General features: G+C 43.6%; 1 protein-coding gene across 1 annotated transcript; it reads right to left on the bottom strand.

Moving 5' to 3' along the window:
• Positions 1-7,004: 7,004 nt before the first annotated feature.
• Positions 7,005-48,180, bottom strand: LOC311526699 (transmembrane 9 superfamily member 2-like; the record flags this gene model as incomplete). Its single annotated transcript, XM_084639989.1, has 17 exons — positions 7,005-7,636; positions 17,798-17,969; positions 19,771-19,882; positions 20,694-20,845; positions 22,131-22,290; positions 25,349-25,406; positions 25,593-25,712; positions 28,185-28,317; positions 31,023-31,131; positions 32,026-32,102; positions 34,461-34,572; positions 36,237-36,364; positions 42,588-42,717; positions 42,961-43,088; positions 44,138-44,231; positions 45,630-45,697; positions 47,878-48,180. The coding sequence occupies 17 exons, from the start codon at positions 48,178-48,180 to the stop codon at positions 7,569-7,571; spliced, it is 2,124 nt and encodes a 707-aa protein (XP_084496115.1). The 3' UTR covers positions 7,005-7,568.
• Positions 48,181-72,089: the final 23,909 nt, after the last annotated feature.

Consider the following 72,089-nt stretch of genomic DNA (forward strand, 5'->3'; position numbering starts at 1 on the left):
GAGCTACTATGGGTAGCTCCCCCTTTTCATTTCTGCTTCCAGCCATTCTCTCTTTTCATCCCCTTTCTCTAGATCTCAGTATTCTCCCATCTCTCATTTCTTCTCTGCATATCGCCGAGCAGGGCCGCTGCCTTCACATGAAGCACGTCCAGTAGCAGCAGTTCCTCGGCCTGCATTGGCCTCGGAAGGAAGGCGCTCCTGTGCAAATGCTGCGGTATCATTTTTAATTCAGCACTAGCAACTAGTGCCCTCTTTGTGTTGCGGAGTGCATGCTATTGTGAGCCTGGAAATCCTTACAAGCCAAGAACCAGCACTAGATCCAAGGTAAAGCCAGTGTAAGGTGGGGGATGGTCCCACTACTGTTGGGTATTCTCCTGGTTTCTGTATTATTCCAGTGGAATCAGACGGCAAAAGGCTCCAAGTCCCTGCCCAGCCCTTTTTAGCCAGATGCCTGCCTGACCTCGAGGACTCCTCTTCCACTCTCCCAGACAGCAGATTCCTTGTAGCCCCAATAAAGCTGGGCCCAGGATCCCTGGGAGGGCTTACCCCCCAGTCTCATCACGGGTCACTCAGGACAGGGGCTAGGGCATCCCCACTCCGGGGTGCTCTCTCCACACCAGCCCCCTCCCTAACTCAGTGATTGCTACGTTGAGTTTAAACCACGTACGATTTATTAAACAGCAACTGTGAACGCATAAAGGAAAAGCCGTAAAAGTTCAAGGATCCAGGAACCCGCCCGAGAGGCACAGGGACCCCGCCAACAGTCTCTGGGACCCGACACAATTCACAGCCTGTTCCGTCCGTGGCCCAGGACCCCTGCCTGGGCTGCCGTCATACCAGGGCTCAGACACTGCTCTGGCGGCGGCCACGCGCCCTCAGGCTCTTGGGGGCAGGACCCTTCTCCTCCGCATCACCCGCTCCCCGCCCCCCGCCCTTTCTCTGTCAGGGTCGCCCCTCCCCCGCATCTGACCTTCAAGCCCCACGTCTGGCGGCGTCGCCCTGCGCTGGGCCCCCGCAGTTACTTGCGCGGCACAGCCGGCACCTGCTGTCCCGGCTCCGGGCCCTGGCTCACCGTCGGTGCGGCTGGGCTGGGCTCCGCTGCCCCAGCTCCTGGCCGCTGCTCCGGCCCCCGCATGCCCTTGGCGCTGCTCTGCCCTGGCAGCCCCCGCTCACACGGAGGACAGGCTCCCGGGGCTCATTGGCCTGCCTGCCCTGTCCACCTGGCTGACTTGGAATGCTGGCCTCTCCCCCCTGGCCACAGGGACAGTCAAGCTCAGGGCCCTGACTCCTCTGCAACCTTTCCCCTTTCTCCAGCTCTTGGGAGAGGGCCAACCCAAAAAATGCACTGCCTTTCAGTAAGGGGCCAACAGCCCCCTTACACCCGTGTGTCTCTCGCAGCACAGGGGCACTGCAGAGCACAGGAGCGCTGCCCAGGCACTACAGAATGCAGCTCAGTTAAGCAAACTCATTTCCACGTTCCCCATACAGGCTCTACCCGCAGCACTGCCCGTGGGAGACACGGGCAGCAAGGGTGACCCTAGTGTTGTTGGCTGCCTGAGGGGGATAGACCCAGATAAGCCTCCATTGCAAATGCTAACTAACTGGTCCTCTATGATGTAGCCAGATCCTGGCACCCAAGCCTGCCTGCACAAGCCTCCATTAGGCAGCACGAGATCTCTTTCTCCTGCTGCCAGTGTGCCCAGTAATGGCACCAAGCCCCTGCTTGGCCCAAGCACACTGCTCTGCCTGGCCAGGCTCGCCCTGCTCTGCCTCTCCCTACTTGGCAATGCAGCATTCTGCTGGTTTTCTGGTGCAAGCCCCAGCTGCTGCAGGTGACCAACCGCTTCATCCTCAACCTGCTGGCAGCCAACCTACTGCAGAGTGGACTGGTGATACCCTGGCAGGTGGCGAGCTCGCTGCCTGAGCTCTGGCCCCTGCACCTGTGCACAACCCTGGTGGCCCTCCTGACCTCTTTTCCTTCCCTGGGGCCAAAACCATTGCCATGGTAGGGTTGCCAACCCTGGGGGATTGTCCTGGTGTCTCCAGGAATTAAAGGATTAATCTTTAATTAAAAATGGCATGTGATGAAACCTCCAGGAATACATCTAACCAAAATAGGCTATACTAGTACCTGGCCATCATCCACCCACTCTCCTACACAGCCAGGATGACCCCCAGCAGGAACAGTGCTATCATCCTGCTAACCTGGCTGCTTGGCATCAGCCACCTTCAACTGGTGCAACTCCCTGTGCACCATGGAGTGGACCTCCAGTGCCTCCTATGTGGCTCTCAGCATCTCCCCCTCCTTCCTCAGCCCAGTGGCCATCATGCTGGGCTGCTATAGGATGGTGCTCCGGGAATCCCATCAGCAGAACATGCTGATGACCCAGGGTCTGCACTGCTCCCCAGGACCAGCCACCTGCAACCCAGCCCTCACCACTGCAAGGCCCCCAGGGTGATCTTCATGATCATGGCCTTGCACCTGCTGTGCATGCTTCCCTCCAGCCAGCTGCACATGTGGCCAGGGCTGGTGGCTTAGCTCAGTGGTGCTTCTCCCGTTCCTCTACTGCCTTTACCCCTACATCTATGGCTACATGTACAAGAGCATCTTCAAGGAGGCGAGATCAGACCCACACGTTCAGCATCATCCAGTAAAAAGAGTGAAGATGAAACCACTTATGCTATTCTACCACAGCCCATTCTGTACCTCCTAACTTTAAAAAACAGGATTTAAGCCTTTTCTGGGCTGAGCCGACCACTTTGCATCAAGTCTAAATTAATGCAATAGTTAAGAGTCTTTCTTTTAAGAATTTATTTATTTGAGCATAAGCTTTCGTGAGCTACAGCTCACTTCATCGGATGCATACTGTGGAAAGTGTAGAAGATCTTTTTATACACACAAAGCATGAAAAAATACCTCCCCCCACCCCGCTCTCCTGCTGGTAATAGCTTATCTAAAGTGATCACTCTCCTTACAATGTGTATAATAATCAAGTTGGGCCAGAGGGGACATATGGTTTCTAAGAAGCTCATGTAGAGTTGTTGATTCATGGACCGATATAGTCTTGCTTTCATAACCTTGCATAATGACTTAGCCACTCCCAGTCTCTATTTAAGCCTAAATTAATAGTATCCAATTTGCAAATGAATTCCAATTCAGCAGTTTCTCGCTGGAGTCTGGATTTGAAGTTTTTTTGTTTTAAGATAGCGACCTTCATGTCTGTGATTGCGTGACCAGAGAGATTGAAGTGTTCTCCGACTGGTTTATGAATGTTATAATTCTTGACATCTGATTTGTGTCCATTTATTCTTTTACGTAGACACTGTCCAGTTTGACCAATGTACATGGCAGAGGGGCATTGCTGGCACATGATGGCATATATCACATTGGTGGATGTGCAGGTGAACGAGCCTCTGATAGTGTGGCTGATGTTATTAGGCCCTGTGATGGTGTCCCCTGAATAGATATGTGGGCACAATTGGCAACGGGCTTTGTTGCAAGGATAAGTTCCTGGGTTAGTGGTTCTGTTGTGTGGTATGTGGTTGTTGGTGAGTATTTGCTTCAGGTTGCGGGGCTGTCTGTAGGCAAGGACTGGCCTGTCTCCCAAGATTTGTGAGAGTGTTGGGTCATCCTTTAGGATAGGTTGTAGATCCTTAATAATGCGTTGGAGGGGTTTTAGTTGGGGGCTGAAGGTGACTGCTAGTGGCGTTCTGTTATTTTCTTTGTTAGGCCTGTCCTGTAGTAGGTAACGTCTGGGAACTCTTCTGGCTCTATCAATCTGTTTCTTTACTTCAGCAGGTGGGTACTGTAGTTGTAAGAAAGCTTGACAGAGATCTTGTAGGTGTTTGTCTCTGTCTGAGGGGTTGGAGCAAATGCAGTTGTATCGCAGAGCTTGGCTGTAGACGATAGATCGTGTGGTGTGGTCAGGGTGAAAGCTGGAGGCATGCAGGTAGGAATAGCGGTCAGTAGGTTTCCGGTATAGGGTGGTGTTTATGTGACCATTGTTTATTAGCACTGTAGTGTCCAGGAAGTGGATCTCTTGTGTGGACTGGACCAGGCTGAGGTTGGTGGTGGGATGGAAATTGTTGAAATCATGGTGGAATTCCTCAAGGGCTTCTTTTCCATGGGTCCAGATGATGAAGATGTCATCAATATAGCACAGTAGAGTAGGGGCGTTAGGGGACGAGAGCTGAGGAAGCGTTGTTCTAAGTCAGCCATAAAAATGTTGGCATACTGTGGGGCCATGCGGGTACCCATAGCAGTGCTGCTGATCTGAAGGTATACATTGTCCCCAAATGTAAAAATAGTTATGGGTAAGGACAAAGTCACAAAGTTCAGCCACCAGGTTGGCCGTGACATTATCGGGAATAGTGTTCTTGACGGCTTGTAGTCCATCTTTGTGTGGAATGTTGGTGTAGAGGGCTTCTACATCCATAGTGGCCAGGATGGTGTTATCAGGAAGATCACCGATGGATTGTAGTTTCCTCAGGAAGTCGGTGGTGTCTCGAAGGTAGCTGGGAGTGCTGGTAGCATAGAGGCTGAGGAGGGAGTCTACATAGCCAGAAAATCCTGCTGTCAGGGTGCCAATGCCTGAGATGATGGGGCACCCAGGATATCCAGGTTTATGGATCTTGGGTAGTAGACAGAATATCCCAGGTTGGAGTTCCAGGGGTGTGTCTGTGCGGATTTGATCTTTTGCTTTTTCAGGGAGTTTCTTGAGCAAATGCTGTAGTTTCTTTTGGTAACTCTCAGTGGGATCAGAGGGTAATGGCGTGTAGAAAGTGGTGTTGGAGAGCTGCCGAGCAGCCTCTTGTTCATATTCCGACCTATTCATGATGATAACAGCACCTCCTTTGTCAGCCTTTTTGATTATGATGTCAGAATTCTTTCTGAGGCTGTGGATGGCATTGTGTTCCGCACAGCTGAGGTTGTGGGGCAAGTGATGCTGCTTTTCCACAATTTCAGCCCGTGCACGTCGGCGGAAGCACTCAATGTAGAAGTCCAATCTGCTGTTTCGACCTTCAGGAGAAGTCCACCTAGAATCCTTTTTTTTGTAGTGTTGGTAGGAAGGTCTCTGCGGATTAGTATGTTGGAAATATTCCTTGAGTCAGAGACGTCGAAAATAGGATTCTAGGTCACCACAGAACTGTATCATGTTCTTGGGGGTGGAGGGGCAAAAGGAGAGGCCCCGAGATAGGACAGCTGCTTCTGCTGGGCTGAGAGTATAGTTGGATAGGTTAACAATATTGCTGGGTGGGTTGAGGGAACCATTGCTGTGGCCCCTTGTGGCATGTAGTAGTTTAGAAAATTTAGTGTCCTTTTTCTTTTGTACAGAAGCAAAGTGTGTGTTGTAAATGGCTTGTCCAGTTTTAGTAAAGTCCAGTCCTCAATTTCAGCCACGAGGAAGTTTGTGTGGAAGGTTGTTTTTTTATGAGAGTATCCATTTTTGAGAGCTCATTCTTAATCTTTCCCTGTTTGCTGTAGAGGATGTTGATCAGGTGATTCCCCAGTTTCTTTGAGAGCGTGTGGCACAAGGTGTCAGCATAGTCTCTGTGGTATGTAGATTGTAATGGATTTTTTACCTTCAGTCCTTTTGGTACGATGTCCATCTGTTTGCATTTGGAAAGGACGAAGATGTCTGTCTGTATCGGTACAAGTTTTTTCATGCAGGTGCCCACATATCTATTCAGGGGACATCATCACAGAGCCTAACAACATCAGCCACACTATCAGAGGCTCGTTCACCTGCACATCCACCAATGTGATATATGCCATCATGTGCCAGCAATGCCCCTCTGCCATGTACATTGGTCAAACTGGACAGTCTCTACGTAAAATAAATGGACACAAATCAGATGTCAAGAATTATAACATTCATAAACCAGTTGGAGAACACTTCAATCTCTCTGGTCACGCGATTACAGACATGGAAGTTGTGATATTACAACAAAAAAACTTCAAATCCAGACTCCAACGAGAAACCGTTGAATTGGAATTCATTTGCAAATTTGATACCGTTAGCCACTTCCAGTCTCTATTCAAGCCTAAGTTAAGTCATTATGCAAGGTAACCTATTTCCCCTTGTTTTTACCCCCCCGCTCAGAGGTTCTTGTTAAACCCTGGATTTGTGTTGGAAATGGCCCAACTTGATTATCATACACATTGTAAGGAGAGTGATCACTTTAGATAAGCTATTACCAGCAGGAGAGTGGGGTGGGAGGAGGTATTTTTTCATGCTTTGTGTGTATATAAAAAGATCATCTACACCTTCCACAGCATGCATCCGATGAAGTGAGCTGTAGCTCACGAAAGCTTATGTTCAAATAAATTGGTTAGTCTAAGGTGCCACAAGTACTCCTTTTCTTTTTGCGAATACAGAGTAACACGGCTGTTACTCTGAAACCAAGGTTTAATATCCCTTCCAAAATTTGTTGTTAATGGTAACTCTGGATATTCTTGATAACCACGTAAAAATCCAATCACATTATACAGGAGGTCACACATTGGATGATCTGGTGATCCCTTCTGGCCTTAAACTCGGATTATGACATTTTGAATCTCGTTAAATTCTTGGCCTCTACAGCTTCCTCTGGCAATGAGCTCATTTGATCATACATTGTGTGGAAAAAAAAAAAGATTTCCTTTAAATTTCACTCAACATCCCCTTGTTCTTCAAGTGTGACCAGCATGAACGTAACAGAGCTTGTCTCTGCAATGATTTCCTGTTCACTTCCAGATACAATCAGAGGTGTTGGTAATCCCCTTTAAAGCCTTGGAGTGGATCTGCTTAGAAGAGAGAATGCCTCTCATCCTATAATCCAAAGCAGCAGTTAGGCTCCACTTGGCTATTGTTCCCTACATTTGAACACTCCATAACTAGCAGTACAGCCCAGAAATAAGGGTTTGTGCCTTTGGGAATCATTTCTTTGCAGCTCATTTGACAAAGTAAATGAATGAAACTTAAGAGTGGTGACATACTTGACAAGAAAATGGACAAGTCAGCCAGAGTTGTGCAGTTTTATTTGAAGAAAAACAGTGTCGATATCCTTAACAAAATTCTACATTACACTAAATACATGTTCCTTTGTACGATGATATACAAGCTGTGAAGAAGGTGCACAATACTATGTACAATCAGTTTTAAGTTAAAAAAGTTTCACATTTTTACATAGTATTTACTGGACAGTCCTATGCTTTGATGGTATAATTGGTAAAAGTAAAAAGAAAAGTAACAAAAATCACAAGAAATCTCAGCTAGAAAACTATATAATGCACTATTTTTTTTTAAAAAGAAACTGTTTTCATTGCATCATTCATTTGTTTTAAATCAAACTTTGTATACGGTATTTTTTAAAAATTATTAGAATGGATTAACATTTTCAGGGACAGTATGACTGGTGTAAATGTTTTCCAATGCTGCTATTCCATCCATAAAACTTGTATTTTGGGCCATACAGACTGAGATTCAGCTTTTACATCTTAAAATAATTATGCAGTAGGTTTCTCAATACATGGTAAAAATATATCACAGCAAGGGAGATATGTTCCAAAGACACTTTGAAATTCTTCAGTCCACTTTCACAACACTGTAAATCTTACTAACAAACCAGAAGCAGGCAAAAAATCCAATCGTCCCTAAAACAAGAAGAGTGTTAAAATAGTTAGTTAACCTTCCGTACATGTTTCTGGAGCAAGTCTAGTAACAGACAATTCCCAGCAGGACAGAATATCTCATTATCCTCCAGTTACCTATCCCGAAATAAAAGTGCACTTTTAATTTTAACAATGCACAACCTGGGGCTACTAACTTATCAATTTCAAAGCTAATAAAGACTTAGGATTTTCTTGCATGATGTGCCTGTAACCCATTGAACGTGGTTACACAAATCTGTCATTAGCAGCCATATAGATACTCTAAATCAACTAGCAGTTAATTTCCTCTACTGTATGAAACATTTACAATGTATACATATGCAAAGGCCACGTCCAGCTCTGTCTTTAGGTCATACACTACTGCAAGGCCATGTGATCTAGTGAACTGCCCACTGACTGGGAGTCAAGAGACCTGGATTCTATTCCTGGCTCTGCCACTGATTATGTGATCCCAGATAAGTCACTTCAACTCTATTTTTCCTTTATTTAGTCTACCTATTAAGGACAGAAACTGTCTTATTATGCGAGTCCATTGTACTAGGGCTGATCTTGAGTGGGGCCTCTAGACACAACCATGGTACAAATAAACATTCCAGCTGGAGTGTGGGCCAACCTACCACTGAAAATGGTAGTCCAACTAAATTTTCAAAATCCACCCTTCTGTGGAAGGGCAGTTCACACGAGTGAGCTGTCTACCTCCCTGTCAAGATACACAAATGAAGACTGGAATTATGGTGTGAATTTCTAAGTGAAGGTAATTAGCCACTGGAACAAATTTATGAAGGGCTACAGTGCGCAATTTGGCAATTTTAAAATCAAGACTGGATGTTTTCCTAAAAGAATGTGCTCTAAGAATTGTTTTGGGGGAAATTCTCTGGTCTGTGTTATTCTGGAGGTCAGACTACATGATCATAGTGGTCCCTTCTGCTGTATAAGCAAGGGTTGAGTAGCCTGCAGAAGTTACTGAAGATTTAAGGCAGGAGTAACCATTGCATGGCAAGAAGGTGGAGAACAACATAGGGCAGAGGAAGAGACTGGCCCAGGGCCAGAGTATTTTCTGTTTTTACTGTAAAGAGCAAAGTTGTGGCTGCCTCACCCACTATCACTGTGATGGAGTGACTGGAAAGAAGGAGGGAAGACTATGCCTCCTTTTCAGTTACTGGGGACATGTGCAATGTGTCCCAAATATCCTCCCCATTAACTCAATTGAGACTCAGGGGTAAATGTGTTTCTCTCAAACTCCTGCACCAATTTCAAAGGCAAACTTTATGAAATAAGTAAGTTGTCCATCTAACAACCTTGCATTCAAGGAGATTCAATATTAAACCTCAAAACCCCTCCAGGAAATAGCTATTACTATAGGCACTTTGCACTTTGGTTAACTGAGGCACAGACGTTAAACTAGATGTCACAATTAACACCCTTCAATGGTAGGAAAAATCAGTGTTAGCTAAACAAGTTTTTAAAAAGACAGCGAAGTGCAACACTCCTATAAAGATTCACTGCACTCTTAGGAGACATACCCAGTCCACTCCATCAGAGGCTTTTTATAAACATAATTATGGAAAATAGAACATGTTCAATATCAGCTCTACAATCTTATTTATTCACCATCAAAGGCACAACCACTGGAAGGAAGTTTCATGTTCTTTGACTATTTTACCTTTTACATATTTATTGAATTAGCGTCTCTTTCTACCCATCTAACCACTTGCTGACCAGACTTTCACAAGTGATAAATGAGAAGCCTTTCTTCAGATGCTTCCTATTATATACCTGCTAGTTCTTGTGATACTTCATTTTGCCACATACATTTCTCATAAAGGGCTTTTGACAGCCTACTATTAGGTGCTATCGATTACCTTTTTCCTCCAGATCTTCAGTTATCATAGTCCGAAACAGTGGGGGTTGGCAGATTTACCATGCTTGATAGGAAATCATACACCAACCACAAAAGGAATTTAATTCCTCTGTGGGCTTGACATCACTAAGTCTTTCTAGTTTATAGTTGATTCTCCGACTCCTTCCCATTGAGTCCAATACTCCTGTATCTGCATTGTTACAAACTCTCCTCCCCTAGCTCATAGTTTCTTCCTTTTAGTGTTTGTTTCTCCTTATCCCACCTTCTTGTTATGTTTATAACATAACCTGCTTTGAGCCTTCTTCTGTCTCTTAAAGCAGCTACTTACTGAAGTGCTATGTTTTTCCTGCATGTTTAACAGATTAGGTATATTAAAAATCAATCAGCTTTCCTGTAACAGAAATTCAATATTTTACAGCACTAAAGTTTTAGCACAAGAATAAGATTTTCCCATTGCACAGTTCTATGAACATACGATTGCAAGTACATACAAGCTTACTATAGAAATATACTCTATACAAACCCCCATCCACTGACCCTTGTTACTCTGGACCTTCCCTACGCACCACTCTTCCCTCAAAGGAGGACTTCATTCAAAATACGAAGTTACCAAAGCCATTCCCAGTGAACAAGGACTATTTAATCTATAATCAGGTTTCTCAAATACACCAATAGAATCACTTGCCAACTTCCCTCCCCAAATTCTGTTCAACAAATCAAAGAGAAAATATTCTCTTTCTTGGAGATTTTGCCAATTTAGATAGTAGAAGCCTAGTAGATTTATGGATATTAGCAGCTAAATCTGAGATGTATACTCATAAATGCATAAAATGGAGGCAAGTGTCAAACACCACCTGTCACCCTGAACTGCAAGAGGCACACAGATGTAGCTCAGACAGAAAACTGCTAGACACCTAATTTGGATTTTGTCCAGTAGCCTATATAATTACTTTCATCACCAGAACACAAAATCTCCCCTACCAATACTATAATGGCACATCTGTAGTTAGAGTTCAGTCACCGTTTCCATTATGAACCCCAGCATGCACTGTAATTCCTCCAACCAAACAAAAATTTCTTAAGGATTTAGAATGTGGATGGTTGTAGTGACAAGAGACTTCAAAGGGCATTTAAGTCTATGGATACCATTATTTGAATCATAAATAGCCCCTAGTTTATCGCTATCAAGTCTACTTCAAACTCAAAGATCAAAATAGTTTGAGAGGAGCTACCATGGTCCATATCATTTAAAAAATCTACCTTTAAGCATCCATAATTGCAGATTTATGATGAGTGAACTATAGCAAATCAGTGGAAAACTTCAGTGAAGCAATCTTTTAAATATTCCCAAGGGTTTTTTAAACCTGTAGGTTAAACATTTATCTGACAGACTAACAGCTCCTGTGGCTGAGTTCAGTACATTGCTTGTTTTCAGTAGTTTGATATTACACAGAGTCAACATTAGCTGACAGTTGGATTAAATTATTGTTCACAAGTAACCTGTATGTTTGCAGAGCTCCTATAACTCACTTAAAATCCTCTCATAAAAGCTGTCCACTTCTTCCAGGTTCCAACAACAAGACCACTTCTGGGGAAGGGAGTATTTCTTCCCCAACCTGGTTCACAGCTTTATTGCTATCTGAAAGGCTGTCACTTGACTTTTCTATTCTGCTTGTAAAGTCATTTATTTTCTATTGCCTTTGCAAACTTTTTAAATAAACTAACGTATTTCACTTCAACTCTGTATTGTGAAAGCCACTGCACTAAGTTGCTGTGTATGAATGACTGAGCAGAATGGGCCCAATTCTTCCCTGTCTGGCACCTGATGTAGTAATTTACAGAAGTGATAAATGGGTATAAAATGTTTGATTAGGAAGGTGTCCCACGTAAGCAGTTCTATGATATTGGCACTGACCAACTAGTTAAGAGTAAAATACAAACCAAGTAATACCTTGGTGAGGTGAATACAACTGAAGGAAACTGTTATTTTAAAGGCTATTTTAAAGGCTGCAGCTTTAGCTATATCATTTACTTCAATATGATGGACAAGAAGGCTGGGATTTTCAGAGGCTCCCAAAGGAGTTAGGTGCCTGACTGCCATTGTTCGAAATGTTATCAGCTAGCATGGCACACTGGTGAGACACTGATGCCAGACAAGTCAAGGCTGGCATTTTCAGATTCTCTTTCCTCTGAGCACCTCTCTCATGAAAGCCAGTCTTGAAATACAAGCACACAGCTGATAGCAGTTTCTCTCAACTGAAATCTTGCCTCGATTGCCATCCTTTGTTGCTTTATTAAAATATCATTCCAGTAATATCTGAACCAGCTTGTTAAACAGGACACCCTTTCCTGCAGAGGAGACACACTATTACATTTCTAATTTAGTATACATGCCTGGTATCAACTTTAGTAAGTTTACAACATGATGCCCAATTCAAAAAGCACATCTATGTTTACCAAAAAACCAACAAGGTTATTTGTTTGTAAGTGGTCTAATTTGTTACCATTCAAAGCTACTTCAGTTTCTTTCACAAAGCATGGTCAAAAGCAAAAGCAAAATTTTCTGAAAGAATCTGTACAGAGTCTACTGATTCAAGTTACAAATTCATGTGACTGGCTATTTAGTTATCGAAATGCAAGAATGCTTTCAAACCCAAGTGAAATATCAGATGGAACACAGAACAGGAAAACCCAAACTCTTTTCACTGTAAGCAAGTTCTACTCACTGTGGATGTTAACCTGTTTATTCCAGGAAAAAATTACTGATTTAAACAGGAAAGATCATACTTTGATCCTGAAGAAGTTCTGTTAGCACTACACTTTTATTCCACAATCTACCTTTTTGATAGGGGTAAGAGCTTTGATATACACCTCTCTCTGCCCCATACTATTGTGAAAGAGCTCAACCGCAACAAACTCCTCTTATATCCCTAAAAGGCCTTGATTTGTTCTAGAATCAAGTGTTATGAGTGCACCTTTTTATTATTTTTTATTTTAGTTTAAGTAATCCCAAGCCTGCAAATTTACAAAAATTTGAATATGGATTAGGGCAGACATGCATTTAAGGAATTACTTTTTTTTTTGGTAGAGCTATCTTCAAAGGGATGTCCTTCACAATTACTTTAAGACTAACTTTCATAGATAAGCCCTTGGAGCTCATCCATAGAAATGAAAGCATCAGCTCGCTACAAACCATTATATATCTTCTCTCTAATTCTCCAGAAGTGTAAATGTAAGCTTGTTTTTTTTTTATGGCAATTATTTAAAATTCATGAAACTGATAGTCAAGGTGTTACTGAATGTCTGAAGTAACTTTCCTACCCTAAGAGGCAAAATATGACCAATACATCTGAAAACAGCTGACAATTCAGCTCTTTTTATCTTTTGTCCTCAGCTTTCTATATTGTTGAATTCTCTACCAGTAATGCATAATAGCACTTAGCAACAGTTTTCTTTCTGTGTATACAGAATGTTTGCTAATGGTATTTTTAACTGGCTAACAAATTTATTAGTAAATTATTTCTTTTTAAATTTCACTTCAATATTAAAAACACAATTACTGCATCAAGTAAACCCAAAACACTTCAAAGCAGACTGCCCTGTTCTACTTGGCTCTTCTAGCTTTATTGTTTAATGAAGACAAAAACATTCAGAGCACGAACAGAATGTAAGAAAGCAAATAGAAGAGCACTCTGCACTTGGCTGATACTTCTTATGTACCTTAAAGGCTCTTTGTATCATACTGGTTTCAATCACTGCACAGTGGTGGGTGCTTCAGAATCTCAGATTCTAAACACAGTCTACCCAGAAGATCAAAACTCAATTTTGAACATGGCATTAACTCACAATTGAAAGTGATGTTCAAAAATAGGTCACTGTGAAGCAACATGTTTTGACTAAATGCAACCATTTTTTGTCCTCAAGCATAAAATTCACGTAATCATAACTATCACCATTCACATATACTTACTACATATTTATTTATTTCTCTACAATTTGTACATTAAAATAGTACACAAAATGGATGTACACAAAAATAGTTCGATTTGGCCAGCTTCATTATATTGGTGACAGTCATTGTTTTAAATATTCACATGTATTTGTTCAGTTTCAGCATTCAGCTCCTACTTGGCTATTCACTGTAGTCTTTTGTGGAGGCCACAACCATGTTGCCATGCACGAGCTGTTAATGAGGAATTTTATATTGGATTTCAGGTACTGTGATGGAGAAATGTTTAAAAAATGTAGAAAAAAATCCTACCGCTAACGTAACTGGAATAGTTATGCACAGTAGTACATCTACTCACGTTAGCAATCCATTAACTCACATCAGTAACTTTACTCACATTTAGAAGTGTTGGCAGGATTGGGCCCTTATTTAGGTTTAATTTACAAAGTGGGTGCTACTAAGAAAAAGTCACAATAAACCAAACTCCTCTAACCTTCATTGGACTGTGTAGGTTCAGTAGTTTACTATTCACGCAAAGCACTGATTGTTAAATTATCAGAGAGGATAAAATTCAAAAACAGATTATCAAGGACTCAAACTATGAATTGCTCACAAATTTAAATATACAAGCCATTTTTAACTTATAAAGTTTAGAATTTGGAAAAACAGTCACTTCCTAAAGTAATGTGATTCCACACTGACTTTTGTCATGAAATGGTTATAGAAAGCAGAACTACTATTAATGTGGTTCTATAAAAGTTAACACATGAAAATAACAATTACATATTATTGTAGTTTTTCAAGCCTCATTGGCCTTCCCATTAAGGACTCCAGGATCAACACATCTGAAGCTCTTAATACCATTTCAGCAGCTGCCATGACAATTTCAATTATTTTATATGTGAAAAGGATATTTAATTCTATCAATTTACATCTTGTAAGTTGAAACTGAAATTGGCAATGTAGCAGCTAACCTATGCTAAAACCCAGACACATTAACATATTGCTTTAGTTTAAAAATAATTAAAACATTTTTAACTATAGATTTCTTTTTTGTAAATTACAGCAGACATCTGGAGCTTATCTGTTTTGCCAGAATTTAAGTAGGGGTTTAACCAGCATCATGCCACAGTCCGTGTTTGCTTTTTAATTTAAAATGGGAAGCATTAAATCCTTCTCAGTTTTCACTTTTAAGAGACTCAACACTGCAAAGGATACAATCCACAGCCTTCCCCTCCTCTTCCCCCCATGAAAAGGGGAGGAGAGACAGACTTCAGCAGGGTGTAAATAACGAGAAGGAAAAAACATAGCAAATACATGGCAGCTAACGTCATTAAACATAACGTACACAGGGTATTTGCTCACTTTGCTCAGAAATGCATGCACTAATACTCCCTGCTAATTCTAGCATGCACTGTGCTGTTTTGTTACCTCAGGTGGTTATTCAACCAGTTTCAGGCACAAAAAATATCAGGCTCTCCTCCCCTCTCAGCTGCAAGGCTTAAATAGTAAGAAAGAAAAAAAAACCCACCAACTTTTACAGTGTCCAGGAAAATACAGAAGAACTGCCTAGAAACAGCTGTGTGCAATTTGGCCATATATACCTAGTCCTACCTCAGTGCAAAAGACTGGTCTAAATGACTTATCAAGCTCCCTTCCACTCCTACATTTCTAGAATTCTAGATCTATGTTAAGCAAATATAAATATTTGAAGTGGTTTTCAATAAGCAGGTAGAAGTCTTTTAGAGGTAGCAGTGAGTTATCCGTCAGTGTCTTGTAGCTCATCAATAACAGGATACTACAAATTAACATCACTAGTCACAGTTTAAAACAATCCTCTATATACAGAAGGCATTTTCCCTATAATTCTACCACTCTTGTGCTTTGGGATTCAAAGTGAAATGCCACTTGTAAGGTAGGACTGTGTGAACTCTACATCTTGCAGCACCAAGGTAACGAAAGATTATTAGAAAGATGTAATCCTGAGCATGAGGAGCACTGCATCTTGTTTTTTAACCTGTTTGCACAAGAGCCTTTCCTCTTTGGTATGAAGCTTTCTGGGCCAAATTGTCACGTCAAGCCCCAAAATTACATTTGATACCACTTGCTTATGAATGTTAAGGTAATTCTGTAGTAGATGCGCAGTTTGCATGAGTAATTTCAGAGTCCACATTTCAAAATATGGCTCTCTGTTTGGAACTCTACGGCATGTGAAGTTTTATTCCCCTGAATACTCATCTTGTTAAAATAGTGGCAATTTCTACCTGGCATCTCATTCTTCATTCATAGCCATTTGCCTTTTTACCACTTTTCGTCAGGTTTCCACAGAATAAAATTACACAGGTCTTAATCATAGATCCAAGTGTGGCAGCAGATCCAAATTTAGAAAGCAAAAGTTCCTTTTCTCCAACAGCATTTGAAGTTATCCCACAAAGTAGCCAGGCACCAAATCCACTTCTCTCCACAACTAGTATATGGCAAGTAACAAGTTGGAACGGACTCAGACGAACTTAATCTCAGCAAGTCTAGTGACAACAGAGAATGGGGTGCAGGGCAGCAGCAGAGAAGAGACTGAGGTTGGTGGTGGAAATAACCCTGAGTGCATCCAAAATACTCACATTTTTTTAATTTTGTTCTGAATGTAAATGAGGATCTTCTAAGAAGAGATGGGGAATCTAAGAAAGTCCTATAGAAGTCCTATCACTTGCTCCCAAGACTTAGATCAACTTACAGAATTAGCGTAGACCAGCCCTTAGTAAATTGTCCAAGGTTACAAAGAAAGTCTGTAGCACAGCACAGAATATAACAGAGGTCTCTGAAGTCCCAGACTTGCACCCTAACCACTGAGCCATCCTGCCTTTCTAAATTCTGAAAGTTACAGTCACAAGAGGCCAGATTTAGACCCTTCTCTTGAACAAATGAGGAAGCCTGAAGTGAACAGCCACCTAGAAGCCTCCATAGCAAGCACCCATTGAACATGAGTGCAGAAGGAGGTTTCTTGGATTAGCCAAGTGCTTGCTGACTCACTGCAGTACTAAAGACCTTTCTGCTGAACCTGGACCTCACAAACCCTAGCCTTTTCTGTGGGGCTGGGGAAAAGAGCTGATGATGTGATCAATAAAATTCACACATTCTTCACATACTCTACCAGAAAGCTAACTTCTAGTTCTGGAAAAAATCCTGTTTCTCACATTATGCTCCAAGTTTAATTACATCAGAAGATATGAATAAAGTACATTCTAGCAGACCACAATAGGTGGTCCTGCCTGCATCTCAACAGCACAACACTGGAAGTGTCCCCACACTGTCTATTTAACAATGTGCTGCAGTACCCCATTTGCCTCATTTCAATAGGCTCAGAACTCCCAAGATGTTTAACTCCTGCACAAACTTTTTTTTTTTTTTTTTGGGTCAGTGTAGGGCAAGTTTTGTTCAACACATTCCTAACCCCTCTTTTCTTCTTTGCATCTGCAAGTTACGCAACATCGCATCTGCTTTACCATCTGGCATTTCAAGTGTCTGACTGCTCTGGGTATTTGGTTCTATCACATACTCAATACCAGTTCACTACCATGTGAATATTTGGACATCTTGCATTCATTATCAAGTTAAATAAATTGAAAATAAAAATTTCCAGTCCCTATACACTGCGTGTGACATTTGCAATTTAAAGCCTTTACATTTAGTAATAGTTATATTTAGCATTTAGATCACTTTACATTTTCAAAACCTTTTACAAGTATCTGTTGTAAGGATTAATTAGGTAAGTGTTAGCCCCATTTTACACACTGAACACACATCAAGATGCTGAGTGACTTGCAACAGTTAGTGTCAGGATTAAATCTTCCAGTCCCACATTCATCCTTCCAGCAAAGGCTGTTCTCATTTTTAGTCTCCATTTCTTATCTTTCATTTACGTTTTTTTTATATATGATCAGCATTCCTTTCATTTTGTGACTTCCTAAGTAATTTCCAATATAAAAGCTTTTCTGTCAAGGACACTTTGAAAATGTAAATCTATAATGTTCTTAGGTCACTGTTACACTACCATGCAATAATCAAGGAAACGCAACAAGTTAGAAAAGAATCGCTGCAAATTAGATTGTAGATCTTCAGGTCAGGAACAATAAGTTATCTGTACTGTTATGTCGCTAGTGTGCATATGGTTGGGTGAGTGAATTATGGTAGCAGCAGACTCAAAACATGTTTAATTTAAAAACTGCTGTTTCTTGCAAGCGTTTCTCAACTTGACTCTGGCTAGAATGTTCAGAAAACAGCAACCCAGAAGTCCTGAAACCATTGCATTGAATTTCACCAATAATGCTGCACTTACCTGTAAAAAGGAAAAATATCAAAACCATGATCATAGTATACCCAAAGTATAAAATGGTACTAGCAGTTCCCGTTATTTGGAGTTTAGAGAAGAAGTAATGAACAGCATAGATAAAAAGATAAACGGCTGTAAAGCTGCTTGTTAAGAACGATCTCCACCACCAATGATAATCCTGAAAGAAATAATAAACCATTACAGGAAAAAAAATCCAAGCACAAAACTAAAACTGCACTTTTATTTCAAAGCAAAGCATTATTTACAAGTAATAATAAGTGTATGACGGATTAAATTATTTCTTGGCATATTTCTACACTCATACTTTTGCTTAAACTCCTTTTCATTAAAATTATGGTTTTCCAATTGCTATTTCTTTCTCAGAGTGAATTCTGTCAGGATCTTTCAACTATGAACGTGAAATTCTGTTATCTACAATCAAGACTATATTTAGGGTTTTTCTGGTAATTGTAGAAACTGGGGAACTACAGCAAATGTCTGCTCAGTCTACAAAGGAGAATGTGCTGGGGACTTAATTTTTTTTTTTTTTTTTTGCAGATTTTAAAAAGTTTCAGAATTATACATTTACACGGGATAATGTGTTAAGTAACTATTAATTCATTGAAATAATTTCACAGATGTGTAGCAGCTCTCACCCTCAAGAGTCCCAAAGCACCTTGCAAGTTTACAGATACATGATACAAGTGTCCACCACAGAAATGCAGCCATAAGGGGCAACATGATAGTAGTTTAACTGCACAGCTTAACTATAGTATTCAAGAGTGGAAATGAACACTATGGTTGAGGACCAAATCTTCAAGACTGCAAAAACTGCCAACATACACACCCCTTCATGAGTGTACCCTCAAGACGGGATAAGTGTATACACTATCTTGGATGGAAGTTAAGCAAATTTTGTTACTGAAACTGCAGAGCAATTATAAATTACACGGGCCGCAGCACATTGGAAACCTTAACTCATGATTTATAGGGAACAATTACAAATGGGACTTCATTCTTTCACTGTTATTTTAAATACACACAGTTGAAAACGTGTCAAACTTTTTGCAAAAGTATTAGTGAAATCAGATTCAAAGCTTTCTTTAAGCCACAAGAATTATTTTGTTGGGGATTGCTAGAAAATATTTAACTAGCCCTTTTCAGTAAGGACAAAATTACTAAAACCACACAGTGTACAATACCTCATTAGTGGTCAATTTGAAAGCAACATCTCTCCCCCTTTATACTGATGACTTTGTAATCTGCCATGCCAGATATTAGCAGCACAAAGCCTCCAAAGCTGAGCACTGACATGTTATGCCCAACAGTTGACTTAAATCAAGCTGTTCATAACATTAAGAAGTGTAACATTAAAAATCCAACTGGAATGTCATTTCCTGTTTTGTGGCTCCTCTACCATTACAGTACCATCCCAGGGCATAAAACGAGAGCTTGCACTGCAGATGCAGTGACAAGGCAGAAACTGCTTTTTTTTTAAATTTAACTTGTATATATTACAAAACATAGACCAACAACATAACCAGGCCAAAGGTACATACAATCGATATACAGAATCCTGACAGGTTTCAGAGTAGCAGCCGTGTTAGTCTGTATTTGTAAAAAGAAAAGGAAGGCTTGTGGCACCTTAGAGACTAACAAATTTATTTGAGCATAAGCTTTCGCGAGCTACAGCTCACTTCATCGGATGCATTCAGTGGAAAATGAATGCATTCGATGAAGTGAGCTGTAGCTCACGAAAGCTCATGCTCAAATAAATTTGTTAGTCTCTAAGGTGCCACAAGCCTTCCTTTTCTTTTTGAGAATCCTGACAATACACCCACATAGTCTACAGTGTCCAGCACTTTGCAGAGGTGGCCTTGCATAGGCATCCAACACCCCTTGCAAACTTCACTCTAACATGTCCCAGCTAGCTATGCATTGCACTGTCATGATATATGCATCAAAATATGTTCATTTACCTCTGCACATAGATGGAAATAGCACAGCAAGACTGTAGCCTCAGAACATGTAATAAGAAGAATTATAAATACTAAGAACAGGAAACCAAACATGTAGTACATTTGATGGGACCTAAAACACACAAAAGAAATGTGTCAAATTAGTGTTCAATTTTTTTTGTTACATACCTAAGAAATAAGTAATTAGAAAACAGAACAGGCTTTGTCTGCATTGTTGACATACTCCTCCAAATCTTCAGCCTCTACCCGCTATCCCTCTACCTTCATGAGTAAATACGCTGCTTACACAATTGCATTGTTGAAGTCAGGGTAAGGGCACCTCAACGCTCTAGCATCGTTTTGTAAAACAATTAGACCCTGACTACATAGACCAGGGAAATCATTCCTTTCCCCTCACCTTTCTGTCAAGGACTGTTCTCACTAGAAAGGTACTATCAGAATTTCAAATCTCAGGGCCTTCTGAGACCTTATGCTCCATTGGCTCTCTCTAGTGCTGCTCTCCAGCATAATATCTGCCTCCTTCACATTGCTTAAATTAGTCTTCCAGCTGTCTTATTTTACCATACCACGCCTTCTAACAGTTGCTCCTCCACTCCCAGACTTCTATCCTTAGACAAATCAATCCTATTCAGCTCAAGGGTCATCTAAACGCTTGACCATACAAAAATGCACCCTTTCCTACCAAGTGCATAAGTATCTGTTTTATGAGATGTGGGAGGAAGCATTAAATCTATGTAATAATTAGAGGGATGCAATTACTACAATTTAAAGATATTTCACAAAAAAGGAATACTGGCAAATTCCTTCATGTCTCCCTCCTGGTTTTTCTGAATCCACTGTTTTGGGTTCTCCGTGCTCATTGTACATGTCCATTTTTGAACTGACAGGCCAGCCTGCCCATCAAGTAAAGATACAATACTCACCAAATACTGTTTAGAATGAAAAAAAGCTGAATAAAAATACAACCAAATGGCAAGATGCCACCCATGATGATACCAGGCAACGGCTTTGTGAAAAACGACTGCTCCGGGATCTGACGAGGAATCTGGTTTGTACGAACTGGGTGTTCAATAGGCTTTGAGAGAAATTAATACAATTAAAAAAGACAAATAACTGTAAACAACATAGTAACAAGGTAAGATAGGAAAAAAAGTGTTAAAAATTAAAGACACTTAAGATTATTATTTCCTAATACTAGCTCCTAGGAACTTGACATGCTTAAGTCTCCCATTATATTCATCCATTAGGATATGTTTTCATCCATAAGGCTACATTTTAGTCACAGATATTTTTAATAAAAGTCATGGACAGGTCACGGGCAGTAAACAAAAATTCATGGCCCGTGAGCTGTCCATGACTTTTCCTATAAACCCCTAACTAAAACTTGGGTGGGGGGCTAAGGGTGCACTGGGACGGCCCAGGGGCGCTGCGGGAGGTGGCCCAGGACCCTGCTGGTGCTGGGAGAGGAGGGCCAGGCCGCGCCCGCTGGTGGTGGGGAAGGGGAGACAGTGGCACGCAGTCCGGGACCCCCAGCTGGTGCTACCTGGCTCTGCGTCCCTGCAACTCTTAGGTGGTGGAGGGATCCGGGGGCTCCGCACGGAGCTCCTGCCACAAGCGCTGCCTGCACAGCTCCCATTAGCCAGGAACTGCAGCCAAGGCAGCTGCGGGGGCAGGACCTGCAGGCACAGGCAGTACACAGAGCCTCCTGGCCCCTCCACCGCCTAGGAGCTGCAGCCCCATGCCAATGGGAGCCGGGGAGCCCCCCACCGCTCAACCCCTAGCCCTGAGCCCCCTCTCACACACCCAAACTGCTGCTGGCCGCTGCAGAAGTCACAGAATCCGTGACTTCTGTGACAGACTCGCAGCCTTAGCCATACGCCACTGAGCTAAACCAAATCTCTAAAGATGACAAACTAATGCACAAACCAATAAACAGTGATTTTTTGGAAATTCCACTGCAGCGATGACCTAGTAAATTTCAGCATGCAGGAGGGAGAGGTCTTTATTTAGTTTTTGATGGAATTACTGATTTTCTTCTAGATGTGTTAACCTTTCAGAAGACTGTAGCACACATACTGTGCAGACAAGAGGAATGTCAATAAAGATGTGTTCTTAGAAGAGATCCTGAATGGCCAGAAAAATATTTTGAAAATCAGTTTGTATTCTTGTCCATCATACAAAAAGATCAGAAGTTGGAAAACAGTTCATTTCAGAATGGACAGCCACATGCATCTTAGCCAAATTTTGGTGTTGACAGCTAACACACTAACTCCGCATGAATAAATACTTGATGTTAGAACAGAAAAGTATTATACTGAGTGGCAGATAAGACACACTTAAACAATGCACTCAAAAACTACCTTTTCTTTGAATCCAAAATATGCACCAATGAAGGTTAATGGGACAGAAATTCCAAACCACATTGCCAGGATAGCAACCAGTGTGCCAAAGGGGATGGCAGCTGATGATCCCTTCACCCACAGAATAAGATTCATAATGAAGAAATCAGCGAAGACAATACTGAAAAAAAAACCCAAACAAAAAACAGAATTTTCTCACTAGCAGCGTAAAATCGGAAGAGAATTAAATATTTTTAGGTGGTTCATAAAACTAAAGGATTATGAATATTCACTTGTAGTCTATGCAATATTGTTTCACCACTAATACATAAAAAGTGGTAATTATCACTTGCAACAGCTAATTGTCTTTAATCTTTAGAGTCTTTTAGCAATAAGGCCACTTATTTGGAAGACCTTTAATTGGCTATAAACAAACCGAGGGAACGTGAAGAGCCACTATCATAAAAAAAGTTACATGGTGTGTTTAAGCAAACACTCTCGACTGTACTGTACTTTGCCTGCCCTTCCTTTCCCATCACTGCTAATTGTCTGGTAATGCTTTTAAATAGCTCTTTTCTAACGAACCTGTTATTCCTTCTGCCAAATTCAGTCATTGCTGGCAAAACCCACTGTTCAAGATACCACAAACTACATCAGAGCTACCACAGGCTAATCCTAGAAAAAGCTTCTTGTTACAACCAAATCTCTCTTCAGCCATAGGACACAATATATAAAAAGTGAACAAAAAAAGTGTGCTAGTTCAACAACATTACATCTTTGTACTATAAGAGATTCACAGTTTCAAAGGGAGCTAAGCTACTGAAGCAAGAGTGTGTTATTGCTTCGGTTTAATCAGCATTATACCTTCCATTTTCTCAAAAACATCGATAAAAAGGAAAAAACATTCAGAGTTTACTAAGCCCTAAAGGCTGGTTTTCTAAGCCTGAAGAAGTCCTCTTCGACAGTCTTCTTGCACTTTTAGTACAGAATTGTGTCACAAAGCAAACAACTTTCTCACCCCATTTTATTCCCCTAAACCCTCCATTTAAAAAAAAAAAGTTTTTGAAGACTTCTATTTTGGAAATTAAGATGTAGGTCATGCTCTCCTGCACCCTTTCCATATGCTTTCTGAAAATCCTTTCAACAAATGAGACTGAAACCCAGTTTTAATTATTTGAGAGAAGTGATTAAGATTTCAAACATGTTCCATCCAGTAATAAAGCAATAAAATACATTGCCAGGGAACCTCATCTGGGAATCTGCATGGATTCCCACCACCCAGGGTACAGGAGAAGATTCAGTCCCAGGAAGGGGCATTGTAAAATGAACCACTCACTGGGACTCATATGCAAGAATTCTTGAAGTAGAATTTACACTAGTCTCAGACGAAGCTAAACATTCCATTGTAGTGGACAACATCATGCAAAGAGAAAGCAGTGGGCAAGCCATTGCACAAATGGTTCCCAAATATTCCTGTGAGTAGCACCCTATAAATGTGTGATCAAATGCAGTTAAAGCAAACCCTGCATGTTGTATTTTAGACCTTGTTCATGTCAGTAATCCAATCTCTGCTTCTCCCCTTCCAAAGATAAAGGAAAAATACTCTGTATATAAACTCAGCCTACTGAGAATATAACTGCCTTGGGCTGTTTATGACATTATGCGGTTTCACTGAACAAGCACAGCATAATCAAGACATCTGTTCTTATTTTACCAACCCCAATCATTCTGCTTCCTCTATGAAACTGAATATATTCTGGAATTTAAATTATCAGCATGATTTTTTTTCTACAGATAAATATCCTTTGCACTGTGAAGATATCTAAATGACAGCAGGGAGACTGAAGCACATTTTGTTTAGGAATAAGATTTCCACATAGAAATACTACAGATTCAGTTGTCACCCAATACATCAGGTTTCATTCGATCCAATTCTAGTTTATTCAAACCAAGCCATGTTTTATTAATTCTATTTTTCATCTGTCTTCATACAAAGATACAGACGTTTTGCTGAAAACAGATCTTGTTAAACTCCATTCTGCAATAGGTTATCCAGAATAAAAATCTGAAGGCAAATTCAAGATATTTACTGAACACAAAAGCAGAAAAATTGCTTTAGCTATTCACAATGCCAATAATCTACTATATACATTCTATACATTTATTTTCCACTCTACCACCCACCCACCCAAAAAGCCGTGCCAAGGACTACCTCTAATAGGCAACCTTCTGTCTTAAAGGACCACTTTAAATTACCTCTACGGTTTCCAGTACAATTATATATATTACATTAATTTTAAATTTTATTTTTAGGTACATAGACACAAAAACATACCTGAAACCCTAGTTTCCAAATGAAATGTTCCTAAACCCAATTTTAAAAGCTATACATGTAGAGCACCACATTGTTCTTCATGAACTAGTCTCTAGTCCCGTCTTTAGCAAGATTATTCACTGCAGTAGCACACAGCTGCTATTTTAGTCATAAAAATAATTTTGTATAGAACACTAATGTCCCTATTATATAGTTTCACCAGAAGAACATTCCAATATATTCAAGATACAAACAAGATAAAGTGTTTGTACCAAATTAGTAAGGAACTAAAACTTACAATCTCAGACCTAACCCTACTTCCTGTATACTAAGTACGAATAGTGTGACTGACTACAATGGGGGTAGGATCTAGCCCTGATTTATAAAGGTGCTCTTAGCAGAATAGCTTTTCCAAAAAGCCACCATAATAAGCCATGCATTTACAATGAAATATAGTCCCTACTAACGTTAACGTGAGTATCTAGAAAATACTGAATGCTGTAATCGAAGAGCTGGTGTATTATATCAGGATTAATTGCAGCAGCAACAATACAACTGAGTCAATGGTTCACAAATTTTTCCATCTTAGAACAACAAAAAAACATTTCAGGCCCCACCTCCATAGTGTTGGGACTACTTATGAAGGAAGGAAGGGATGGTCATGACCCCCAGGTTGAAAAGCCATGTTCTACAACATTATGCAATTTGCAAACTCTCCAAATACAGGAGATTTACAAGCTTTTCTTCCCACTCTAAAATGTTGTGTAGAAAGGAAAATAAAGTAGGGAAGCAATAAAGGCAACGGCACAGCCCCTGAAAGAGTTCTGTGCTAAGAAATCAGTGTTTTTCTTTATTTGTGGTAGAGTTATATACAAGAATACAGGAAAGAACAATTGCATAAGAGTAAGGAACAAAAAGTACTGACCCAGGGCACAACAGAGCTGTCAGCAAAACATTTGTCTTCCACTTTTCACCTCGAAATGCTGAGGAATAAGTAAAAATCATTACTAGAGAGTTTTAAATGCAATACCTCTTATAAATATTTTGCAGTATGACAGCAAGGAGCAGATCTGATATCCGAGACACCAGCTCCAACTTGAATCACATATAATGCCTGGCAATGCTGAATTTAACATGCTGTATCATATGAAATAAGCAATGGTACTTACTCTTATACATTCTAGCAGATACATAACCAGCAGGAGTTCCCAGCAAGACCCACAGTACAACTGCACAGGTCATCAAAGCTCCTCGGTTGGCAGGAGAAAGAAAGCCAAGGCAAGCTAGAACTAAAGATGTGAAAAGACAGAATAAGCCATTTATCACATTTTATTAGCATATTCTATAGCTCACACCACAGCACATAGGTTCATCCAGTTCACTGAGACAGCATATGTGTATGTATACATACGCACACATACCAACTCGTCATAAGTGCACACCATTCTGGGCATAACTGAACTAAATGCTTGTGTATTTTTACCTCATACTCAAAAGGCTAAGATTCCTGTGGCTAAACGGCTTCAAGAGAGGCACATGGTTGAAGTCTCTGCTCCTCCAACAACTATACCATGAGATTTCAGCTCGGAAATCAGCTTTTAAAAGCTTAAAGAATGATGCTTCTGTAAGAGTACATTTATTGCATAGGCAACCATAATAGTTTAATACATGCCATAAGAGTCGTCCAAGAAAAGTAGGCCCAGAGTAGTAAAAAGCAGTGATTTATTTTTTAAAAAGGTAGTTATAAGAAGCATGAAGATAATAGAACTGGATCTTAAGTAACCGATTTAGAAACTTCAAACTCCAGACAAAGGTTATCACAGCTCCCACGATGGACAATGCTTATCTTCAGGAACAAGGTAGACCATCTGGAAAATAAGGTCCCCATATTTAAAAAGGAAAAAAAGGAGGCGGTAGTTTGAGTTCTTGAACAAACTGTAAGGGCAACCCCAGATTTGAAAGGCAGTTATTCAATTACAGACTCTGCAATTAGTGGTATGTGAAATTTTTGTATTTGGAAATAGACTCCAAGAACTGTCATGGGATTTGGAAGGACCAATTTATGAAGACACAAAAAGGTAAGTTATTATACTTACATTTAAACACATTAGGAACAGAGAAAAGGATGTTGAACTAGAACTCTGAAAAGTAATGCTCTGTGTGAAATGTTAGTCAGCTAGGAATGCAGTGAGTTGGGGTGGACATATTTACATGTTCTGATCTTCTAACAAAGAAAAGTACTGATGAAGTGGAAAGATAAAGTTGCCATTTTCACTGTTAAAAATAATTCACCAAGTTTTTAAACTCTAAAACAGAAGAAGGCCAACAGAATGTTAGAAACCCAGAACTATAATCATATCTTACATTACTGATTTGTTTCACCAACCTGTACAGGAGTACCCTACTCGGGCTGGTCAAAGACTATTGGGATTTTGTTGGTGTGATTCTTTTAAAATTTAAAATATTGAATACAAAAGTTATTCCTCTCCCCATAAGATTTTCATTTCTACTTTTAATGATCAAAAAGGCAGAAAAAATCTTCTACACCACTGTGTAGACTGTATGAAGTCTTATCTTCTAACAGCAAGTTTTCCTTGTTGTTTATTGATAATGGTCTTGGCAGAACAGCTACATAATCAGCCTTCAGGCCACTGGCAGGTCTATGCTCTACGGGAGTCAAAGGCTACAGAACTGATGGTTCCTTGTTCACGCTCAACACCACACAGGAATCTTTATTAAAATTAAAGCTTAAAAACAAGCCAGAAGGGAAAGCCAACATCTTACAGTATGATGTTAAATATGGCGAGAATATATTTTAGAGGAGGATCAAGGACAAGCATATACTGACCCTTCTGCTTAATGACCTATGCTACAAGGGAAAACAAGCTACCCCTTCCTTTTCTCCGCATAAGATGTTTATAGATAACGGCAAGTATTGAAGGTCAGTCTGAATTTGCTACCATTTTATCTGGACTTCTATCTGTATTTACTGTAGACCAGTTCTCTGGTCTGAAACATTTAATCAAAGAATGTGTTTTTTTGCTTGGCATCAAGATATACAGAAGATAATGTTTTGCTGGTATGTACAATTTAGAACAAATGATTTAATACCAAGTGCTACAAAAATATATAAACGTCAGTATGTGCCAATATTTTACTGTGTAGTAACAAAGGGAGTTGTAAAAGATTTATATGAAACAATGAAGTATAATAATTTGAAGGAGATTACAATGTTATGGCTGTATCTAGGTGTTTGTGCCAAGCTCAAGTTACATGAGCACTGATTCAGTGCCATTTTATTGGCACATACTCAAGTTCTTATTTCAGAATGACTGTTGACTGTTATATCAACTTTATCAGAAAAAATGTGTTCTGAAAAATATTAGAGCTTTGATTAAACGTCTTTGAACTTACCTTACTAGGTCCAAGTATTATTGGACCATGATGAGTAAGTGTGGACTTCTAGTATATTTTTAACAACTTTTAAAAAGGGGATTTGGACTGGGGCTACTTCACTTCTATAGCATGTGAATTAGCCCTAATAGAGAGATGCTGTGATAATGATCAAAACACTACTATTTGCAATAGCGTTATTGCAGACATCTGGGTCATTACTATGGGCAAATGTATTTTTCTTTTCTTAAAAGGAAGGATTTGTAACCAATCAAAAGGATAGACAGCAATGCAAGAAATCATTTCATGTTTCTTACAATTACACTAAGGTGTAAGTATGTAATTTTAATAAACCTTATTATACTTACATAGAGTAATAAAGGTCATAATGAAAATTTGCGTTCCTTGACCCAAGAAGACGGATAACAGCATTCCCTTCCTTGGAGGTCTAAATACATCTCCATGAACCAACTTCCAACCAAATTCCTCTTGAGCATCTTCCTGCATAATAGCAACATCTTTATTAAATATACATAATTCAGCAATGAATATAAGCAAAATGTGAAACGTGCTTTCAAAGTTTGATTAACTTTCAGTTTGGCCCAAAGACAGACTAATTGCATTGATTCATCACTCACTGGTTTTACAGTCCCCTCATGGTTTACTGGAAGAAACAGGCAAGATTTATCATGAAAATGCTTGCCTTTGAGAGTGACAGAGAAACAATGTAATTAGCAAAGATCCTCATAAGGTCAACGTGAATGTAAAGCAAAAGAAAGCATTCCATTTAATTTAACTTGGAATACAGCAATTCACATTGGTTTAAATAATTATGCTTTGAGACAAGCAAAAGAGATATCTGCCTCAGTAACAAGAACTAAGTAATGACGGGCTTTTTGCTTTACTTCATAAGTGCAAATTTGGGCTCCCTCTGCTCCAAATATCTTCCCTGTTAATTCTCAAGTTGAGACCATTGTGTTCTTCATCATGTTGCTGTCATGTTGCTAAATAAACTAATGTAGTCTGAGTCTTAGGGAATATCAATCTGGAGGAACTAAGCAGCAGTCAACTCTGAAAAACTGGTGGTTTCCAACAAACTTGGCCCATGCTAAAATAGCTGTGCCCCATTCAGTCAAAGAGTGCTGGGTTCCCTACACATCATCCAGCCTAACTGTAATCAGTAAATATTTTCTGGGGTGTTTGGTACCAAAATTAAACATTCACAGAAAAGAGGTGGGAAGGAAGGGAAACAGAACTGCATGACTGACAACATCTCTTCATTTCCTATGGAACATTTCATCATCTCCCTAGTGTGAGGAGCTTTGTGTCCACCTTGTTGATAAACAATTCTCAAGAGCTGGGGGTATGCTGCAAGTGGGACTTTTTTTAATGTGTTTAGAAAACAGTTTTACAGCAAGTGTTATGTCAGCAGGGAAACAGAAACCATAGATCCAGAGTTAGGTAACAGGGAACATGATTATTAAGGTACAACATGGAGGAAACGCTGCCAAACTCAGTATCATAATAAATTCTCCTCCTGGACAGAAGTCTTCTAGTTACTCCTTTCCCAAAAGTACAGTGCACTTTTGCTGTGGGAGTCCACATAAATCTGGTTCCCATTTCCAAAAGCAGGAAGCTTCTATTGTCCTTACTAAGCCTTTTTTCATAAACCAGTAAGTAAACAAAGCATTGGTTTAAACGTTGTTGCCTGAAACAAATGCTTATTTTTAATTTACCAAAAAAGAAAACTGAAAAAGAAATATCCTTTTCCAGGATGGACCTCCTAAATGCATGCCTTCTATGCCAATCCAACAGGGGACAAGGCAAATACTTTCTATTGGCACATTTGGAAAGGTTTAACGAGTGAAAGAACATGAGTTAGATTTTCCATGAGAAATTAGTCAGCAAAAATACTTTCCTTGGAAAACAGAGCAGGTTCTGGTCCCACCACCAACTTTGCTCTGAAAGTTGATGCATTATTTGTGCTGCATGTCTGAAAAAAATCAGATCAAGCTGGGCAGCCTGAGTCCTTGTTTGTCTTATGTGAACCAGAGCACTCCCCACTCAATGGAGTTGGATTTTTAGTAAGCCTACTAAGGAGCAAAGGGGTGGGTCTCAGAGCTCAGGCTCCAGCCCAAGCGTCTGCACTGATATTTTGAGCCCCACAATCCCAAGTCAATTGACCCAGGCACTGAGACTCGCTGTCACAGATTTTTTATTGCAGTGTAGATGTACCCTAAAATACTGTGTTGGACTTAGAGCCACACTGCCTCTGAGAAGGTTCAACTGTTGTTTTCAGTACAACTCCACTAAAATGGGAGTTACATCTGCTTATGCCAGAGCTAAACCTGGTCCCACCATCTGGATGAAACAGCGGTTAGACCACTATCGATAAATATTCTATGTCCGACTGCAAGCTTGGTATTTCAAACCTGTAAAACAAGTAGGTTTGAAATATGCAATGTTTAGGCCTTAAAATGAAGAGGTTTACATCTACAACTGACGATTACTAGAAAACAATTCTCTAAATGACAGTTTTATGTCCATGAACCTCATGCTTTAGATTTAAGATGTAGAAGTAGTCCTTTCCCCATCCAGTGCAGAAATCAAATAAACCTGTTAAAAAAACATTTCATTAAGATTATGATAGGACAGCAGAGAGCACGTTTATTTGTATTTTAAAAAGGAACAAAGTCGTACCAAATTCACTTCAGGTTGATTAAATTTAACCAGCAAGAGAGGCATAATGATTTTGGTTTTTACCATTACAATGGACTCACAGAAACCTACATATAGTAGTATAGAAATTCTCAGCTTGCCTTTGTAGCCATCACTTGATGCATTACAGGTTTACTTGTTAGTGTCCCTCACAAGACATCCAAGCGTGTGCACAGGCACTCAACATTAAGTTCTTTGAAATATCTGAATAGAACACACACCTCACCTTTGCTTACCCCTAAAGTTTATCCTTCCACATTAAAAGTTTGTCAAATCGAGGTGGGGAACTGAGCCTCTTAATCATATCTGCACCAAATACTCTCTTCTTTGGGGAAGCTGACATTTCAGTAAGGCCATTTATTACTCTCAAAGAGCTGATACATCTACATATTACTTATACTGACCTCCTAGACTGCATTCAAAACTGTAGTTAATAGATTTTTTCTTCCTAGAAAAGGAGATCTAAAAACCATAAGAGTTCTACTCACAGAAGAGTCAATCTGGTTATATCTTGCAATATCTTTATGAAGAGTCCTTAGTATGATCATAGCCACCATGCCAGATAAGAAGAGAACAATTACGAGGGAATTCATTATGCTGTAGATAAAGAAAAATTCAAAGTTTCTATCCACTTTTTCAGACTTCAGCATATGCACTACATAATATGTGCACATCTGAAGTCTGAAGCACATTTTTGGATATCAAGTTTGTGTGTAAGTAGTTCTGTCAGGTATTTTAAATTTTAATGTTTTCCTACACAGAAAAAATAAATTATAATAGGACATACTACTATAACACAAAACTAGGAAAGCCCCTGCAAAGCCATTCTGCTGAAGAGCAGAGAATACTAGAGAATCTCAACCCAACTGGTTTTTGCCAAATGGATTTTATATATGAAATACAATCAAATCTATGTAATTCCATTAAACAAATTAGTTACATATTAAATATCAGATTTCATGTATGATATGTATTGCTTTTTTAGCATTTATGTACAGCACACATTTTCCTCTTTACTGTACAACTTATACATTAATTCATAAACAATAGATCTTTTGGTACATTCTCTTGCATAAAAAACCTCACTGACTATCTTTCGTATTTAACAGCAGCAGCTAATATTAAAAACAAAACTTGTACAGATAACCTCTATTTGGTAATCAGAGCAAGCCAGATGGTAATGGTAAGAAAACTGATGGGCAGTAACCTTCCAAAAGCTCTGCAGAACAAGATGATAAAGCAACCTCCATGTTTTCACTTTGCTTTTGGATACTAATGGCACATTCCTTTGGTGACATGCAATACTTTAGCTGCTCCCAAGAGATCCAAGACTGACAAAAGCTGCTTTACGTATTGAAACAAGGAAGTTCATTTGCTTGGAAACTAACAGACTTAATTTTACATGTAACAGTTACATATCCTGAAAACTGAAGGATAAGATCTTTGTGCTTCACTGCAAGATGTATTCACTCCATAAATTAAAAATTTTACCTAAACCACTGAATGTTGGTATGTGGCATAGACTCCAAAATGTAGTCCCATCTGGAAGCCCACTTGATATCATTTTCCTATAAACAAGGTGAAACAAAATGATTAAACAAAAAAAAAATGACTTTGGGGGAGTAAAGGTTTTGATGCCACTTCCTAAAGTTAGTGAGTATGCATAATCTACTTGACTCCAATCTTCATTTTACATACAGGTATTTTCCCTGCCTTATACTCTTTAATCTCTTCTTCTGACTGGTTTATTTTATGTTTTATGCTTTATTTTATGTTTTGTCCTTCTCTGTAACTTACTTTATAATGTCTATTGCCTGTAATTTTTGAATTATCTGTAATGTTTTTGGGCACAGTTTATATTGATCAGGGTTCTTCTGAGTAAAACTGTACAACATAAAATTGAACTCACCGCTTCATGTCAGTTCATCAAGCTACTCTGTGAAGTTACCATCCCACAATTTGGTAAATGGATCATGATTCACTGGATCAGATTTTCAGAAAACAATGTGCAATTTACTATTTTGGCATCCAGTTGAACTTTTGTATGCGCTGTATGCAAACAGCAAGTGCACAAATGTGTATATTTTTGCACATGCACAGGTCTGAAAGCCCAACCCTTCAAAATGGGTCAAGATGTCAGTCTATCATGGCCTCACTAACAAAAAGTCAGCTGCTGTAGAACAGAGAGCAAATTTCTGTCTCTTCAGTGTGCAGACTGCAAAATCAGACTGATAAAACAGTGGCCAAACTAAAACAATGCAGGTGCGATAACAAATCATAAAGCTATTACTATTTAAGTTATGGGCTTAGTTTACTTAGTTTTAAAAGTAAATGTCCTGGATCCATAAAACAGCCACTACTGATTTTACTGGTTTATTAATTTTAAATTTTAAATAAATAAATAGCATTTTTTCCTTAGAAAAATGCATTCTGACTATATCTAAAGTAAAGTTTAAAGGCAGCAAACTGCAGAGAGTCAATTTTAAGTGTACCTGATATTTAAGATGTAAATAGTGACATCTGCTGGAAATACCTGAACTAGCAGGAATTATCGACTTGCTGAAAAAACAAGTGTCCCAAATGCATAATGCATTTTGTAAATTACTGAACAACATTGACATGATAAATTGCAATTTATCCTCAAGATTTAAACATATGTTAATAGACAGGAGGTTCATCCATGTCATAAAATTGGCAAGTCTAAGGAGGACTGGATAGCTTAAGGGAAAAGTGCAAGGCTCTATATTCTATAACCTCAAGGTAGGTTCAAGTTAACTTCAGATGGGTGGATAGTGAAAGCTATCATCATATGACAGCTGTATGGCTGTCTTTGCAAAAAATGAACTAGTGCTCTCAGTCCAATTCCTAGTAGACAGGTGTCTTACATCATAAAAACAAACCATAATTGCCACTTTTTAAGGTAGGCTGAACAGGGGTATCAATTTTTGAAGCAACAGGGAAACCGAACTATCCTCACACCCATAAGAGGTTACCTTTCAGATTAGGGCAAAAACACATTCACAAGTACGATTTGCTACTTACTGCCTGTGATGTATTAGGTGAAATAAGGACTGTTTTCAAAGCCACTTATCCAGTAGTTAATTTAGTGCTCGCAAGTGTCTGGGTAAAATTATAACGAAGACACTTTCAAATCAGATGGACAGCAACTCAGTTGACAAGAACTAAAAAAATATGCTCACTATGAACTCATTCATTAAAGTAGGTAAATTATAAAATCAAAAATGTCTCTAAGAAAGTTTATCTATAAATATATTCTCTCCAATATGAGGGTTGCTTAAATTAGCGATCCACTGTGAACAGTGACTATGTAGAAGAGTTACATGAACCAATAGCTCTGTTCCCTGTGTTTAGAGCCAGATCTGCAAACTTTAATGCCAAATCTAAGTTCTACTTAATTTTACTGCTGTTAACACTGAAGAACCAATGAAGCTACAGAAGAGTGATCTGGATTTCATTTCCTTTTTAACCATCAGAAAGACAGGTAAAGTTCCACTTGCAGATTAGAATTTGAGGACAGTTGGATTGCTCTGTTGTAACTGAAAGCATAATTTAACCTGTAACATTTTCATTACTGATGACACATGATCACAGAAAAACCCTGCGTGGCTTTCAAACTCAGAGCTGGTAGTTAAAGCCATCTTTTTACTTGTAAACAGAGAAATTTGCTTCTGGAAGTCATTTTTCACAGTGCTCTCCTACTGCATTCTGAACTTTGGGACTGGATGTTTAATATTTTTACCTACAAAACTGCTTACATTCCCAAGTTGTTCCTCAGACATATTAATATTCATAAAACTGTATTAAAACAGTGAAAACATTTATACTGAATAAATAAATAACTGCCAGAAAGAACCTGGATCCAAACAATTTAGGAGATTTGTTACTAAAACATTAATAATACTTACTTCAAATTTCACAGAATAAGTGTAGATCAAATCCAGTTTGTTTGTGAATTTACCAGGAATCTCCATAGCGGGACCTCCACAATTTAAATTGTTTTTATCTGTATGTTTGTAGCTAGCAAGACAGAAATTTTAAATAAGATTCATACCTGCTGTATTGGGTAGAGAACTTCTTCAAAATTATTATCTACTTTTTTTGTATCTTTTCCCACCAGTTTTACAGTTTCTTTATTGAGAAAAGGCCTTCCGGTTCCCACCATCAAAATGGACTTCACCTCTGAACATGTGAAGGGTTTGGTTTGAGGTTTTAGAACAGGGGTGGGCAAACTTTTTGGCCTGAGGGCCACATCAGGGTATGGAAATTGTATGGCGGGCCATGAATGCTCACAAAATTGGGGGTAGGGGTACAGGAGTGGATAAGGGCTCTGGCTGGGGGTGAGGACTCTGGGGTGGGGCCAGAAATGAGGAGTTCAGTGTGCGGGAGGGGGCTCCAGGCTAGGGTTCCGAGGGGGAGGTGATGTTTCCGGCTGGGGGTGCGGGCTCTGGGGTGGGGCTGGGACCAAGGGGTTTGGAGGACGGGAGGGGGCTCTGGACTGGGGGTTGGAGTACAGGGGAGGGGTGTAAGCGCTCCGGCTGTGGGCTCTGGGGTGAGGCCTGAGATGAGGGGTTTGGAGTGCAGGAGGGTGTTCCAGGCTGGGACCAATGGGTCTGGAGGGCAGGAGGAGTATCAGACATGGGGCAGGCTGTTGGGCCACAGGGCGGCGGGGGGAGAGAAAGGTGAGGGATCTGGCTGGAAGTGCGAGCTCTGGGGTGGGGATGGGGGGTTTGGAGTACAAGAGGGGGCTCTGGGTTGGGATCAAGGAGTTCGGAGGACGGGAGGGGGGAGCTGAGGGCTGGATCAAAAAGGTCTGACGGGCCGGATGTGGCCCGCGGGCCATAGTTTGCCCACTCCTGCTTCAGAAAGTTAGAGCAAACATGGTTCAGCCATTTCTGATTATGCGGATAATAGGAAAATACATCTCCCCATCATTCAACATTCTTGCATAGCCCTGTAGCCAAAACTGACGTGAAGAGAAAGCTGAAATACAATGAAGGCATTGAATAGTGGCTTTTGAGTGTTAATGAGTCAGTTTTATTACCACTAAACATAAGAATAGCCATAAAGGATCAGACCAGTGGTCTATCTAGCCCACTATCCTGTCTTCCAATAATGGCCAATGCCAGAAGCTTCAAAGGAAAAGAACAGAACAGGGAAATCATCATCAAGTGATACACCCATCCCCTATCATCCAGTCCCAGAATCTGGCAGTCGGAGGCCTAGGGACACCCAAGACGTAGAGTTGCATCCCTGACCATCTTGGATAATAGCCATTGATGGACCTATCCTCCATGAACTTATTTAAATTCTTTTTTGACCCAGTTACAATTTTAGCCTTAACCAATGGGTTCCTCAGAGTGACTGTATGTCATATGAAGAATACTTCCTTTTGTTTTAAACCTGCTGACTATTAATTTAATTAGATGACCCTCTGGGTTCGTGTGTTCTGTGAAGGGGTAAATAACACTTACCTATTCACTTTCTCCACACCATTCATTTTTACTTTCAAAAAGTAAAGTCAGGAAGATACATCAATGTATTCAAAGATTTACAATAATCAACAGAGCACAGACATTTCTTCAGAAAAACTGAAACTGTTTTATTTCAACTGTAATTTCTAGTTTCGCTACCCATGGTTGAAGACACTGAAGCATATTAAAATGGCGTGTACTAGTAATTACCTTTTTGGATCCAGTCTTGCCATTACCAGTCTTGCTCCAGGCCAGCTTTCATCTTTCCCGCTATGGTACATGATTGTAATGTCAACATGGTTGAAGAGGTAGAAGGTGTCCCTCTTGTGAAACTGAGACTGCAAAATATTACATGTTTGAAAAACATTTCCAGTAGAGAGGTAATACTGTAGTCAAAGATCCAAATACTCCAAAATAAAAGAATACTGGGGGCTGAGGGGCAGACACAGAAGGGGTGGAGGAATGAGGAGTATTTTGTATATTCTCAAAATAGACATTAGAAAGATAACAAATCTACAAAAAGCAAAGAAAATAACGGTAAAGAATAAACTTTGCATTCCACAAGGTTTAAAACAGTCTACATCAGTCTTGCAAGGTCATCATAAGACACTCCAGTCCAGATTTAAAAGTCTACTCCCTCTATTATCTCCATGTAACCCACACTAACTGTAGCTCTTTGTCCCCCCTCTAATGGCTACAGCAGAGGTCCCCCAAACTGTGGGGTATGCCCCCTAGGGGGCATGGAGGAACCGGGGGGGGGCGTACAGTGGGGCCCAGGCCAGCCCATGGGGGATGGGGAGGGAACACCACCCAGCCCCTTCCCCCGCCCCCAGCTCTGCTCCAGTCCCTGGCTCCCAGCCCCACCCCTGACCCAACTCCAGCCTTGGCGCAGCTCCACACCTGGCCGTGGGCCCGGCTGTCGGCCCCCACTGCAGCGACACTGCAACTCCATTCCCACCCCCAGCCTCAGCCCCTGGCCATGGCTCCGTCCCCAGGCCCACTTCTTGCCCCAGACCTACCCCCAGCTGTGACCCTAGCCTCAGCCCCCTTACTCCTGTCTGAGTCATCCTCCCACCACAAGCCACAGTCCTGCTCCTGGCCACGGTGGGATGCAGATAGGGAGGGGGCAGTGACCCCCAAAAGTTTGGGGACCACTGGGCTAGAGCATAGAGATGTGAGTGCTATCTCTAACCTAACATGTGGTTCTTCAGCTGAATAGTCTATTACTCCTGGGGGAATTCTGCATCACTATGCTTTTGCAGAATTCATGGCCCCTGCAGATTTTTGCTTCCCCGCAGAAAAATGACTTCTGACAGGAAAGAAAAGGGAACCCGCAAAAGTGGTCATGTACCCCCTCCCTGGCAGGGCAGGCAGGTTGGTTTGGGCACCCAGAGCAGCCAGTAGAGACATAAATCACCGCCAGGGGGACCTGGGTAGTCATGCACATATGAGAGAGACAGACACATTCTGCCCCTCTCGTTCGCCACTGCAGCACGCTTGGCGTGGAGGGGCAGGACTTTGGTCTGTTTCTGAAGAGGCAGACGTGGGACAGGCTCTGTTCCCTCAGACAGAGCAAAATGTAGTAGCCTGCCTGCTTAGTTAATTGTTCCCATTGTTCTGAGTGAATTCCCTCAGCAGTATAAAACAGTTGTAAAAATTTTAAGGCTCCTTTACCCTGCTAGAGTGATATAAGGGAGCCGTATCGTAAAGGACAATTTGGCCTTATAAATGCTTAGTGACTAAATGCTTTAGTGATTAGAACTGGTATAAATTTTTGGACTGAAAAAATTTCCTATCATAATGTGTTCCATGAACTGTTTACTACTGACCTTTCTGGAGATACTCAGTAGCCAGTATAAATTGTGAGTTTGAGTCCCCAGCCCTCACTTGCTCTTCAGTTGCCTATCATGTAATACTGAGCATATGGCTGCATATATTTGTTGACTAATAACTAGAAGTAAATGGTCCATACTAGCTACATTACTATTAGACAAAGGGGGTTTGGTGATTTCCCTCCAATGCTCCCCACTCCCATTCTCCATCCATTGTATTGTAGTTTAAATAAATTACTAAAATATTTTAGATCTATCATTCAATTTCCTCAGATGACCGATCCAGAGGTGATGTTAAATTTACACTAGCAAACTTTCTGATCATTAATCACGATTGGTGCCTTTCCACTGGCAATAGCCATGATGGAAGCTGCAGTGCATATCAAAACACCTAGTTCTGTAGCCATAATTAGCCACTGGTAATAACAATGCAGCAACTTTTTTTAAAACCCCATACTGAGTCCCCTCTATTCTATAGCTTCCATCATTGCAGCTCCAGGAGCAATCGCAATAAATGACAACAATGAAGTTTACTATGTAGACAAAGCCTAACATAACTAAGTCTGATTGAACTTTCCTTTCTGCCCCCATTCCCATTTCCTTTCTGCCCCCATTTTTTCCCCCAAAAGAGGTTTGTTTGCTAATAGCTTGTCCCAGAAAGTGTTAGTGAAACTAACAGTTAGCCTCAGTTTCAAAATGCCTTCAAAAACACTTCCATCTCACTCCAACCCACTTCCCCAGCATTTCAATTATTCTTAGTAATGTGCCTTGCACCCAGAAAGATTACCTGAATTTTTCAGTAAAAATGCCCTCTTCCTCTCATACTTTGCTGCAGATTAATCTGTCATTATTCTGAAAGCACTCAGATCAGTATTCTTCTAGGATTCCAACAAAAGTAACATTGGGGAGTTCTAGTGTTGAAATATCTGATCCTCTAAGGTCCAGGGACTCTGGATTCTTTTCCTTCCCCAATGATCAAAATCCTTGTATTATTGGCATAGTGCTAGTTTTCGAACATTTTGCTACAACTCTCCAGTAACTATGTATTTAGTCACTGGTTTGTTTTCTTTGGCATTTTGTGCAGTTTAAGTATTCTAAATTAAGGGCTTTGGAGGCACCGAAAAATTAGATATGCAGTAGCCCTGTTGGCATATTCTATTATCCCTCTTTAAATTTTTTTTTAAAAAAGGGGGGTCACACGCAATAATTGGTTCTAAATTTAGGTAGGATGGAATATGTATTTTGGTGTATTTTTAAGATATACTGGAACGAGGCATAGCATTCTACCACCTTTGCAATTTAAACTTATAGGCATAACTACTGTGTTCTTCTTTGCCCATATGACAGTTACTTCTCTGGCACAATGCCATATAAATATATTTAATCCATTCATCTATACACAGACATTACCAGGCTATGACATCCACTGCTGCAGAAGCACTGTACAGCAGAGTTAGTGCTTTATCCAAACATGTGCACTTTATAAATAGGCTTGTATTACATACTGATCTCTCTGGGAAAATCATCTGGTACTTGTGTATCAAAACCCAGAGAAGTTTAAGCTTTGGAGTTTTCAACTTGCTATCTTTGATTCAGTCAATATGCATTTACCAGCCAATTATTAGATCTATTACTGTACATATTTAATCCACAAAATATTGTTCTCTTGATGTATTCACGTATGAGCCCTGTTATCATAACAGCATTACTGTGACATCAAGTTTACAATATTCCCCTACACTACCCCTGGAGGAATACCGCGCCACTGCACGGGCGCAGAATTCATGTCATCCACAGACTGCTTTGCTTCCCTGCAGAAAAATGACTTTGAGAGGAAGTAAAGGGAAGCCGCAAGAGCAGTCTCTCACCCCCTGCCCCCAGCAGCCGGCACAGATGTAAATCAGCCCGTGGGCGGGGGGGACTGTGCATGCGTGTGGGGGACATGTCAATCACTACCGGGGGGGGAGGGGTACGGCTGGGCATGCATACATGCGAGCAAATGAGAGAGAGACACACACATACACAGTCCTTCTAGGTCGCTATTGTGACATGCCCAGCATGGAGGGTCAGGGCTTCGGGATGTCTGGAGGTAGGTGTGAGGCAGGCTTTGTCACCTCATGCAGAGCATAATGTACTCCTGGGGGAATTCTGCATGACTGTGCATGTGCATAATTAATGAGTCACGCATATTTTTATTTTTTTTGCGCAGAAAAAAATTCTGCTAGAACGTTGGTGCAGTTCCATATTTTGCAGCCCAGAGGTCGCTGTGGCGCCAGAACAGAGCAGCAGCTCCCAGACAGCTAGGGAAGAGAAAGAGCATGCAGATCCTTCCTAGCAGCAGGCCCAGTCAGGAGAGAAGGGCTATGGGGGGGGAGGGGGATGATAACACGGGACAGACAGAGTGGGGGTGCTGGGGGGTCAGACAGGGGCTCATAAGGGCTAGTGGGGGAGGACATATGGGGGCAGGGGCTGAATGGGAATGGAGGCACAGGGCCACAGATAGGAGGGAGGTGCAGGGCCATGTGAGCAGAGGGGAAGGGGGTGCCCAGCTACAGCAGGAAGTGAGTGGCTGAGTGCGGGCACAGACACACGGGGAGGGGATGCAGGGCCATATACAGACAGGGGAATGGCTGAGTGGGGGAACAGACACATGGGGATGGGAGGGAGGGGCAGGGCCAGATGGTGGGAGTGGATGTCTAAATGGGGATGTAGGGACCCATGTGGACAGCGGGTCCAGGACACATGGGGACAGGGCAGATGTTCCTGATTGAATGGGAGAGGCTAGGGGTCAGCCAGGGTCTGAATGGGGAAAGCTCCTTAACAGTCCCTCCCCGCCCCATAAAAAAACAAAAACAAACAACAAACAAAACAAAAAACCCACTGTTCTGTACTTTTCCCACCCATACCCAACAACCCTCCAAGTTCAAACCCAGGCTCCTTCAGAGCAATTACTTCCCTCTTCCTCAGCTCCTCCATTACCCCTGAATCCCCCAATCCTTTGCACTGCTTCTGATGGGTGCGGGAAATACAGCTCTGTATTGTAGTTTAAATGAATTATTACTCAGAGTTCTGTATTAATATGCCTAGTAAGGAATTTGTCAAAAAAACATTTTCTGAATCTTTTCTATGAATCGTTACAGACATACTTGTTGACAGGTATTTTGAAATAAATTACAAAAAATAATTTTGATGTGATTATATGGTGTTATTTTGACAAATAAAATATGCAGAATTTTAAAATATTGTGTCCAGAATTTTTAATTTTTTGTTGCATACTTTATTTTTTGGGGACAGAATTCCCCCAGGAGTAATAATGTAGCAGCCTGCTTGCTAAGTTGTTTCCATTGTTGTTAGTGAATTGTTCCCATTCTTAGTGAATCTCCCCAGAAGCATAAAACAAGTGTAAAAGTTTTAAAGCTCCTTTACCCTGCCAGAGTGGTGTAAAGGAGACATTGTAAATGACAGTGTAGCCTTATAAATGCTTATGGTGCTTCAATGATTAGAACTGGTCTAAATTTTCAGACAAAACTTTTTCCAGTCAAAATGTGCTCCATGAACTGTTTACTTCTGACTTTTCTGGAGATAGTCAGTAGCCAATATAAACTGTGAGTTTGATACCCCAGCCCTCACTTACTCTTCAGTTGCCTATATCTAATACTGAGCATATGGCTACATATATTTGTTGACTAATAACTAGAAACAAAGGATCAAACCTAGCTACATTATTATTATTAGACAAAGGGGGTTTGGGGATTTAACTGCCATTTTTAACTTTAATTTAACTGCCATTTTTGACTTTAATTTAACTGCCATTTTTGAGTGTTATACATTTGTCAACAAACACATCAGTACCTGTTTCTTGGTGTTTTCTGGAAGGTTTCATTCCTAGTAAGATCTTGCAATAAGCTGCATGCAGCACGAGCCCCATTAAAGTCAGTGGGGTTCTGCATGAATGCAGGGATTTGCCTGCATGGAGCAGGATCTGGGCTCAGGTTTCAAAGCACTACTGCTTCTGAGTTAGGGAAGTGGCAGAGGAGCATATGGCATTGACTTTGTCAGAAGAGAGAATGTTTTTCCACCCTTACGGAATTTGAAAATCTGCACAGATTTTGCCCAAACTTGATTAAAAATTCCCCTCAGCCAGAGCCTAAACATGAAGTTTCGTCCGAAAATTTCAGAAAGTTTAAATCCATGCTATACCAGGAATTCATGTTTGAAGGTATTTTGCACCCTTAACTATAGTGTTTACTACAAGCTGCAGCAGACAACCACATAATGTATATAAATGAGGAATGTCTGATTACATATAGGTGTGCTTACCTTTGTCAATGGACATACTGACAGGTTTCAGAGTAACAGCTGTGTTAGTCTGTATTCGCAAAAAGAAAAGCAGTACTTGTGGCACCTTAGAGACTAACCAATTTATTTGAGCATGAGCTTTCGTGAGCTACAGCTCACTTCATCGGATGCACGAAAGCTTATGCTCAAATAAATTGGTTAGTCTCTAAGGTGCCACAAGTACTCCTTTTCTTAATGGACATACTGTAGATCTTATTTAACTATATTTGTGTTTTGTATATCAAGCCTGTTTTACACTCTGTAAGCACACGGTTATTTATTAAAAACAAAAAAACATGACAAAGACTTATGAGGACATGACCCAAACACTACAGCTTTGTAGCTAGACCCATATCTGGCCATATTAAAGAAATAAGCTCTCACCACTTACATCAAGAACGCAAGCATCTTTAACTCTGCCATCTGTAGTAATAAAACATCCTATTGGAAATCCCGGATTACAGTACTTGTGTTCATCTTCCACTTGATAACACCATGTTACAGGCATATTATCAATAATCCTAGGCAAAGAAATTTTAATCAGGCAACTCCTTAGTAAGAAATATCTAATTATTCCGTTATTTTTAAGTTATATTTCATATGCAAATAAAAAACAGGATTTTAGTTAGGTCTTAAAGAATAATATGTTACAGGACAATTACTGGAGAGAAGATAAAAAGTGTCACCTCTCAGAACAACTCATTACATTATGCTAATTTTCATTTTGCTGTTCACAGTTCAAAACAGGATATGTCTGAACTCACCAGTGATGCTGATAATTCAATTGCATTCCTTTCTTCAAAAAAGCCAGTTTATTTTTGTCATCACTTTTTTCTGGGTCATATGATTTTGTACAAGCTATCTTGCAGGTTTCCGCTTTGTTAAACGTAAACTGTTACCAAAACACACACACACAGAGAGCAATTTTAAAATTTTGCTCTTAAAGTACCTTTTTAAAAAGCCATTATTTTTCAATCAAAGTCTATTTTTAATCTAGATCCTAGCCTATCCCACTAAAAAGAATTCTTGAAGCCAAAGTTTGTTTCATATCAGTAGTTTCAACTCAGTTTGAGAACCAGTGCTTATGTACAACCTATGCAAAATATTTCATCTGTACATTCCTAAAAGCACATAAATCTCTACAACAATTAGAATACTCCAAGTAAACAACTATTTGAAATGTTAACCATAAGGTTTTTAAAAATAATCCACTTGCAAATTGATAAAGTATTGCACCAGTAAAGAGATCACATTAGCTTTACTTAGCACAGTGCATCATGAAATTACCCATGTTGCCAACAATGCCCCTTTTGTATACTATAGTTTAATTTCAGCTGCTATAGAGCATGACGACAAACCATGAGGCAATGCTGGCAAATTTCAGCAGCACGGTAGACATTTCCTGCTGAAGTGCACTTTTCCATTAAGGAAGTGTTTTCACACATTTATATTTCTAATCTGGTTTTACAGTGTGGTTAGAATTTATAGTTGTGTTAGTTAACACATGTTACAACACAATTAAAAATCCTAGGATATAAGCCCTAAAAGCGAGAGGAAGTTACTGCTCACAAGTATTCTGAATGGCTTGTGGGCCATTTTTAATATTGCCACATCACACCAATAGCTCTACCAAATTGTGTGTGTAAGGGTAACTATACTGAGGACCAAACTAACCTCCATAATAGGTTGTCCAAAATTTTGCACATGTGTACTTGAATAATCTCTGTAAAATATACAGTTAAATACTCTTGGAAAAAATGTGTTAGCAGGTTAGGATGGAATTCTCAATTCCCATGCACTAAGTTAACAATGACCAAGATACCGATTTATAGTGATAGTACAAAATCCTTAATTGTTATCTGATTATTATTGAAGGAGAGATTTTTTTTAAGACTGTAATTATCAAGTGTAACCAGAATAACTTTGGATGGCTAGAATAACCTTATATGGTGATGATGCTATTCTTTCTCCAAACAGGATTTGTCCAAGATTTTCGGAAGGTCTTTTTTCTCTCTCATCTTGACAGAAGTCAAAACTGAAAAAAATTAGAGTCTTTAATATTAATACATTTTAGGCTGAAATTTACAGTTTCAAAATAAATCAATTTGTTAAGCTATATCCTTGATACAGGAGTTTTCAGGAGGTGTTTTTTTTTTAAACCAACAATCCTTAATATACCATTGAAAGTCTGACTCCAAATGCAGACAGATTAGGTACAATTCACTGCACAAAGTAACTTTTTTAATCAGTCACCAACGCACTCCATAGTTCAAGCAATATTGTTTAAAATATATACTGTAAGATTGTAGTCAAAGTTCCGTTTTCAAACTGCAATTGAAGTAAGATAAGTTTCAGGCTAAAAGAAGTAAGAAAATCATACAAAGCACTATTCATGTTCCTTCCATGACATAATGCCAAATGAAGAACGATTTTTTAAAAAAAAAAAAAAGATTCCTTACAGATGGAAAATAATTAACATGGCAAGTGTGTATATTCTGTAGAGGGACAAATCTGATGGCTTTTATCCCAGTATGCAAAAAAGATCCATTCACCTGTCCAGAAGTTCTCCTTTACTTGAAACAGCTAACGGTAGGGAAATATAACTATTCGTGATCTCTGTGGGTACATCTATGTTCTAAAATCACACTTGAAACTAGTGAATAAGAAGCTTTTCCTAACCAGTGCGTGAGCCGAGGCCATCAATTTCTGCAGCATTTAATGCAACACCTGTACTGTTGTCTTACTGAGCCAGCCTCCAGTATCTCTGCTGCTATTCATTGCTTTTCCAAGGAAGAGCATAGTAAAGTTTACAAGAATACCACTTGTTATTCCCCAGTGCGTTCAGCAGTAAAATTTAAGAATCACACAAATTTCTCATTTCTACTTGGCAAAGCTACCAGCATCAGCAAAGGCAGGCAGTGACATTCTTGAGAGAAAAGGACCAAAAAATCCCCCCAAAAAACTAAAAACAGAGGCTGTGGGTGTAAGAGTAATGAAGACCTCCTTCCTCTTCACAGCATCCAGGAGGCACTGGGAGAAAAGAGACAGAAAGCTCTGGTCTTACAGCAGACAGTGGGGTGAATTTCAAATTTATCAGCTATCTAATAGATGTCTACACAGAATTCCAAAGCAGGACCCAGGGACAAAACCCCAAAAGAAAACCCAGCAACTTCCCCTCTTTCCCAATAGTATAGGGGTAGAATTACTTAGCAGGACATAGTTAGTGAACCCTTATAACTGATAACCCTACCAATTGTCATCTTTCATACCTATCTGAGTAGTAGGCTTACTCCTCCAGCTAGCAAGTGTCTGACAGTTCTTTCAACATATTGAATCAAGTTACAAATCACATTACTTTAGTTTATACAAATATAAAGGCGAGGATAGAAAACATACTTTCAAACACTCTAGAATCGTACTATAATGTACTTACGCATCATATTCATAAGGTAGAACTGATTCTACTGAGTCCAGTCTATTCACAAAGAGCTCAATTTTTGACTAAAAGAATGAAAAAGAATGTAAGCAACATACACTGTAATACAAGAAAAGGCAACAGGGCTTTTACCCATGTGAGAAGTATCTTAAACTAGTTAAACCCATTCCAAGTTTAGAAAGACTCTTTTTTTATCCTTTACACTTTGCTGTGCAGTGCTAGGAAGACTCACGTTAAAGACCTTGACTAAACTAAAAATCTTTGCAGTTTTCCAGTAGTAGCACAATAATAGCTAGCACTAGTCACTTGTGTAAACACCAGTGCAGACAAAACTCAGATTTTAAAAAACAGTGGTTAAAAACTCTCTACCTACATTAGCACTTACCAGGCTGCTAGCATAGCCCAGCCGCACCACTGACTGAAAGACAGGTATCAGGTTTTCTAGTAGAATGCCCACTTTGCAGAACCGAGCAGGAAGTTCTCACATTTTTATGGCACCACATCACAAAAGAAACTGACAATTTTTCAGCACCATACGGTCTCTAATGACAGCAGAAACCAGCATGTTGTTTGAAGGGCTCAATGGCAGTAAGACACAACATCATAATGCACAAGCAGTCTTGCCCTTCCGCCAAGTTTCCATAGGTGACAAGTTTGAAGCAAGAGGATTTCTGGTCACCTAACAAATGGTTGGAAACATTTTAAAAAAAAATGTTATCATGCACACAAATGTGTGGATAACACCTGGTTTTAAAGTGTTCCCAGAAACTCAGATCAATGGTCCACCTAGCCCACTATCCTGTCTTCCACAGTGGCCAATGCCAGAGCCTTAAAAGGGAATGAACAGAACAGTGCAATTATCAAGTGATCCGTCTCCTGCGGCCCAGTCCCAGCTTCTGGCAGTTTGAGGCTTAGAGCATGGTGTGCATCCCTGATCATCTTGGATAATAGCCATGAACCTATCTAATTTATTCTGAACCCAGTTATAATTTTGGCATTCACAACATAACCTGGCAATGAGTTCCTCAGGCTGTGTGTTATGTAAACAAGTACATCCTTTATTTTGTTTTAAACCTGCTGCCTATAAATTTCAGTGGGTGATCCCTGGTTCTTCTGTTCCATGAAGGGGTAACAAAAGTGAATAAGGAAGTGTTATTTACACCATTCATGATTTTATAGACTTCTATCATATTCCCCCTTAGTCATCAAAGCTGAACAGTCCCAGTCTTTCTAATCTCTCCTCATATGGAAGTTGTTACATGCTCAATCTTTTTTGTTGCCCTTCTCTGTACCTTTTCCAATTTTAATACATTTTTTTTGAGATGGGGTGACCAGAACTGCATACAATGTTCAAAGTGTGGGCATACCATGGATTTATAAAATGTCCTTATAATATTTTCTGTCTTATTACCTAGCCCTTCCCTAATGATTCCTAACATTGTTAGCTCTTTTTGACTACTGCTGCACATTGATTAGATGTTTTCAGAGAACTATCCACACTAACTTCAAGATCTTTTTCCTGCATGACAACAGCTAATTTAGCCCTCATGGTTTTCTACGTACAGTATGCTATTCAAAGAAAAGCTGCATTGTATGACAGATCCACTGTTCCTCTGAGAGCCAGCTTGCTCTCACCCAGCACCTGGCCAGGGTTGACAGGCAGGTTCAACACCTTATCTGCACCAGAGATGCTAAAAGCCATGGGATGTATCCCCGTCCTAAAAACCCCACCACAGGAAAGAGAGAACTGGGTGTGAAAGGGGTGGGGCTCTCTCCTCCCACCACAGCCACTTGCTGCCCCATGAAGGGGCTGCCCCAAGGATCCCTAAATTTGACCACTGAGAAAGGGTCATCACCCCCCTCCCTTATGGGCCCTACTCCATACCCAGCTGGGCCCCCCCTACCCCCTCCCACCCACACATACCCCAGGCACAGGGCTTGGTGGTCTACAGTCACCAAGAAGCCCCCTACAAATCCTCCCATCCCATCCACACAGGACCCTGCTCCGCACCCAACGACGCGCCCCCTACAAACCACCCCCCCCCATATGGGCCCTACTCCGCACCCAGCCGGGGGCCGCCCTACAAGAGCCCCCCTGCCCCCCAGCCCTCCGCAGGGTGCCTCAAGCCAGGAGCCCCCACCCCCCCCGCAGGGCTCCCCAGCGTCCCCTGACAAGCGATGCCCGCCCCCAGCAGCGCCGAGCCCAGGAGCCCGGCCCAGCCAGGGAGCCGCGGGCCGCTCTCACCTGGCAGCTCTCGCTCTGCTTGGCGGGCTCGCAGAAGCTGACGGGGGCCAAGCCGGGCAGGTAGAAGGCGGCGCAGAGGGGAGCCGAGCAGCCCAGCAGCAGGATCCCGGCAGCCAGCAGCCTCATCGTCCCGCCTGCTGGGAAGGGAGGAAAGCCCGAGGCGGGACCCGACGAAGCTGCACCCAGCTCCAGCGCAGGGGCCGAGCTCAGCGCCTGGCCGGGCGGCGTCACAATCGCGCTACCCGGCGCCTGCGCGCCTCGGCCTCCTGCCACGGCACCAGATGATGAGGCCCCGGGCGCCATCTTGAATGCGGGCAGGGTAATCCGTGGGGGCGACCCCGTGCCTGAGGCGAGAAGAAGGAACAATGGCCCCGCCCACCCGTTATGACGTTAAGCGCCTCCTCAGGTGGTTGCCTGATACCTTCCTCTAACCTGGGGGGGGGAGGGGAGGTGAATGCCAAAGGCAATGGCTGTGGGCTCTGTCCATGTCCCCATTCGCTTCCCTTCCACCCCCCAGCCCAAAGAATAGCCTCAACAGGGTCCTTGCATCCCCAGTGCACCTTCCTCTCTCACCTCTGCCCTCACATCCCCACAGACTCCTACAGCACCACCTCCTCAGCTCTGGCCTCGCACCCCCATGGCCCTAGGGCACCGTCCCCTCAGTTCTGTCCTCACGTCCCCATGTCCTCATAGCACCATCCCCTCATAACTGTCCTCACACACAGCACCACCTCCTCAGCTCTGGCCTCGCACCCCCATGGCCCTAGGGCACCATCCCCTCAGTTGTGTCCTCACGTCCCCATGTCCTCATAGCACCATCCCCTCATAACTGTCCTCACACACAGCACCACCTCCTCAGCTCTGGCCTCGCACCCCCATGGCCCTAGGGCACCGTCCCCTCAGTTCTGTCCTCATGTCCCCATGTCCTCATAGCACCATCCCCTCATAACTGTCCTCACACACAGCACCACCTCCTCAGCTCTGGCCTCGCACCCCCATGGCCCTAGGGCACCATCCCCTCAGTTCTGTCCTCACGTCCCCATGTCCTCATAGCACCATCCCCTCATAACTGTCCTCACACACAGCACCACCTCCTCAGCTCTGGCCTCGCACCCCCATGGCCCTAGGGCACCGTCCCCTCAGTTCTGTCCTCACGTCCCCATGTCCTCATAGCACCATCCCCTCATAACTGTCCTCACACACAGCACCACCTCCTCAGCTCTGGCCTCGCACCCCCATGGCCCTAGGGCACCATCCCCTCAGTTCTGTCCTCACGTCCCCATGTCCTCATAGCACCATCCCCTCATAACTGTCCTCACACACAGCACCACCTCCTCAGCTCTGGCCTCGCACCCCCATGGCCCTAGGGCACCATCCCCTCAGTGCTGTCCTCACATCCCCATGTCCTCATAGCACCATCCCCTCATAACTGTCCTCACACACAGCACCACCTCCTCAGCTCTGGCCTTGCACCCCCATGGCCCTAGGGCACCATCCCCTCAGTTCTGTCCTCACGTCCCCATGTCTTCATAGCACCATCCCCTCATAACTGTCCTCACACACAGCACCACCTCCTCAGCTCTGGCCTCGCACCCCCATGGCCCTAGGGCACCATCCCCTCAGTTCTGTCCTCACGTCCCCATGTCTTCATAGCACCATCCCCTCATAACTGTCCTCACACACAGCACCACCTCCTCAGCTCTGGCCTTGCACCCCCATGGCCCTAGGGCACCATCCCCTCAGTTCTGTCCTCACGTCCCCATGTCTTCATAGCACCATCCCCTCATAACTGTCCTCACACACAGCACCATCTCCTCAGCTCTGGCCTCGCATCCCCATGGCCCTAGGGCACCATCCCCTCAGTTCTGTCCTCACGTCCCCATGTCTTCATAGCACCATCCCCTCAGCTCTGGCCTCGCATCCCGATGGCCCTACGGCAGCGTCCCCTCAGTTCTGTCCTCACGTCCCCATGTCCTCATAATAGTTTTGTTTTAAGCTCTCTTTTCAGCCATTTCTTTGCTTCTCCTCTTGTAAAGAGTTACTTTCATACTGGAGAAAACTGAATGAGAAACTTAATCACAAATATAATAAATTGCCAGTAATTTCTGATATCCCCTCTACTGTTACTGAAACATTTGCATTTGAATAGGGACTTTTTTCCATCATAATTCAGCTTCAGCTTGAACTTGCACTATAATCATCATCCCGCATTTATGAAATCATAGAATGTTGCCATAGAAATTATGTCACAAATTCATCATTATAACTTCCCCTGCAGGAGCAGTTAACCATCAGAGGGAATATTCCTACATGTTATAAGTATCAGAGGGATACAAGATTACCTCTATAAACTGCAGACACCATAAAATATGATCAAGAGACTTTATGGAGGATGATTTTTGAAATCAGCTCCTAATCTCTGACCGGTTTCCATAAAAACAGACCATTAGCTAAAAAAAAAAAAAAAAATTCAAAATCCCAAATACAGAAGCAGTATCGCAATGGTGAAGTTACAGACAACATATTCCAGTTATCAGAGTAACAGCCGTGTTAGTCTGTATTCGCAAAAAGAAAAGGAGTACTTGTGGCACCTTAGAGACTAACCAATTTATTTGAGCATGAGCTTTCGTGAGCTACAGCTCACTTCATCGGATGCATACCGTGGAAACTGCAGCAGACTTTATATACACACAGAGAATATGAAACAATACCTCCTCCCACCCCACTGTCCTGCTGGTAATAGCTTATCTAAAGTGATCATCAAGTTGGGCCATTTCCAGCACAAATCCAGGTTTTCTCACCCTCCACCCCCCCACACACAAATTCACTCTCCTGCTAGTACTCCTTTTCATATTCCAGTTAGGAAGGCTCATCTGTCAAACTGCTGAAAGGGATAGGTACATTGTCCTGCACATTGCTGTGATAACTTGATCAGTAGTTAGCTACCGTGACAAGAAAAATTCACAGAGTGAACTTTAAGGTAAATAATTTATACTTAAAATATTTTAGAATTTTCCAGTAGGTTAAAAGCCTGTTTCTCTTACTTTTCCAAGAGTGCTCAGTGTTATATTTCCTAATGAGAACCATTAAATGGGGAAAACCTTAAAACAAATAATATTTATGCTATAAGGAAAGAACTCTGCTAGTAAGTTTCTTGTTATCCTTCTTAATTATTGAAAATAATCCATGTTGGCCAAAAGAGCTCTCTCTCTCACATTTAGAGCTGAGAAAACCTTTCAAAGAGAAATCAAAAACATTGATTAGTAGTCCAGTGCTTGAGTTCATCAGTTCCAGGGAAACAAGCAAATGTTTAACATAACTTTGGGCGAACCTGGATACATTTTGCGGATGCTTGTGTGCATGTCTGTCTGTATCTGTCTGTGTCCACGCGCACACGCCGCCTCGTGTGCACTGTCTCAATGTGGGTTAAAACATCCAGATCACTTTGGAATGGCACATTCTGAATTGGGACTGGTCATGTGGCAAAAATGAGGCAGGAAAAATCATAGCTGTGATATATACAAGCCTCCCTTCCCAAGACTTTTAAGCCCCCCGATCCTGAAATCTGTTCCATCTAGGTGGACCCTTACCCTACACCCATGCAGAGCCCTGCTGAAGTGCCTTTTGGCGAGCGTTTCCCCATGCAGCTCAAGTTGCAGGATCAGGGCCTCAGTGAAGGAGCCATAACAACTTTTCCCAGTCCAGGACTATGTACAACAGCACAGCCTTTGGTGTCAGAGCCCCTTGCCGGGTCTGAGTAAAGAATAGGCTCGACTGGTCTGTGCTCTGGGGCCCAGTTCCTGGAGTCATGTGATGATGTCAGAATCTCAGTTTTCATCAACAAAAGTAAGTTTCTAGTTCTCACAAAGAAAAGCTTGAAAACCTGACCTGAGCATGATTGCTGCAGTGACAACTGCCTGGGTCTCCAGATAGCCGGGAACACTAGCTCCAAAAGGGGGAAACACCCCCCATCTGGATGGGGCATCCCACCAACACCTCCCTTCTCTCCCAAACTGAGAGACTCTTGCTGCTACTCCTGAGGAGGAATAGGCACCATGCTCCTTCCTTTGCCTCTCTGAACAGGGAGGAGGGCCTTCTGCCATTGCCACACCAAAGATGTGTGATCACAGCATGAGAACTAAGCCATAGAGCGCCCCATACTGTGCTGTTCATAGGGCCCCAGATTGCCTTAATCCCATTCTGCCCCTGACTCTTCCATCACTGAGCCCTTGGTAAGAGTGACGCTGGGTTAATGGGGTACCTTATTTGCCCCTTTCCAGCACCAAAACCATCATTCGACTAACACGGCTGTTACTCTGAAACCATTCCTTAACTCGTGGCTTTCCAATAAGCTAAAAGGTTAAAGTGCCTGAATTGTTTCACAGTGTAGAATCCCTATTCACACCCCTCTCAGGGGATCTCAGGAGGTATTGTTTTTAATATGGCATCCTTTTGTTTCTGTGGGTTTTCAAGAATTTGGACTAACGGGCCCACACTTATATTTCTGACCAGTAAAACATCCAGTGACTTCAAACTATCATTTTTGCCTGCTTTCAGACTGGAGAATCAGGCCCTAAATGACAGCTAGTTCACTGGTGGGTGAAGTGAGGTAATATCTTTTATTGGACCAACTTCTGTTGATGAAAGAGACATGCTTTCGAGCTTACACAGAGCTCTTCCCCAGGTCTGGGAAATTTAATCAGCATGTCACAGCTAAATACAAGATGTAACCATGAAGTTATGAATTTAAGCTCCCAGGCTTGTCTTTTGAAAGTGTTGTTCTGGTTTCCTTTGAAGATGAGGAGTGGTAGGTCAGATATAGCGATCACTTTGTAAAAAGTTTCAAAAGGGTAGCCGTGTTAGTCTGTATCAGCAAAAACAACGAGGAGTCCTTGTGGCACCTTAGAGACTAACTGCCAAATAAATTTGTTAGTCTCTAAGGTGCCGCAAGGACTCCTCGTTGTTTTTGTAAAAAGTGTTCACCCACACGTGATGTGTTGTTTTTGTCTTTTATCATTTTCTTGCATGAGTTCATTCGAGAGCATAGTGATTGTCTGATTTCATCCTGACATAGTTGCCATTGAGGCATTTAGTGCACTGAATGAGGTACACCACATGTTGTGATAGGCATGTGTGGAGTGTGGGAGCCATGGATCTTGAAAAGTGTGTTGTGGAGGGTGTTGATCATTGTAGCAGTGAAGATATGTCTGCAGAGACTGTGAGAGTGGAGTGGCCAGCCTGGATATAGTGTGAGCAAAAATGACAAGTCAGCAATCTGGTTGACATCTCAGGTGGCTCAGAAAATGCTTAAAACAGAATTGGACACAGGCTCCGCAGTGTCTGTTATCTCACATTTGGAATAGGAGAAAGCTTTTAAAAATACCAAACTGAGGGAGACACCAATGTTACTGAAAACTTATACGAGAGAAAAAATAGTGCCAGTTGCATGTGAATGTGGAGTATAACAATAAGCCATGCAAGTGAATGTGGAGTATAACAATAAGCATTGTTTATTAGACGTATATGTCATTGATAAGGCTAAGATTTTGTCATGGATATTTTTAGTAAAAGTTATGGACAGGTCACAGGCAAAAAAGAAAAATTCACAGAAGCCCTGACCTGTCCATGACTTTTACTAAAAGTATACCTGTCAAAATGGGGATCTGTGGGTCCCCACGCTGCCTGAAGTAGGGCAACTTTGCAGGGGCTAGAAGCCGCCTGCAGCAGCTGCAGGGTACCCATTGCATGCAGCTCCGGGGAGCTCCTGCCTCCCGAGTTGGCCAGAAGCTGCGGGGTACTCCTGTGGGTGGTGGCCGGGAGCTGCAAGGGTTCTCCTGTACTACAAAAGTGATCTTTGCTCCCTTGGTATTCACCCCTTCTTGTCAACTGTTGAGAATAGCCCACTTCTACCTTATTTGAATTGGGTCGTTAGCAATGACCCCCCACTTGGTAAGGCAACTCCCATCTTTTCATGCGTTGTGTATTTATACCTGCCTCTGTATTTTCCACTCCATGCATCTGATGAAGTGGGTTTTAGCCCACAAAAGTTTATGCCCAAATAAATTTGTTAGTCTCTAAGGTGCCACAAGGACTCCTCCTTGTTTTTGCCAATAGCAAGTAAGATGCCTTTCCTTGGAAGCTCAGGAGAAGCCATTGTGGAGCAGTCTGGAGCTAGCCAGGGAAAGGGCAAGACTGGCTATGTGGGGAGCTGGTGAGTCCCAGACCTGCATACAGGGTCCCCCCTGAGAACTGGCCCCTGGGGACCGGAAAGCAAGTTCCCTCAGCTTGAGCCTTTCCCTCTCCAACGTACTCCAAGTTTGTAGAGCTTTGTTGGGAAAACTGCCCCCAGCCAGGCTGAGCTCCCTAGGTGAAATCAGTCACCACATTGCATCACTGCTCCTCTGGCTGCTAGTTCAGGGCTGCCACCTGCTGTGAGTGCATCTGAGCGCTGGGGTGGGAGACTAGTTTTGATTTTAGTATAGTTTTGTAATCTGCACCGTGAGCCCTGCATCCATATGCGGTGAGGGGAAACCCTGGCACCAGAAGCAGCCTGATTCCTGCATGAAGAGGATGTCTGCCAGCAGAGATCATCAGCCCTCTGCAGTGACTGAGGAGTCCAGAGCCATCTCTGAACCTGAGGATCCATCACAGAGTTGTGAGTGCACCATCTTCTATTTTGGGGGAGGGATAGCTCAGTGGTTTGAGCATTGGCCTGGTAAACCCAGGGTTGTGAGTTCAATCCTTCAGGGGGTCATTTAGGGATCTGGGGCAAAAATTGGGGATTGGTCCTGCTTTGAGCAGGGGGTTGGACTAGATGACCTCCTGAGGTCCCTTCCAACCCTGATATTCTATGATTCTATGATCTTTTAGTTAGCTAGTCAGGGAGATTGTTTGAGAGACCCCCTTACTCCCTCAACTGTGTCCTCAAGCCAATGGAAAAGAGTTTGGGGATTTTATTACCTGAGGCCTATTAAATCTGCATAGGCACTTACCACCTTATCCCATTTGTGAGTCTTTTGGGTTGTAGTGAACACAGTGAGACACATTGCTAACTTCTGCACAGAAGATAGTGTGGTCACTGGTCATCAAAGGCCCCTACAAAGTACACGTACCAACGGGACACTAATTTTGCATTTGCTATATTCAGGTCACTGGGGAAATTCATGGTATTATCAGCATGGGCACAGGTGACCCTAAGAATAGTGTTTTACCCTGTTATGTTATATTTATTTCCTAGTTAATATAATTACTGTGCTAAATATATTGTATGTGTTTGTATTATTTTTTGGAAGTCTCCAACTATCTGGCAAGTAAGTGGGGGTTACCCTGCGATTAGAATTTTCCTCCCAAGCTGCACTGGTGACCTTGTGAAGAAGGAGCAAGGGGGGTGGAAACACCACAAAATAAATTTCTATCGGAAGAAACAGAAGTTACACCCTGCCGAGTGGGTGGCAGGATCCAGAAAAACCCAGGGCTGTCCATCAAAACCTGTAAGGAGATTGTAAGGAACCTATGAAATCACATTAACGAGAATTTGGACAGAATCACGGAATCAAAACAACATGGAAACCAGCACTATACAAAAAAAAAAACCATGCTATACAAAAAAAATAAAGTCGTTCAGCAGCAGAAAATGAATCTTGAAATAGCATATTTGAAACCCACATACATTAATTTTGTACTGTGTGGGAAGTGTCAAAAACACACGTACACACACAAAACGAGAATGCATATATATGCATTTTCACCCTTCTCCGCCACTGTAGATTAACTGACCATTGTTTAGAAACACGGCCTGCTACTCCTAGTGCAGTTCACACACCCCTCCATGTTCAGTACACAATTTAAACATGTCTAAAAGACATTTTACAACTGGAAAATGCTCATCCAAAAAACTAAGAAACAACAAGCTGACACCAAAGTTAAGAGCTAGTCAGTTCCCTAATGACTTCTATGACTTCTAATGACTTCTATGAATCTGGCGGTATGTTCTGCAAGTGCTGTCATCATACAATAGACAGATTAGACCCGAAAAGATTCCTACGACCATCATCTAACGTCAAAAACCCATCTGAAGAATCATGCCATATGTGACAAGAATCATCGAGGTTCTCACTCCTTACAGAGAACCATTGTAGACAGTATGAAATCTGCAGATTCCAGATGGGATGTTGAAGATTTTGTTGCGGTCTGTGCTGAGGCTGATATCCCATTGGAAAAAATGAAGAAGCTTCGACCTTTCCTTTTAAAACACTGCCAGGGGAGGGGAGGGGGAAGTATTGCCTGAAAATGAAGCAACTCTTTAGCAGATTCACCTGCTGCATATTTATCAGGAGCACATGGTGGCAGTGCTGGCAAAATCCATGGGAGAAAGATTTCAATGGTGATTGACGAGACAACAGATATCCAAGACTACACTGTGCTAAATATCGTTAAAGGTAAGTTTTTTTCTTTTACTATAATGAGATCCATAAGTAGATGCTTTCTTATAACGTATGCATTGGCCCTTAGGAAAACGTTTGTTGTACTTAGAAAACGTGAACCAGTTATAAGATTTAAAGTACTGATAATTTAAGAAAAACATTTAAGATGCTGTAACCCCTTAAAATAGCCTTAACAAAAAACAAACAAACAAACAAAAAAGCACCGCATTGAGATTTTAGAGCTATTCTATAAAGTGCTTGTTAATAATTTTATCAGACATTTCATATTTAATATGCTTTAGGACATTTAATTGTGTATTGAAGTGCACCTGTAATATGCCTGTACAATATTAAAAAAACCCTTTTAACATGAAATGATACGATAGTGATTTTCAAGCTGGATTTTTTTTCCATTACTGAATTTTAAGTTTGTTTAATGAAATCCTCCAGTAACAAACAAGTAGAAAAATTATGGCAATAGAATACACATTATATTCAGGAGTTGAAGATCAGTGCTATTTGACTGGAATCAATTAATAGAACTAGCTCAGCCTCGATGTTTGGTCAGTCGTAACTGACAATGCAGCATACTGCATCAAAGCATACAGAGAAGCACTGAAATGTGTCAGACACAGCCATGCACGTGACATGTCTATGTCATATAATCAATCTGATAGGTGAAACATGGCAGCATTTTCACTTCTTTAGCAATGTGGCACCTTTTGTTACTTGGATGAAACCTACCTTGTTCAAAAAGCCAGCCAGAAAGTGAAGATGGGTTGCTTTTCTTAGATTGAAGATGTGCACACCACAAAGGTCCCCCCTGAAGCAGTACATACAAGATGGAATAGCTGGTTTCAGGCAGTAAAATATCATGCAGAGCACACTGATCTCTACTGGGACTTTTTTGAAAAAGAGAAGTATTCACCACAGGCTGTGACAAACCTTTTGACATTACTTAGCAATCAGGAAAAATCAGACTTGCTGAAACTTAAGACAGCTTTCATATCTGAAGCTTGCCCCAAACTGATAACACCTCTGACCATCTTTGAGGGTACCCAACACCATACAGCTGTCTCAGATTTCAATATTATGGAAGACCTGGGGTCTTACTTGATTTCTGGAAGAGCCAAAACCTTTGGGTTTGGTGAAGAAACTCTTGGAAATACCCCGGACAATCTGCATGAAGAATATCAACTTACTTTTTATCAAATTCTCCAAACACCGGGATGTCCATAGAGCAAAAGACATGTATTGACTGATCCATTTGTTTGATCCCAGGCAGACTCCAGTTATGCAACAACACTCTGATCAGAACTGCCCACTCCTCACTAGAACGTGAGAACAACGGCTGGTGTTTTTGTGCAGCACTCAGAATGAGCCCATCCCAGACCAACTGGATCCTTCCACTTACTAGAAAGTTATGAAGGGATGAGTACCTAAAGTAGTAGAGGTTGCCCTACCTTACATCTTCTTCCTTGTCCTCTCTTGTAGACACAGAGAGAAGCTTTAGTAAATATAAAAATCTACTTACAGACATGAGGGAATCACTTTCTGAGGAAAACACTAAAAATCTAACATAATGTACCACAATGGAGATGTCTGCCTGAGATGGCAAAAATAATGGCATTTAAGTTTGTCAGTATGTAGTGCGGCTCAGAAATAAACTGTTGATTTGATAGTTTGAAATTTATTTAATCAAGTTTGAAATTAATTTAAGCATTCCTTCAGAATATAGGAAGCTTAAAAGTACTGAGTTTAATTTAACATGGCAGCAATGACTGCTGGAAGGATGAATTCTTTTATGTTTCGTACATTTTTTATGTTTTAATTATTCAAATATGCATTCAGTTAAATGGACACTGTAAGAGGCTCATACTTCTGTGGACTTCTTGTGTTCAGCAACGTCAGTTTTATCATATTACCGAGTGATCCTTTAAAAAGTTATTTAAGATGTGTTAATTTTACCATATACTGTATAGCTGCAGAATGTTTTATTTAAATTGTAGGATTTTTTTTTTTTTGGAAAAATCAGTTTTTCCAATTGAAATCCAATTCTGAACATTTTTATGCATTTATAGTAAGGCTACTTAATTGTTGTCAGTGTATCAAACAATTTTGATTTAAAAAAACAAAGATGAAATTATTATTTTTTTAAATGGAAAAAATTCAGAAAATAATAAATCCAAAAATGCACGGATTTCATAGGGCCCTAAAGGAGGAAACTGGGTGGATATGGGATGCTACACGTAGCTATGCTCTCCCCCCAACACACTCCAGCCCCATTCCCCTTCCCCGCCCACCTCCCTATGGCCCTACTCAACTGTAACCCCCCTCTGCACATTTCTAGAACACCCGTGCGCTATGGCATTGAAGGTAAGGAGAGCTTTGTTAAAGAGTCACGCATAGGTACAAGCCTCCATTTTTCCGATACCAAGTCAGTGAGGCTTAGTGGTACAACAGAAACCCTCCAATAATTTTTTTAAAACTTTCTTAACTTCACACAGTGTATTCCTCTGTGCATAGTGGAAGATTCTGACTCGAGTATTTAAACCTCTGACTTAACGCTCAGCATTTCATCTCCTTAACAAGTGCCAGTGCTTTACAAAACCGTCCTACATTCTCGCTCTTATAAAATAGTTTCAAATCAAGTATGTTTTTGTTCCTCTTAGTTCTGACAACATGGCCCCCTTATTCTAGTGAGAGCTGAGCACAATGAAGATTTAGAATTGTGAACCCTTTGGAAACTACGGAGGAGATTATATCCTTTAGAATGTCCTGTAAAACCCAGGTCATCAGAAGAGTGGTCCAAACCCCATAAAACAGATCTCCTAAAGGGACTTCTCCCCATTTCCCCAGAATAAGCTCCACTTTCGCACCAAACCTGTTACCTTTGGTGCCTTTAGAGCAGTGATTCTCAAACTTTTGTACTGGAGACCCCTTTCACTAGCAAGCCTCTGAGTGTGACCCCCCCTTATAAATTAAAAACACTTTTAAATATATTTAACACCATTATAAAGTCTGGAGCCAAAGCAGGGTTTGGGATGGAGGCTGACAGCTCATGACCCCGCATATAATAACCTCAGAGCCCCCTGTTTGAGAACCCCTGCTTTAGAGGAATCCAGCCACCTGTACCTTCCACCTTGCTTAGTGGAAGGAGTGGGGGTTTTTGGCCCACACTTACAGAGTGATGGGCTATGTGGCAAAAGATGCTGCCTCCTTCAGGTATCTTCTATAGGAGATAAAACATGTCCTTCTACCCCCATCCCTGTAGTATTAACATGTTTCCCCTGCCTCTCAAACATCCTTTCAAGATTTGGGAGAGGCCCCAGACCTAGTGTCAGCCTCTTCCAAAGGAGGAGGATAAAGGTGGTGACTTACAGCGCAGCCCTCCTCCTCCAGAGAACTGAGTAAGGGAGTTGCCTGTTCTTTTTAAATGCTACCACTGGTAATTTTCCTACATAGCATTTGAATAGCACAGTATTAACAAGGCTTTCCTGCAGATACAGTACCTCTGTAAAGGACTAATGATGCAAAAGTGGCCATGACATTCCATGTCAAGGAAAGTTTTTGATAGACTTCAAATGTTGTTTTCATCATCAGCCTCTAATAAATTGTCATTTCTTTACAGAAACACATGGGATGGCAAGACTAATCTGTAATTAAGTTCTAGCAAAGTGGCATGAAGGATACTATAGGCTCTTAATTACTTTTTGTTGTTTAAATCATCTGTAGATTGGAGCAAGGGGGAAGGAACAAGAGAAAGCACAGTGTGATGTTATCTTCTGTACACGCCACAGCAATTCCAAGAACAAAATGGCAGCCATCTCTGCTCACAGGTAAGAGTTCTTTAGAAATTTAAAGGTTTCAGAGTAACAGCCGTGTTAGTCTGTATTCTCAAAAAGAAAAGGAGTACTTGCGGCACCTTAGAGACTAACCAATTTATTTGAGCATAAGCTTTCGTGAGCTACAGCTCACTTCATCGGATGCATACTGTGGAAACTGCAGACGACATTATATACACAGAGACCATGAAACAATACCTCCTCCCACCCCACTCTCCTGCTGGTAAGAGCTTATCTAAAGTGATCACTCTCCTTACAATGTGTATGATAATCAAGTTGGGTCATTTCCAGCACAAATCCAGGTTTTCTCACCCTACACCCCTATTACCAGCAGGAGAGTGAGTTTGGGGGGGGGAGGGCGGAGGGTGAGAAAACCTGGATTTGTGCTGGAAATGGCCCAACTTGATTATCATACACATTGTAAGGAGAGTGATCACTTTAGATAAGCTCTTACCAGCAGGAGAGTGGGGTGGGAGGAGGTATAGTTTCATGGTCTCTGTGTATATAATGTCTTCTGCAGTTTCCACAGTATGCATCCGATGAAGTGAGCTGTAGCTCATGAAAGCTTATGCTCAAATAAATTGGTTAGTCTCTAAGGTGCCGCAAGTACTCCTTTTCTTTTTTAGAAATTTAAAGATACAGTACACAAAACAAAGTCACTACAGTTTCATAGGTCTGCAAGACACAAGAATAACTATCATTACACAAGAGGTTCAAGATCTATAGCTCTTTGCTTTTCCCCTCCCCCCCACCCCCCAGAGTTGCATAGTATTCACATGCATTTTTGCTGATTATTAAATGTGTTTATTCTTTATCCCTCATTCCCCAACCATTCGCTGTAAGATCTACAGATCAGATATAAGGGAGAATGTCTTTTATTAATTAATGAGATCTTAGTTGATTAAAACCTGCTACTGTTTCTACATTTACTGATAAGGTAGAAGGAATGCACACATCACACACACAGGGCAACATCTTGGCAACACTCCCAAGTGTCTGTGCAACCAGCACATACCTAGCTACGTGGCCATTGCACCACAAATCCTGCCAGCTCAGAGCAGGCTGACACATGAAGCCAGCCAGATGTGAGCAGGACAATTGTTACTTTAGTTTGTCTCAGGAGCAACTTGTGTGCTGTTTTATTGGCATCTTAGATTGTTTGGCATGGCTTCATATGACCCTAGTGCGGTCCTGGGTGTCTCAGGTACTGCATGCTGGATGATGACATAAGAGGACTGTGTGCTTGTAAATCTAACCTGGCTCTTTATAAAAAGAACTATTTACTGAGGTGCTCCAACTGCAGCTAGGCTACCATTCAAGTCACGTGCTGACAGACTGGCTTTCTAGAGTGCCTCCCCCAAACCTTTCTTTCCTCCTGCAATCTGTGAGCCTCCCTCCAAATTCCACGCAGGTTGCTGCACTGGGAAACAAGGCCCTCTCTTCCTTTCAGCTATGCTCTTTCTAATGGATTTGCATCACCCACAGCATAAGGCTTGCATCTCTTACTGTGCTGTGCTAGGAAACCATCTTTACCCTGCATTGCACTTACTGGGGCTCCATTGCACTTACTGGGGCTCACAATCCACAGGCTCAATTCGCCACTGCCCTGCACCTTGCATAGTCTTTTGCACCTGGGCTTAGTGAGCCTGAAACACTGCCGTTCTGAAGTGGTGGCATTTTACAGCCGCGTTACATTGGTGTATGCAGCTGCACAAGGTACAGGGCAATGGTGAATCAGGCCCCACTGTTTGTATTCTGTATCCTCATTTCCCTCTTCCTGCACCTTTGGAGCCATGGGCAGAGCCCAGATCTTAGTTCTAGCTCTCAAGCTGGACATGCAACTTCTCCCCCTGCTCCCACAAGTTTTCTACCCTGCCTTTTTTTTTCTCTTTTGTAATTAAGAAAGTAAACAGGCTGCAGCACAGCCAGTACTAATCAGCTGTATTTTGTTTCCTAGGGATCACATTAGCAGGAACTGATTCTTTTGCAATCTGAGTGTAAGATCTAGAACAGTCTGGTAGCATAATTAATTCTTCGATATTTCATAGTACACATTGTTTGCTTGATATTAGCAGTACTGATGTATTATACATTTTTAAATGGACAAAGTTTATAGGCATTTTAAGGAAAGTCTGATAAATGTATTAAAATGGCCGTGTAATGTAGGGTCCAAATTTAACATTCCATGACATGGTTACTCTCTCATCCACTCTCATTCATAGTGACTTGGATTCAGAATATCTATTTTAGCATATCTAATACACATTTAAAAACAAAAATCCAAGGTTCTGAAGCCAACTCAAAAGATGCCCCACTAATTTTTGGGAGTTCGTCCTGAGTGAGGACCAAATCAGTCCGCAACCCACAAAAAACATTGTTGTAAAAACAGCTCATTTCATATGTGATATAGCATGGCCAGAGGGCAGCAGGAGAGTGGTTTTTTTTGAAGCAAAAAAGGTGTTTTTATTTGCATAACACACTTACAAAGCAAAAACAGCAGCATATGCAATGTGTAACACAGCAACCAATCACAATTGTTTTCTCATTAGCTTCAGGGGAGGGAAGTGTTCAAGCTTGCCTGGGCCCAGGGCGGGGGGCTTCCTCGACTCTCGTGGTCTTCCACCCTTCCGAGTTACCTGGTGGCCCAGAGCGAGGGGGCTTCATCGACTCAAGGTTTGCCACCATGAGTTACCTGGCACCATGCCTAGTATCACCAACAATTCCCTCCTTTGAAAGCACCCAACAAGAGGGGGAGGCTGTGGGGTGGACAATCCGGGGGGGAGGGGAGCACGTGCACCCACGTGTGAAAGGACCCCTCTAAGGTGGTGGTGTCCACAGCAGCAATGGCTGGGGCTGGGGTCCCTTACTCTCTCCCCCAATCAAAGGGTCAAACAAAGGGAACCGGACGGGGACACCGAGCAGAGAACCTCGGACAGTGCCCACCGCTCCTCAAAAGCATCAAGGGAGTCAGTGGACGCCGTCCAGAGGAACTCCGCCCGGATACGTGAACGGACCGAGGATCAGAAAACGGCCCCACGGTCACAGGAAACTCCATCGGCCAACCTCCTCTCTCTGGTTTTATAGATGGCCTTTTTAGCCAGGGCCAGGAGGAGGTTAAGTAGGAGATCCTGCGACTTTGTGAGGCCACGGATGGGGAGTGCATAAATAAAAAGGTGAGGGGAAAAATGCAACCAAAAACGTAATAGAAGATTTGTGAGGAGCCGGAACAGGGGCTGCAGCCTGGCACACTCCAAATATACATGCGCCAGGGTTTCCCTCACACCACAAAAGGGACAAGTATCTGGGATGAGGGTGAGCCACACCAAGTACGTGCCCGTGCTCACAGCTCCGTGAAGGAGCCTCCAACTGATGTCCCTGACGGGCCTCGGAACCAAGGTGGAATATAGGCTGGCCCACCGGGGCTGCTCACCCTCCAAAGGTGGCAGAAGGTCCCGCCACTTTGTGTCAGGACAGGACACTAGGGTGAGGACGTGAAGGGTGTGGAGCACGAGCGTGTATAGATGTTTTCTCGGCGCGGTTTGGAAGCATACTGGCTGCAGTTCATGCAGCCAGCTCGCAGTAAAGGGGTGAGGGGGTCGATTGGGTCTACAGGGCAGGGGTCCAATTAAAAGGTCCGGCGGGCCTGGGGTAGAGGGTGGGCGGGGCATGCCCTCGAGCAGGACCCGGTCGAGGTAAGCTCGAGCAGCGGGCGGCAAAGCGGCCTTCACCTCCTGAAGTACGCGCCGAAGGGTACAAGGTCTGGAGAGCCCTATGCGCCGAGTGAGCATCAGGGGATCCAGCCAGTCTCCCCGGTCGTAGTCCAGGAGGTCTCCGACTCTCGTGACTTCTGCCAGGATCAAGTTCTGGCACACCGAGCAGGACTCTGCCACCTGCACACGGAGCTGGGGGTTGTGTAGCAGGGGCTCCGCGAGGAGATCTGCCCCCTTGGTGGCCGCCATGGACCTGGTCGTTAAAAACAGTTTCCAAATCCGGAGGAGGTCCTGGTAGAAGACCGGCAGCCCGGAGCGGTCTCGCGGAAGACCTCCCGGAAGGAGATAAAAGAGCTGCCGGTCATATTGGATCCCTCGGATGCGGCGCAGGATGGCATGCGCCAGTGTGCTCCACGCCGAACTGCCTGCACCATAGAGGAGCCTCTGTAGGGCCTGGAGGCAGAAGACGCGGACCTGAGTGTGCAGACACTTCAGGCCCTGTCCTCCTTCCTTCAGGGGTAGATGAAGAACCCCTACAGGGGCCCAGTGCATTCCTGACCAAAAGAACCCCAGAATCGATGTCCGGAGGTTGGTCAGGAAACCCGGGGCCGGGACCAGGGTGTTGAGCCGGTACCAGAGCATGGACAGGACTAGTTGATTAAGCACCAGCGCTCTCCCTCGGAGGGAGAGACATCGGAGTCCCATCCATTTCCAGAGCCACTCTATCACCTCGCCCTCTAAATTTTCCCAGTTCTCCGGCAGAGAGGGGTACGTGGCAGAAAGGTAAACGCTGAGGTAAAGCAGCGGACCCGCGCTCCACCGGATAGTCTGAAGCGCGGGTGGGAGGGAGCTCATCTGCCACCAGTCTCCCACCACCAAGCCAGAGCTCTTGACCCAGTTGACCCGGACGGAGGAAGCTGCTGAATAGATGGCCTGGCAAACCTCCACCCATGCCAAGTCGCCCGGGTCCTGGACCACGAGGAGCATGTCATCGGCGTATGCCGACAGGACGAGCCGCAGCTCCGGCTCCTGCAGCACCAACCCTGTCAACCTCCTGCGGAGGAGACAGAGGAAGGGCTCGATCGCCAGAGTGTACAGCTGGCCTGAGAGGGGGCACCCCTGCCACACTCCTCGCCCGAAGCTGACTGGTTCGGTCAGGGTCCAGTTGAGCTTAACCAGACACTCTGCGGAAGCGAACAGCACCCAGAGAAAACCCACAAACTGGGATCCGAAGCCAAACGCCTGCAGAGTGCTCAGGAGGTATCCATGGTCCACCCATCGAACGCCTTCTCCTGATCTAGGGACAGGAGGGCGAACGACAGACCATCTCTACACACGAGTTCCAAAAGGTCCCGAATCAGAAATAGGTTATCAAAAATACTGCAGTCCAGGACGGTGTAGGTCTGGTCTGGGTGGATCACGTCCGCCAGCACAGACCCTAGCCATAGTGAGATTGCTTTCGCTACGATTTTTTAGTCCGTGCTGAGAAGCGAGATGGGACGCCAATTTCATAAATCGCGGAGGTCCCCCTTCTTCGGCAATAAGGCGAGCACAGTTCGCCTGCACGAAAGAGGGAGGACCCCGCTCTGCAGAGACTCGGCCCAGACAGTGACTAGGTCTGGGCCGAGGACGTCCCAAAACATGTGGTAGAATTCCACCATCAGCCCATCCATGCCTGGAGACTTATTAGTGGGCATACAATGGAGGGCTTCCAAGAACTCGGCCAGAGTAAGAGACAACTCTAGCCGGTCTCGGTCCCTCGCGCTGACCGTAGGGAGCTCCTCCCAGAGCACTCTGCAAGTGCTAGGGTTGGTCGGATCTGGGGAGAAAAGACTTGCGTAGAAGGCTCGGGCCCTCCCGCACATCTCCACCGGTTCCCTGAGGGGGGTGCTGTCTTCTACCAGGAGGCAGCTCACATGTTTCTTGGCCCCCCTCGTTTTCTCCAGGGCATAGAAGAAGCAGGAGCCGCGATCCATCTCCCGAAGGAGGTGGATGTGGGATCGAACAAAGGTGCCCCGGGCCCAATGGTCCTCGAGGGCCCAGAGCTCCTCCCGCTTCTCCCGGCACACTCCACAGAGGAGCGGGTCCTTGGGGCTGGTGGCCAGACGCCTCTCCAGCTCTAAGACCTCCCGTTCCAACTGCTCTATCGCCGCATTTCTCCATCGGCCGGTGCCCCGGGTGTAGTCGCGGCAGAAGAGCTGGGCGCGCACCTTCCCCGGGTCCCACCTTCGACGCGCTGAGGGAAAGGCACACCGCTGCCCTCGCCAGGCCAGCCAGAATTCCCGGAAGGATGTCACGAAGCCCTCATCCTCCAACAGGTTGTTGTTAAAATGCCAATAGGCCAGCCCCGGCCTCTCCGCACAGAGGGAGGCTGTCACGGTGGCTAGGTGATGGTCAGAAAATGGGGCCAGCCGAATGCTGGAGGAGTGGGCTCGTGAGAGATGGAAGCGTGATAAATAGATGCGGTCCAACCGGGAGTGGCACGACCGATGGGCCTCCACCCGGACAAAGGTGAATGTGGAAGTGTCATCCGGGTGGTGGTCACGCCAGACGTCTACTAGGGAGTGATGTTCGACTATCTCCCAGAGGGTGTTCGCAGCGGCCAGGCTCTGCTTGGTCCCCGAGCGGTCTCACTCCTCGAGGGTGGTATTAAAATCCCCTCCCAGGACCAGGCACTCATGAGAATCTAAGGTGCCGAGGAAGGCGGACACCTGCTGATAGAATTGCAGCTGCTCCGGGCCCGATGTCGGGGCATAGACATTAACGAGGTTAACCACGAGCCCCTCCATACAGACCTGGAGATGCAGCAGGCGACCCGGCATGGCCTTGGCAACCCCTAGCACCTTGGGCCGTAGGTCGGGGGAGAACAGGGTCGCCACTCCAGCCTGTTGAACCGTGGAATGGCTAAAGTAGACCCTGTCCCCCCACTCCAGCCACCAACTGTCTTCGGCAGTCGGATCCATATGGGTCTCCTGCAGGAAAACCACAGAGTACCCTCCCTCCCGAAGAAAGGAGAGCACCTGGGACCTGCGGAGAGCCATCCTACAACCCCAGGTGTTCAACGTTGCGATGGTGAGAGGTGTCATGGGGAGGGCAGGGCGGGATCCTCACTGGCAGGGACGCTCGCATCCCCCAGCAGGCCGCGCAACAGTCCTTGGCCCATCCCGTAGGTCAGTAATTGTTCACGGAAGACACGGACCTGCCAGTAAGCCACGGCATCCCGCTTCCCCATCCCTTTACCTTCCCCCATGAGGCCCTTGTGGCCCGGAGGATTCAAGAAAAGTCCCCCCATCGCTGCAGAGCAAGCTGTACCTTGTTGCGGGAGCCACGGGCATCTTCTAAAAACTTCTGCAGCGCTCCTTGCAGCTCATGGGAGGGTGGGGTTACGGTTTCCCGGTTGTTCCCCAGCGGGGCCCTTGGTGCAGCCCTGTGGCCCACTAAAATGGGCAAGCAGGGTGCGGACCCCCAACGGGGTGCCTGATGGGCTGGAGCTTCTAGGCCCGCCTCAAATCCTGGGGCAATAGGGGGCAGTGGAGGGGCGTTGGAGGGAAAATAGCAGCCCCAATGGGTCGGGGCAGGAGAGCACAAAGGCCGTTCCCCGGGGGTCATCAGTTGGAAAAGGGAAGGAGACAGCCCCGGGGGCAGCGATAACATTGCAGGAGGTAAACTGGATAGGGGCAGGGGCGGGGGCAGGGGCAGAGGTGAGGTTCTGGGTTTCGGGAGGCAAGCAGCTGGATGGTGGCGCCTCCCGATCAGGCTCGAGGGTTAAGGGGGTGGGGAGGGAGCTCTCAGTGATACCAGGCGCGGGCTCTATGGTGGATTTAGCGGCCACAGCATCAGGAGGTGGATTATCTTCTGTAGGGCCCCCGCCCGGGAAGGAAGTCGATTGCTCCGCACCAACGGGGGGGGTGCCCCTGGCGACTCGTGTCCCGGCCGTGTGGCGCTGGCTGTCACCTGAGCAGGCTCAGTGGTCGTCAGCGGGGTGCCATCAGCGGCCGGGTCGATGGAGGAATCCATGGGCTCCTCGGAAGTGGGAGCAGAAGCAGCAGTTAGGGGGAGGGAGCATGGGGAAAAGAAGGGTGGAGTGAGGTCGCTCAGATCGAGGTTTGCTGGCAAAAGGTCGTCCTCCCCCTGGGCGACCGGGGTCAGATCTAAGGCCTCGATCTCCTCGAACATGGAGGAGAGGACACTTTCCGCCGCCCTGGGGTTCTCCCCGCTGGCACCCGCCACGACAGTTGCCTTGGGGTTCACAGGGGCTTTGGGTACTGTCAGGACAGAAGGGGCTTCCTCGAGGGTCTCGGAGGGGAGGGTCTCCTGTGGAGGGGAGACACTACCTTCCGGTGCTGCCATGTCTTTCCTGGCTGACACCGGTGGATGGGACGCACTCGTGTGCAAAGCAGAAGGCTCGGCATCGGTGCCCCCCTTCCTGGTCTTCCGGGGGGCCTCTGCTTCGGGTGGATGAGGCGGAGCTTGAGCCTTCCGCTTGCCTCGCTTCCCCTGGACTAAGGCCCGGCCCTCCATGGCATCATCTGGGGGCTGGTTAGCAGGGGTCGTGTCGGGGGTAGAGGCGATGGCTCAGGGACTTGAGGGGGGGGAACGGTGGGGCAGCATAAGGGAGGGAGGATTCTCCCTGGGGCAGGCTCTCTCCCATGCCTGGTGGTATCTCTGCCACACCCTCCTCCATAGGCCCCGCCAGATTGTCAGCAGCGAGAGCGGGGCTCTCCCGCTCGTCTGGGCATTATAGGGGAGGTGCCCCTTGGGCCTGAGCGGGAGTAGTGGTGGTCCGAAGAGGAGGGGGGGCGGGTTCGGATCCCGGGCAGCCAGGGGCATCAGCAATGACGGGGCCGATGTCCTGCCGAGTCTCGGGGATCCCAGGTCCCCCTCCTTGCCGGGCTAAGGGGCATTCCCTCTGGACATGCCCCGACGCCCGGCAGAGGTAGCACTGGGCTTCCCCCGTAGAGAAGTACACTCGGTAACGGGCCCCCTGGTAGGGGACTAGGAAGGACCCCTCGAGCGCCTCTCCATCACGTGCCGCCGAAGGCAGTAGAAGCTGCACTTGCCGGCGGAAGGAAAAGATGTGACGGAGGGTGGGGTCCTTGCAGCCCAACAGGAGAGGGCTGATAACAGAAACAGGTTTCCCCAGGGTGGAAAGGAAGGGTAACAGGGCAGCATTGGGGAGAAAAGGAGGGACAGAGGTCAGGACCAGGCAGACGCCCAGGTCCTCTAGCGGCTCTAGGGGGACAAACACCCCCCCCACCGCCAGGCCCCTCTCCACCACTTCCTGAGCGGCGGCCTCCGATGCTAAGAAGACGACGACCTTCCTGTACATTTTGGAGGCCACCACAATGGCCAAGGGCCCCACCTCCCTCGCCAACGCCTGCACGTAGGTCTCCATGTGGGGCGAGGAGGGCACCAGGAGGCATTGGACACCGTGATTCCTTGTCATGGTGGGAAAGGGGCCCCGGTCGCTATTGATGGTGGCAGAGGCGGTGGGCAGGAGAGATGATGAGGCGGCAGGTGGGGGGGCTGCCGCTGCCTGGGCATACGTCCTGGGGGCTGAGGGAGGGACACCCACAGAGCTGGTGGAGGAGGCAGCGGGAAGGATGCTGTGGTCGGTGGCAGGGCCGCAGCAGTGGGGGTGGCCCCTGCCATGGAGGGCCTGGTGGTTTTAGCGGGGCCCTTCCCCTTCTTCTTGCCCTGGCCTTTACCGCCGGCTGGGGGGGCCTCCCCTAGAGTCTGGAGAGGCGATGGGCATGGAAGCGGTGGAGGTCACCCCGGTGCCCTCCATTGCCGATGCCCCAGCGGGGGCGGTGGCAGGTGGTTAACAGGAGTTGGGGTCAGGTAAAAAGGGACAAGCTGTGGGGTGGACAATTCGGGGTGGGGGCGGGCACATGAACCACCGTACACTTGTACGGAGAGTCCTGTTTGGTTGGCTGGTGCTTCTGGCCCACACGGTGGAATCAGGGCGAGCAGCTGAGTCCAGAGGCAGATGTTAAGCAGCCAGCAAAGATGGTGGAGGGGGGCAGTGGTGAAGATAGTAGTGTGGGGGTTGGGAGGACACAGATGGATTGGGGGACAGCTCTGTGCCACACCCCCTGTGTCCCTACAAATACAGTCAAGGCCTCCCCCCACATGAGAGCACAGTTCAAAAGTTACTCAGTCTTAAGGCCCTCTCTACGGCGATTTATAGATTCCCCGAGGGGTGTTCCTCCGGTAGATGGCTTTTTCCCTCTCTTTCCTGGGCTTTCTTTGCAGCTGTAGCATTCCAGGGATGCCAGAACAGATGATAAGAGTCTCTCTCAGCCGGATACGGGTCCACAAACAAACAGCAAGCGGCTGGGTCTGGGTCACTCCACTCCCCCCCTCCAGGGAGCGGGTCAGCAGCCCCCCCTCTCTCAGGGGGCTCAGCTGGAGCAGCAGCAGTGTCCGAGGGTGGGTAGGGGGGCCGACAGCCAGCCAGCAGCCAACCAGCACTCAAGCAACAGCAGAAAAACAAAAAAAAGTAGGGGGCAGAATGGGGGAGAGCGTCTGGACCGGTCAGGGGGAAGCTGAAAGCAGGGGCAAAAAGCAAGGAAAGCCCAGGCCAGAGGACAGCAAAAGGGAACCTTCTTCCTTGTAGAGGAAAGAAAGTTTGCTATAGATTAATTAAAGCACCTGAAGCCAATTAGAGCACCTGAAGCCAGTCACCTGATAAAACCCTCCTGCTCCAATCAGATAAGGGAAGGAGTTGAAGCAGAGTGGATTGGTGTTGGAGTAGAGAGCAGTTTGGAGGGAAGCAGAGGAGAGTTTGTAGAAATGCTGTGGTGGGCTAAGAAGACCAAAACCCTAGGTAAAAGGACACCTGGTTTGTGCTGAGGGAGGGCGGGAAGCCCTGCAAGCTGAAGGGCAGGAGAGGGAAGTAGCCCATGGGAAGGAACTGCTTGTTCAAGTGGTTTACTGCTATCCCTAGGGCCTCTGGGCTGGGACCCGGAGTAGAGAGCAGGCCTGGGTCCCTCCTTCTCCACTCCCCTCCTCTAGGACAATAGTGGGGAGTTAATACCCCAGTTCAGGGGTGAGAAATAGTACCCTGAACCCTCCCCAAGAAGAGAAAGTGTGAGACCTATCAAAGTAGTGCTGGCAATTTGCCACACATAGGATGTCTATAAAGCCTCATTTTGTTCTCTCATCCTTCTGCTGACTATGTACACTTGTGCTCTGTTAACAAACACTAAGTCTTTACCAAATGGAAATCCACAAAAGGGAGAAATTTGGTTTCCTATTTCTAAGAGGGCAGTCTGGCAACCAGGAAAGATTAGATAGCAATTAGGTCCCAGTAGCTGTAGTTATTTAGTATTTGTAGGTCTGTTATGTTACAGCTGTATGAAGCAGGAGGACACAAGTAACAAACAATAATTAAATAATTAGAAAACATGGTGAAGGGTTTTCTATTCTTACTTTAGCAATTAGATGCTTTCTGATGAGAAGTCTATGCTAGCAGTTTCTCATTTAGCCCACCACAGCACAACTCATTAAGGGAAAGAACAGAGGGAACTTCAGAGTCATTCAGAGCACAAAGTAGAGGAAAATTAAAAGGCCAGCTCTACAAGCCCCAGGGCAAGATTCTGAAGTAGGTTCTAATTAGATAACTACCAGCTTGCTATTTTCTAACCTGGACATTTCTAATCAGAGAATAAAGAGAATTATATACAATATGCGGAAATGATCGTTTTAAGTTCTTAATGATGTGGAGTGTTGGAAATTATCCTGCCTGCTAATATGTTAATGCATATGCTGTGCTATAAAGAGCAGTTGTGTTAAACCAATAAAATAAAAATTGGCAGGATTTTATTAAAGGGGAAAAGGCAAAATGCCACATTTATTGTGAATACAGAAAGAATCATAGTAAGCAGTTAGTTATAGCTATAACACGCCATTAAATTTCATATTTATTCACACATTCATTCATACACACACAGGTTCTGCAAGGTTGTTATCATAGTTACCAGCCTTAGAGTTGCTTGTGCCAACCCACTGGCCAGGTGGCCTGGACACGAGGAGGGAGCAGGGCCTTGTCAGATGCTCATCTGATGCTCCTGGAAATTGGTTTGCAGAATCAGACCCCAAAGTTCTCAGTTTCTAGAGTCCACTTTTATAGGAATTTATTCCTATGCCAGTCTGTGGGAATTGCTTCATCATGCTGTTGCTGAATCAATCAGCAGATGGCACATTCCTGATGGCTCTGTGCTGCCAGATGT

This window comes from Lepidochelys olivacea (genome assembly GCF_965140295.1).
Source record: "Lepidochelys olivacea isolate rLepOli2 genome assembly, chromosome: 9".
NCBI classification, from domain to species: domain Eukaryota; kingdom Metazoa; phylum Chordata; order Testudines; family Cheloniidae; genus Lepidochelys; species Lepidochelys olivacea.